This window comes from Thamnophis sirtalis, unplaced genomic scaffold (assembly GCF_051295495.1).
Source record: "Thamnophis sirtalis isolate CommonGarterSnake01/CBP01778 unplaced genomic scaffold, rThaSir2_p1.2 scaffold_2, whole genome shotgun sequence".
Lineage (NCBI taxonomy): Eukaryota > Metazoa > Chordata > Lepidosauria > Squamata > Natricidae > Thamnophis > Thamnophis sirtalis.
The window spans coordinates 90,209,758-90,281,846 of NW_028261382.1; the positions used below are offsets into that span (position 1 = coordinate 90,209,758).

At 42.7% G+C, this 72,089-nt stretch overlaps 2 protein-coding genes across 2 annotated transcripts in view; one reads left to right on the forward strand and one right to left on the reverse strand.

The window, feature by feature from the left end:
* Nucleotides 1–7,164: 7,164 nt before the first annotated feature.
* Nucleotides 7,165–37,908, reverse strand: KCNJ1 (potassium inwardly rectifying channel subfamily J member 1). Its single transcript, XM_087703779.1, has 2 exons — nucleotides 37,698–37,908; nucleotides 7,165–9,611 (listed from the first exon to the last, which is right to left on the reverse strand). Exon 2 carries the CDS (start codon nucleotides 9,595–9,597, stop codon nucleotides 8,479–8,481), a length of 1,119 nt encoding a protein of 372 aa, XP_087559905.1. The 5' UTR covers nucleotides 9,598–9,611; nucleotides 37,698–37,908; the 3' UTR covers nucleotides 7,165–8,478.
* A 19,476-nt stretch (nucleotides 37,909–57,384) lies between these two features.
* Nucleotides 57,385–72,089, forward strand: part of KCNJ5 (potassium inwardly rectifying channel subfamily J member 5) — a 22,269-nt gene continuing 7,564 nt past the window's right edge. The window contains exons 1-2 of the mRNA XM_087706351.1: nucleotides 57,385–58,090; nucleotides 69,586–69,725. Of these exons, the coding sequence (XP_087562477.1) occupies nucleotides 69,694–69,725 (32 nt within the window). The 5' untranslated portion in view covers nucleotides 57,385–58,090; nucleotides 69,586–69,693. The remainder of the gene's footprint in view (nucleotides 58,091–69,585; nucleotides 69,726–72,089) is intronic.

Here is a 72,089-nt window from a genome sequence, read left to right on the forward strand (position 1 = left end):
ATGGATGGAGGGAGGGAGGGAGATAGAGATGATAGATGATGAAGAGAAGAGATAGATAGATAGATAGATAGATAGATAGATAGATAGATAGATAGATAGATAGATAGATAGATAGATAGATAGATAGATAGATAATAGAAATGGATGGATGGATGGATGGAGATAGAGATGATAGATAGTTATAAATGGAGTGAGGTATGGGTGGATGAAGATAGAGATGATAAATATATGTTAGATATAGATAGGTGGATGGATGGATGGATGGATGGATGGATGGATGGATGGATGGATGGATAGAGATAGAGATAGAGATAGAGATAGAGATAGAGAGAGAGAGAGAGAGAGAAGAGAGAGAGAGAGAGAGAGATAGATAGATAGATAGATAGATAGATAGATAGTAGATAGGTAGGCAGGCAGGCAGGCAGGCAGGCAGGCAGGCAGGAAGGAAGGAAGGAAGGAAGGAAGGAAGGAAGGTGATAGAATAACCTCAAGGCTTGTTTCCCTTAAAGTGTCTTGTTCAGCTGAAGACCAAGGTGACCTAAAATGTGAAAAATAATGAACTAAATGGTTTTTTCCTTGAATTAAAGTTAAAAGTTCATACAGGGGTTTTCTGTGTGTGTGTGTGTGTGTGTGTGTGAGAGAGAGAGAGAGAGAGAGAGAGAGAGAGAGAGAGAGAGAGAGAGAGAGAGAGAGAGAGAGAGAGAGAGAGAGAGAGAGAGAGAGAGAGAGAGAGAGAGAGAGAGAGAGAGAGAGAGAGAGAGAGAGAGAGAGAGAGAGAGAGAGAGAGAGAGAGAGAGAGAGAGAGGTATTTCTTCTTGCAACTACGCAGAATACTATTAGATTGTCACCTAAAGGAAAGGAAATCGCCCTCTAGTGGCCAATTCATCATGGAAACAAACCTATTAATATTCTTTCTTTAACCCAAGAGCGCCCCCGTGTGGTCATTTAAAAACAAATGATTTCTATAGCTTTAAACATATTTCTTGAGTTCCCTCGATTTAACTCCATTGTGGTCTCTTTCGTTTAGCTTTTCTATTGTCCCTCCCTTTACAAAATGTTGAGGGAAACAGTATAAAAGTAGGTGAAATTGTGGAGCTGAAGAGTTCCCATAGAAATAAATGTAATAATCGCAAGTTAAAAAAAATTAAGCCATATATTTCTTTTAGCAATAGACTTATATGCCGCGTCACAGTGCTTTTACAGTCCTTTAGAGAGTCAGCCTCTTGCCCCCCAACAATCTGGGTCCTCATTTTACCTACCTCGGAAGGATGGAAGGATGAGTCAATTTTGAGCCTGGTGAGATTTGAACTGCCAAATTGCAGGCAGCCGGCAGCTAACAGAAGGAGTCTGCAGTACTGCATTCTACCCACTGTGCCACCATGGCTTTTACTCACAAGACACACTTCACATTCCCATAACTTCCTGTGCTTTGCATGCATCAATTCTTTAAGAACTGCAGTTCAAAATCTTCTGGAACCGAGGTTGAGAGAGAACTTCATCTGAAACCTTGAAAGATGGGAAGCCAATAAGGTAAATCAAACTATACAAGCTTAGCTGAGGGTAAATCACTAAAGGTTGTTGATTTCTTAACTTCAATAAAAGTTGGGTGTGCTATTTGGTTGCTTCTTTGTGAAGGATAGCTTAGGGATACCACCACATCTTTTTAGCAGCCTTCCAGACTTCTGACAAGTCCATTTAATCTCAAGAATTCCTTCCAGAAATCTCCTCTCCCTCCTCATTAGGATTTAGGGCCAAAAATGGCGCCATCGAAATGATGGAAAGAAACATCACAAGAGACAGCACCCATACAGTTCTTAATAATAAAATTAGCTAAGAAAAAACAAGCAGACAAATGTGAAAGAGAGGAGGAGGAGGAGGAGGAGGAGGAGGAGGAGGAGGAGGAGGAGGAGGAGGAGGAGGAGGAGGAAGGAAGGTGAAAAAGAAGAGGAAGAGGAGGAAGAGGAAGAAGGAGGGGAAGGAGGAAGAGGAAGCAGAAGAGGAAAAGAACAAGAGGAGGAAGAGGAGGGAGAAGGAGGAGGAGGAGTTTGAGTTTGAATTTGAGTTTATTGGTCTTGTATGCCGCCCACTCCCGAAGGACTCCGGGCGGCTTACAATAAACAAGGGAAGGGGATAAATAAACAAAACAACACTTTAAATACACAACAGTCACAGTTTCCGTGGGGCTGGATATTTCGAAAGCCCCGCGGCCTGCTGGAGCAGCCAGGACTTAACGGCTTTGCGGAAGGCCGGGAGGGTAGTAAGGGTCCAGATCTCCACGGGGAGGTCATTCCAGAGGGCTGGAGCTGCGACAGAGAAGGCTCTCCCCCGGGGAGTCGCCAGCCGACATTGGCTGGCAGATGGGATCCGGAGAAGACCTAACCTGTGAGATCTAATCGGTCATATGGGAGGAGAAGGAGAAGGAGATCTTTCTCTCTCACGGTGAAGAGAAACTTGAGAAAATTAGGAAAAACAATTTCTTACAATTGTCAAAATACCAGAATTATCACTAGTAGTTAATGTGCATTAATCTTCTCTTGACCTTCACCCCCTTTTAAATATAATTCTTCCTCTTTGTCCAAAGCCCAATAAACAAATAGGACTACATGGGAGAAATAAAAAATACTGGAATAATCATTCGACTACATCTATTTTCTTAAACTAAAATATTTATTTCTCTTCCTCCCCCCCAATTCTTTTAAATACCAAGCTTTATTTGAGATTAATCCCCTCAGTGGATGGGGCCCAGTATGGCTGTCCCCTCCTTCACAAAGTAAGACTCTTGCCAAAAAGAAGGAGGAAGAAGGGACTTCCAACTGCCCAGCTGCCTGTTTTAGAAGATTAAATTTACTCCTGTCCTCCTAACTGAACTTTTGCTTCGTGGCTTTGGGTGTCAAGCCCAGAAATAGATTTTTCTACAGGACCTTTTCTAAATGGATCCTGTATTTCTCTGATTGCTTTTTTTTTTGTCCTGAGTGAGGACTGATATCTTTCTGCTCAGAACCTCCACTCTACAAAAAGGAAGTTCTATTCATGGTTCTTGAGATGCCGAACTCTTTGGGTGAAGGCTTATCTTCCCTCATTCCTGGTCCACCAAGATCATTTTTGGATTGACAGGCACTTCCTGCTGCGGCAATCAATCGGAACTGCGTGGAAATATTCTAGGCTTATTCTTAGATCTCCAGTTAGCTCTAGGGGTTTTTAATCAGCTCGAAGCAGCGCGGCATCCTTATGAGTCAAGGGACTAAAATAAAACCAGGATGGACATCTAAAGTTCACAGCTTGGTATATGAAGATGCGTATTTCAAGCCATGGCACAAAATTTGGAAGACTTAATTGGGTGGACAGGAGAGGGAAGACTCTAGTCTCAATAATTAAGGGAAAAGCTGAGTATAGTTTCTGAAAGTTGAAATACCAGAAGAAGTCTGGGAAAGATATTTCAGTGATTAACAGATTAAAAGAGTTGGAAGGGACCTTGTAGGTCATCTAGTCCAATCCCCCCACCCAAGCAGGAGACCCTACACCATTTCTGAAAGATGGCAGTCCAGTCTCTTCTTGAAAGCCTCCAGTGATGAAACTCCCACAACTTCCGAAGGCAATTTCTGTTCCATGGGTTGATTGCTCTCTAACAGTCAGAAAATTTATCTTTACTTTTTTTTAAAGTAACGCGACTGCACTCGTATACTGTTGCTCTTTAATTTCACTGTAAAAATAGGACAAGCTGAATATATTAACAGATAGTAGAAATACACTGAAGGGAGGAGTTGAGGGATAGAAGAAAGAGGGGTAGAGAGGGTGGGAGAGAGGACGGGAGGGAGGGTGAGAAGGAAGGGAGGAAGGGAGTGTACTGGGAGAGAGGAGTGGTAGAGGGGGAGGGGAAGTAGGGTAGAGGGGAATGTTGGAGGGAAGATGGAAAGTTGGAGGGGCGAAAGAAAGGGTGTATGGAGGGTCGAAGAGGTACATTGGGTTTCTATTTTGGGGGGTATTGTTGACAAGAGGAATGGCTGTGTTTATTGTTTAATGTTATATGGCCCTGGTTATGCACAGTATATATGTGACTGTACGAAATGAAAATGGAAAAAAATAAAATAAAAACACATTTATAAAAAGAAAAAAGAAAAGAAAAGAAAATTTATCTTATTTTTAGGTTGAATCTCTCCTGAACTGGTGGCTAAACACTCACCAATCTACTATCATTTGTGCAAGAAATTCTCATAATTGAACCTCTAAATTTATGCCATAAATCATCCTAATTCATTATAATTCATCCAGGAAACAATCCCAATTTGTTATAATTGCCAAAATGACTGCAGTTACGATGTGTCCAGGGAAATCATAATTCATCACAAACGGCCTAAATTGTAATTTATTATCATTTATCCCCAAAATGAACATACTTTGCCCTGGAAATTATTACAGTTTAGTGAGGAAAATCACCATCATTTATACAGGTTAGGGTTGGGGTTAGTTAGATAAGGAAGGGATTGTGTCCAGGGGTAACAGCGACTTGAGAGTGAAATTACAGTTTTGGGCCTGAAGAGGGCAGTCTCTGCCAGGGAAACACTCTGGTTGAGCCTTGAAAGAGGAGATGTTTTAATTTTGTGAATATTCTTTGCAATATATCCGAGCTACTTTTCTAGCTGGGTGGTGATAGCAGTTAAATATTGAAGCTAGCAATAACCATTGATAAATGGCACAGAACAACCATTTCTGAGATATTACCCAAGGGTGTGGGCTGGGGGGGGGGTGTTTCAGGCGAAACCTGGGCCATTTCACAATCCAGTTTGAATGCATTAGGAAAGAGACATTGCTGTGGACGGAGAGAAATGGTTTAAATCAGGAGTCTCCAACCTTGGCAGCTTTAAGCCTTGGTGGACTTCATCTCCCAGAATTTCCCTGCCAGCTGTCTGGGGAATTCTGGGAGTTGAAGTCCACCAAGGCTTAAAGCTGCCAAGTTTGGAGACCCCTGGTTTAAATTGTGTGTCTCGTTTGATTCTTCACTTTAGTGTGACAGACTGGTTTCTTTTGGAAATCCTGTTTGGTTTGTAGATTCACTTGAACTGCCCTTAAATTGTTAGCTGTGTATTTGCATACCCAGAATATTTTCCACAAGGTGCGAAAAAAAATGGAGGAAAATGCCCCCTCCCCCCACTCTCTGGTTGCTATCCATATTAAGCCTGCAATTCAGTCTTGCAAGGTGGGTATAAAACAAGTATGAAATATTAATCACTAATCTCTCCTTTGATGTGGGTTTATTAAATTGCTACATGCCCATTACTCTTGCTGTCTTGGTCTGGGAGTGGAGAAATAATTATTAGTTTTATTTGCATATTACTGCAAAACCTGTGTGAGTGTATGTGTGTGTGCATGTGTGTGCATGTGTGTGTGTGTGTGTGTAGATGAGGGGGGAGGAAGGATGGGAGGGAGAGGGAGGGAGATGATAGACAGACAGATGGATAGACAGACAGATGATAGACAGATAGGTAATAGACATAGATAATAGATATAGATAGTTGATAGATAGATGATAGATAGATAGATAGATAGATAGATAGATAGATAGATAGATGATAGATAGATAGATAGATAGACAGATAGATAGACAGACAGACAATAGATAGACAGACAAAAGATAGATAGATAGATAGATAGATAGATATATGATAGATAGATAGATAGATAGATAGATAGATAGATGATAGATAGATAGATGATAGATAGATAGATGATAGATAGATAGATAGATAGATAGATAGATAGATAGATAGATAGACAGATAGACAGACAGACAATAGATAGACAGACAATAGATAGATAGATAGATAGATAGATAGATAGAGATAGATAGATAGATAGATAGATAGATAGATAGATAGATAGATAGATAGATAGATAGATAGATATAGGCAGGCAGGCAGGCAGGCAGGCAGATAATAGACAGATGATAGATATAGATATAGTTGATAGACATAGATGATAGAAATGGATGGATGGATAGATGATAGATAGACAGACAGACACAAATAGATTAGAGAGAGAGGAGAGAGATATAAAGAGAGGGAGAGGGAGGGACAGAAGGAAAAAGGTAGTTAACATTTCTTCTTGCTCAATCCTCTTTTAAATTGTTTAACTGGCGTCTACGAATCTAATTGGTAAGGTTGCAGCAAACACCCACAGGAGACAAATGAATGCTGCCTTCCCAGTTGTCTTGTAACACGTGGGCTAAATACGCAAAACCGAACTCAGTGGTAGAGATTAGGTTGCAGCCTGGGAGCTCCTGACTTCCTTCCGAGCATTTGCATCCTCTTCTCTTCCCACGCTTCTTTGAATATGTCGCTCTGTTTGCTGCATCCTGACAAAATCCCAGAAGGCCACGTTATTTGTATCTGATCCGTCCCCTCATGGGAGGAAGGGAAAAACAGATCACAGGGCATTATACAAAAGATGTAAGGCCACACCTAGAGTCCTGCATCCAGTTTTGGTCACCACACTACAAAAAAGATGTTGAGACTCTAGAAAAAGTGCAAGAGAAGAGCAACCAGGATGATTAGGGGACTGGAGACCAAAACATACGATGAACAGTTGCAGGAACTGGGCATGGCTAATTTAGTGAAGAGAAGGACCGGGGGAGACATGATAGCAGTCTTCCAATATTTGAGGGGCCACCACAGAGAGGAGGGAGTCAAGTTATTTTCCAAAGCACCCAGAGAAGGAATAATGGATGGAAAGTGATCAAGGAGAGATTCAACCTAGAAATAAGGAGGAACTTTCTGACAATGAGAACAACCAACCAATGGAACAGAAGTTCCCTTTGGAAGTTGTGGGAGCTTCATCACTGGAGGCTTTCAAGAAGAGATTGGACTGCCATTTGTCAGAAATGGTGTAGGGTCTCCTGCTTGAGTGGGGGGTTGGACTAGATGACCTATAAGGTCCCTTCCAACTCTGTTAATCTGAGGCAGTCTGGTGTAGTAAGTAGTTGAGGCACCCAGTCTAGAAACTGGGAGACTGTGAATTCTAGCCTTACCTTTGGCACAAAGTTAGCTGGGTGACTTTGGGCGTGTGTCTGTCTGTCTGTCTGTCTCTGTCTCTGTGTCTCTCTCTCTGTCTCTCTCTCTGTCTCTCTCTCTGTCTCTGTCTCTCTCTCTCTCTCTGCCCTCTCTCTGCCCCCTTTCTCCCCCCTCCCTCCTGCTCTAGGAAGTAGGCAATGGCAAGCCATTACTGAAATCTTGCCAAGAAAAATACGGGGATTTGTCCAGGCAGTTTATTAGGAATCAACCCTGATTTGAAGAGGGGGAGGAGGAGGAGGAAGAGGAGGAGGAGGAGGATCAGAGCCAAACAGTCTTACAATGATCACTGTTGAGTCACTTGTCTCACAGAAAGGGACCCAAATCCTTTAAGATCATTTTACCAGAAATACAAGTAAACCACATTTTAATCCTAGTTTCCCGTAACCGCTCCTTTGTCCTATTTAACACGGGGCCATTGAATTTCTGTGTGTTTGTATCATAAAGTAAAATCTTACTTGAATCTCTCTTGGTGATTTCAAGGAGAGAGACGTATAATTTTATTAATTTGCTGTTGCTTTCCTCTTTGGATTTTTTTTTTAATTTCCTAATCTAATCCAGAGGTTTTCTGGTCATTTCACAGCCAAGGACTAACCAAGTATAATTCTGCTTTCCATTTTTTAAAAATTAATCAAAACCGACTAAGAGCCACTGTGACTGAATCCTGAATATAGTTTTCCACATAAGGAAACATTTACATTTATGCAGTAGTGCTGTCATGATAATTATTTAATTTTAAATCCACTTATTATCCAGCCAAAAAAATATTTTCCACTTTCTCCCCATTGTGCAAGACATAGAATCTTTTTCTTGGTAACCAATATTACAGTGTAAGTCCCTACACCTATCGGCACATTTTATGTAAAAGTAAAGGTAAAGGTTCCCATCGTACATATGTGCTAGTCGTTCCCAACTCTAGGAGACAGTGCTCATCTCCATTTAAAAGCCGAAGAGCCAGCGCTGTCCGAAGACGTCTCCGTGGTCATGTGGCCGGCATGACTAAACACCAAAGGTGCACAGAATACTGTTCCCTTCCCACCAAAGGTGGTTCCTATTTTTCTACTTGCATTTTTACGTGCTTTTGAACTGCTAGGTTGGCAGAAGCTGGGACAAGTAACGGGAGCTCATTCTGTTACGCGGCGCTAGGGATTCAAACCGCAAAACTGCCGACCTTTCTGATCGACAAGCTCAGTGTATTAGCCACTGAGCCATCGTGTCCCAAATTTTATGATATTGGGGGAATTACTACTTCATAGTCTTTTCTGGTTGCTTATGATCAACAAAAGAAACCAGTTCATTTTTTCCCCCCCAACAGAAAACCATTAGGTATTCTTGGCACATCTCAGGAAAATCAAAAAGTAAGCACACATAGACACACACACACACATACACACATGAGTCCCACGGGTCAATAAAGTCACATCTTTGTCTCATTGGGTTCACTAACTTCATGGGACACAAAGGCAGGGTTGTCAAATCCCATCTTTGCCTTGGCTTTGGCGTCCTTCTCGTTGTAGAGGCAGAACGCACAATGTGGAGTTTCCACTTCCACCGTTTTGCTGAAGTTGTGAAAATCCACCCTGTACTTCCCTTCTTTGGTCTTCGAAACGATGGGGGCGAAGCGATAACCCCACAGGACCTCTTCGGCAATGTACGACGTCCGTACTTGGCAAGTCGCGCTGGTCGATTCTACGGTCCCGTCTAGAAACACCACCAGTTCGAAGTCATGTTGAAGGAGGGTGTCAGCTGACATGTGAAAGAAGGGACTGTGCTTGTCGATGACATGGTAAATCGTCAAGGGGCAGATGAAGAAAAGGTTCTCGTTGCCTGCGTCAACCATGAAATGGATGTTGACTTGATCCAAGATGATCGTCTCTCCTTCAGGGGTGATGGTAGTTTTCAGGAGTTTGCCGTAGATGTGACTTCCAATCAACAGACTTTTCCTAAGGTTGGCCACCCGGATGAGAAGACAGAGTTTTCCACCTCGTTTACTAATCACAGCATTTTTGCTAAAGGTGATTGTTTTCGCTCTCTTTTTGGGTCTGGAGATTTTGGCCAGAATGGCCCCACACATGAAGGAGTTGATGATCACTCCTAGGATAGATTGAAAGATGAGAAGAAAAATTGCCGTGGCACATTGTTCCGTAACACACCTGAACCCATAGCCAATAGTGACCTGGGTCTCCAGGGAGAAGAGGAAAGCTGAAGTCAAGCCATTGATATTATCTACACAAGGTGTGTGGTTTATAGAAGGGCTGAACTCTGGCAGATCTTGATGGATGTAGGCCACGACATACCAAAGAAGGCCAAAGAAGAACCAGCTTCCCAAGAAAGCTGAAATAAAGATGGTCATCTTATACCGCCACCTTAGATCCAGGATGGTGGTCCAGATGTCAATCAGGCAAACAAATCTGGACTCTTCTTCAACATTCCCAAATTCTATGTTACACCTTCCATCTTTTGACACCAGACGTGACCTCCGTCTCTTGCATTCGGCCCAGTTCAGTGTGAAATGTTTCTGGAAGTACTTAAACATTCCCAGCAGTCACTCTGGATTAAAGGGAGAAATGGAAGAATTATGACAATGTCTTGTAAGCGGTTTTTCTTTTCTTTTCTCAATGAACTTATCCGTGTGGGAAAAGATTCCAGTTGACTCTTAAATGGGGAATTATGGAATAGCCCGAGGACGCATTCCAAAGTGGTACTTAACTAGGGTCGGTACTGTAACACTAATGGCTTCAATTCTACCCCCTGACTGTCCTTCAAAACAGCTAGCCATGTATTTTCCCCACTTTCATGTCTGGCACCAATAAAAGTTACAAGAAGCTCTCGCAGTAGCACAGTTACCACTAGGGAGTTGATAAGTACTTCGTTTGTGATTGCTCAGTGTAGATTTGGCGGGGGTGACTTGTGTGCGAATGCATGAATTAACTCTGCATAAAAATGCTCGCGGCATGAGAAATGACAGGGAAATTTAACCCTGGGTGCATTATGACCTATTTCAAGATGTAAAATGTCACGGGATGATGGGGAAATGGGCCAAGAGAGGAACGGACATGTATAAATCAGGGTTCAGTGACGTTGACATCATGCTGGAGCTTTCTGAAAATGTTCTCCTTTGTGACTCAACCCCGGTGCTAAGCCCAAATGCTGTTGTGGCTCAACTGCGGTGACATATGGGGAAGGTTTGGAATCTCTCCCAACTGGAAAAACAATCATGGACTTTGAAAGTACAAAAACGTGACATTGTCACCATGGCATGAAAGCAGAACTGAAGTTCTCTTATCCAAGTTGAAGGCATATATATGTTACTCTTTAAGATACCCCAAGACTTCCTTGGTTCCTTTGGAGAGGAACATTCATCCAGCAAGTCCTCTGAATAGAATAGAATGACAGAGTTGGAAGGGACCTTGAAGGTTTTCTAGTCCAATCCCCAGCTTAGGCAGGAAACCCTACACCACTTCAGACAAATGGTTATCTAATCTCTTCTTTAAAACTTCCAGTGTTTGAACATTCACAATCTCTGGAGGCAAGCTGTTCCACTGATTAATTGTTCTAACTGTCAGGAAATTTCTCTTTAGTTCTAGATTGCTTCTCTCCTTGATTAGTTTCCACCCATTGTTTCTAGTCCTGCCCTCAAGTGCTTTGGAGAAAAGCTTGACTCCCTCTTCTTTGTGGCAGCCCCTGGGAGATTGGAACCCTGATATCATATCATCCCTAGTTCTTCTTTTCATCAAACTAGACGTAACCAATTCCAGCAACCGTTCATCGTATGTTTTAGCTTCCAGTCCCTTAATCCTCTTTGTTGCTCTTCTCTGCACTCTTTCCAGAATCTCCACATTGTTTGTTTGTTTGTTTATTATATTTATATGCCGCCCTTTTCCCCTGAAGGGGACTCAGGGCGGCTCACAACTCAAACCAGGGAAGGGGGATACAGACAAAAATTAAAAACGACACATAACAATGCATAATTTAAAACACACGACAGTCATATCATTCGAGACGGGGGCAACAGCTCTTTATCCCCAGGCCTGTCTGAACAGCCAGGTTTTAAGGGCTTTGCGGAAGGCCTGGAGGGTGGTGAGGGTTTGAATCTCCACGGGGAGTTCGTTCCAGAGGGTCGGAGCAGCCACAGAGAAGGCTCTCCTCTGGGTAGTCACCAGTCGACACTGGCCGGCGGATGGAATTCGGAGGAGGCCTAGTCTGTGGGATCTAATCGGTCTAGTGGAGGTAATTGGCAGCAGGCGGTCTCTCAAGTACCCAGGTCCAATACCATCTTTTTTACATTGTCGCAACCAAAACTGGATGCAGTATTCCAGGTGTGGCCTTACCAAGGCATTATAAAGTGGTATTAACACTTCATGTGATCTTGATTCTATCCCTCTGTTAAGGCAGTCTAGAACTTCTGCTTTTTTCTCACATACAGCACTATAATTTGTGGTGCAGAGCAAGAAACAGCTTTTGGAGGGCTGGGGAGATAGAGATTCACCTTAGGTGCTCCTGCTCTATGGAAGACCTTGATTGTGAGAATTGCACACCGCATTCAGACGCACCTACCACAGCACCCGAGACATATGATCCTGGAGTGCTTCAATTCACAAGGAGGGAAATATGTGAGAAGTGTCGTTGCCTAGGCAATACAGGGAAGGAATCTCCTCTATTTGCCTCCCAACAACAAAGGACAAATTAGATTGCTTCTATTCAGACCATGTTTCTATTTTGCTTGGGTTTTTAATTTTCATTGGTTTCATTGGATTAGGGGTAAAAAAAATAAGAAAATAAACCACATACCAAATAACAGAACTTGCTTTTTGCAGAAGAAATGAATATACAATTGAAAGACAGGGCAAGTATCCATGTACTTTCACTGCAACATTTCTAATAAAAACAAGAAATTGTTCAGAACTCTTCACTGGCTTCCCCCCCCCCCCTTTTTTTTTTTTTTTTGATGCCTTCCGGTCAGTGTTGACTGCCAGGACAAATCCCTGCAGTTTTCTTGGCAGGGTTTTAGAAATGGTTTGTCCTTGTCCTTCTTCTTCTTCTTCCTAGGGCCGAGAGAGAAGGACAGGCCCAAGGCTACTGAACTGGCTCCGTGTGCCTAAGGCAGGACTAATCTCCCAGTTTCTAGCTCAGTGCCTTCACTACTATCCCCAACTGGCACTCACTTGTGTAATCCAGATACAATTTTTCAGGCAAGCCACATCCATTAGAACTGCCTCCTTCAGTTTTTCAGGTTGAGAAAGAGTAGCACATTTAAGCCTGTTGAGTGGGGTCGTGGTGAAATAATAACTCGGGATTCCCAGAGGCAAGTTCAGGATCTCGACCACATGATCTGCATGTGATTCAAGAAAGCCTGGGAAAAGTTGGTTACCTTGTTTATTTATTGCATGAATTGCATTTACAATGATCACCCACTCCCAAAGACTCTGGGCAGCTATGCATATTAGTGTTCTGACCCAGGCTTCCCAAGAGCATGACGCAAACTCCTTGTCCGGACAAAAACCCCTTTTATTAATTGACTGTGAATTCTGCTCATTCACATCCAGCAAAGTCTTTCAAGGGAGGATTTACAGTCACAGACCTTCTCTGGCTTGGAGAGCTGCCAGGCTGATATCTGCAAAGAGCCAAGGTGGCGCAGTGGTTAGGGTGCAGTACTGCAGGCTACTGTTATCTGCAGTTCAGCGCTTCTAATCTCACCGGCTCAAGGTTGACTCAGCCTTCCATCCTTCCGAGGTGGGTGAAATGAGGACCCAGACTGTGGGGGGTGATATGCTGACTCTGTAAACTGCTTAGAGAGGGCTGAAAGCCCTATGAAGCGGTATATAAGTCTAACTGCTACTGCAAAACTTGGCAAGGAGTCTCGGAGAGTCACGAACCAATTAAGTGAACTAATTGCCTCTTGCAAACTCCAGTCGCCTTTCGCTCCTCTTTTGTTTCCTCTGGGAGGGGCCATTCATCGTCCACTCCCAAGTCAACCCCTGCTCTTTAGCTGTTCCCTTCATCAGACAATTCTGTGCATGCGCACACTGGGAACAGGCTTCAGCTGTCCGTCTGCCTCACTGATGTCTGACTCTGAAGGCAGCTGATAACTGTCAGAGCAGGCACAGTCTTTACAACCGTGGGTAAAAGTGAGGTGGCCTTTCAAAATTTGCTTACTTCTAAAGCAGGGGTGTCAAACTGGATTTCTTTGAGGGCTGGATCAGTTGGCCCAAAACAGGCTGCATGAGGACCCCCCCCTGTTTTTGACTGAGAGACTGCTGCTCAGGCTGAAAATGGGCCACGCGGGGGCCTCATGGGGTCTCCATTCAGCCCATTTTTGGCCAGCAAAGTCCTGCAGGAGGTCACCCAGGCCAAAAATGGGCACAGGGGAACCCGCGCACAGCCCCCTGTACTCCATTTACCAGCAGGATGTTGCAGGAGGCGTCCATCCCATCAGGGTGTGGAGAGGCCCCTACAGGCTGGTCCTTTGATATTTCCAGGCCATCCCACCAGCCAGATTTAAGTTTGAGTTTGACACCCCTGTTCTAAAGAACCTGGGGGAAAAGAGGGCACTTCTATAAATCTCTGCTGATCCCTCATCATTTTTCGCTGTCTGTTTTGTAGCCTTCATGCATTGGAGTCTGCTGTTAGAAACATGAGAAGATGGCAGACACCAGGACATGTCTTACTCTACAGTAACCCAGTGTTTCTCAACCTTGGCCACTTGAAGATGTCTGGACTTCAACTCCCAGAATTCCCCAGCCAGCGAATGCTGGCTGGGGAATTCTGGGAGTTGAAGTCCAGACATCTTCAAATGGCCAAGGTTGAAAAACACTGCAGTAACCTACTCTACTTCATCCCACCCCGTCCTTCACAGCAACAACTTTGAACCTGTCCCTGAAAGTCACAAGAGAAATGTGTCCAACATTTATGATTGGGCAACTCCCAGGAAACATGCATTAGCTCCCCAAGAGTACAGCTTTCCGTGTCTGCAGTCAGCTACAAAAGGCCCTATAGGCATTCTTGTCCTGACTTATTCTCCTCTTGGCTGGTCAACAGCCAGAGTCCAGTTAAACTTTAAGCACGTTCCCAAGAAAGGCCAGGAGGTCATTTCTGCTCAATTTTGCTTCCTTACATTCCCTTAATCTGTTTGCCTCGAAAAACACCCAACCAAAGAATCCAAAGAAAAGCTCCCGGATTCAACACGCCGTTTGTAGTCATTTTCCAGGGTTTAAGTTCTCATTTCCTCTTATTGCTTTCAGTTGTTTAAATCTCAGAGGTGAAACCTTTCATCATTCTCTTTTGCAAGTCACTCTTGCTGGGCCTTCACAGCCCTGTTTTATGACTTTCATTTAGAGCATAACCCCTCTTTGCAACCAACTAGGGAGCAGGCGTGTAAAACCAGAGGGCAAGGAGAACAGATTTTTACGGTTGGCGTTTTCTTTCCTTTTTCCCCCCTTTCAAACAATTAACCCTGAAACTCAATACATTCAAAAGTTAAGGAAGAAGGAAGGGCCTTTCTAAAACACCATGCAAATGCAGACATGTACACAATGGCTAGATTGTCTCTGGACATTCTCAGTCATCCAGGTCATGGTTGTCCCAAAGGTGCTTTTTTTCGGTTCCACCACAAAACCGCGGTAGACTAAAGCACGCTCGAGGAAAGCCCGTACCTGACGTCATCACAGCGCGACGAAAACATCACGCTGTGAGCGGTAAAGTTAAAATTAACGTGAAATCCTTACCCTAACCCCCCCAAACCTAACCCTAAACCTAACCCTAAACCTAACCCTTAACCTAACCCTAAACCTAACCCTAAACCTAACCCTTAACCTAACGCTAAACCTAACGCTAACCATTAACCTAACCCTAAACCTAACCCTAACGCTTAACGTAACCCTAAACCTAACCCTAACCCTAACCCTAAACCTAACCCTTACCTTTACGTGAATCGGCTTGCTTTAAAAGCGCTTTTTAAAGCGCCCTTTTTTCTCCGCGGTCGTATTTGTTGCGCTGCTGATGATGTCAGGTACGCGCTTTAATTGGGCGCGCTTTAGTGGACCGCGGTTTTGTCGTGCCATGCTTTTTTTCAAGAGGCAACTGGGCTTTCTTGGGGTTTTTTCTTGAAAACATTTCGCTTCTCGATCCAAGAAGCTTCTTCGGTTCTGACTGAATGGTGGAGGACACACGCAGGACAGTGGTGGGTTGCCAATTTTGTTACTACTTGTTCGGACACGCTCCCGCATGAACATCAGCACGCGTGACACTTCTTCACGTGTGCAGAAGTTTCTGCACATGCACAGAAGTGTCCGGGCGGGTGGGAGGAGCCTCCCGCCGCCATTACTACCAGTTCAGCCGAGCCGAGTCGAACCATCAGCAGCACACTTCTGACGCAGGAGTACAAATCCTTCCATCCTCCACCATCCAGTCAGAACTGAGGAAGCTTCTTGGATGAGAAGTGAAACATCTTCAAGGAAAAACAAAGTCCAGTCACCTTTTGAAAGTCCCTATGTGGTGAAATACAACCATGGACCATGACTGAGAATGCCAATTTTGAATCTTCTTCTGGTGTGAAAAAAATAAAAACAACAACCAAATTTAGCATTTTAGCAATAGCAATAGCAGTTAGACTTATATACCGCTTCATAGGACTTTCAGCCCTCTCTCAGCGGTTTACAGAGTCAGCATATCGCCCCCAACAACAATCCGGGTCCTCATTTTACCCACCTCGGAAGGATGGAAGGCTGAGTCAACCTTGAGCCCGTGAGATTTGAACAGCCGAACTGCAGAACTGCAGTCAGCTGAAGTAGCCTGCAGTGCTGCATTTAACCACTGCGCCACCTCGGCCTCGGCTTTTAGAAAGAAAGAGAAGTGTCCAAGCAAATCTACTTGCTTAGTTGCTTACTTGCAAGGAGTTATAAGTTTAAAACAATGTAAGAAGATTGAAGCTCCTGGAAGAAGTAACATGTAAAGGGCATGGGGTACAAATTAAGAGGCTAAATTTGGATCTCATCTTTTCATTAAAAATATTGTGTGCAATGGAATGTCAACCCAGGTCCCTGCCTGAGGTTATTTGTTACAGTCTGATCAAGAGTTGAGCATTGTTCTTAGTCTCCCTTTAAAAGAATAAAAGATACCTTTTTAGGGGGGTGGAAATGTGTGTTGTATAACAGTAAGTGGTTATAAAAGGAATCTGGTTTAAATCCGTAGGAATCTGAACCAATCTAATCTAGTTCAGTAAGGACATTGCTCTTAATCCTCCTTTGAAGAAATGAATATATCACCCATTGTTGTATAACAAAGAATTCTCACCGTGAGAGAATTAAATCAGCCAAGAACAAGCCCATCCTGTCATATACCCATTTCATTTACCAAAGTAGATATTGATTGATTGAGCAGAGGGAATAAACATTGCAAATGCCTGGCTTTTAAACTGGAAAAATGTCTCAACTTAATTCTTTGGAGGAATACAAGCCCACATGTCATTCAATGCCACTTTATAGATAAAATTGTTTATTTGTATTTAGGATACTGAGGTCCAATCCATGTCCCCCCGAAGCCTGATAGGGAAGTTGCGAAAACTAAAAAGCACTTCACATAAAACAATCAGGAATACAGGAAGTCCCTTTATCTACCTAAGCCCCAATGTCTAAGAAGAGAGATTCTCCAGAGCACCTGAGGACAGGACAAGAAACAATAGCTTGAAAACAATCAAGGAAGCAACCTAAAACCAAGGAGGCATTTCCTGACAGTGAGAACAATTAACCAGTGGAACAACTTGCCTCTAGTTGTTGTGAATGCTCCAAAACTGAAAGTTTTTTTTTTAAATATACTTTTATTCTTTTTAAACAAAGCAACACATACAAAACAAAGAAAGAGAAGAAAAAAGAACAACTTTCCTCCATTTCATCAAGCATGTCGTTTGGTTACAAGTTTTTGTGCATCAATTCTTAAGCTTAGGATTAACATCACTGGTTTACATTAAACATAACTGAATATTTTGCTGTCATTGAGCATTATGTGTTCAGATTATCATTAATATTCTTTCATTTGTAACAATCCTTGTTTGCTTTAATTCATAATTATCTATCAAATAACAATGAGTCTGTAAAGCAGTGTTTTTCAACACTAGTGCCGGCACTAGTGTGCCGCGACATAGTGTAAAGCAGTGTTTTTCAACTTTTTTTGTGCAATAGCAATAGCAATAGCAATAGCAGTAGACTTATATACCGCTTCATAGGCCTTTCAGGCCTCTCTAAGCGGTTTACAGAGAGTCAGCATATTGCCCCCAACAATCTGGGTCCTCATTTTACCCACCTCGGAAGGATGGAAGGCTGAGTCAACCCTGAGCCGGTGAGATTTGAACCGCTGACCTGCTGATCTAGCAGTAGCCTGCAGTGCTGCATTTAACCACTGCGCCACCTTGGCTCACGAGGCACACCACCATTAGAAAATGTTAAAATTTTTTAACTCTGTGCCTATATTGACTATATATAAAGTAATTCTCTTGAATAGGAATCAAATAAACAAAAAGAAATTATTTTATAATTGTTCACACTCAGTGTGAAACCTGGGCCTGTTTTTCTGAACACAAAGCTGATATTCTGGCAGGAATCGAAGAAAGACACACACGTAGCGTGCGCTACCTCTCGGCGGTCCCCGCGTTTTTAAAGTAAACGCAGGGCCGCAGGGACTTAATAGAGGCATCCCTGTGTCCCGAAAGCAACTTTCGGGACACAGAGATGTCCCGAGGCAAAAACACCCAGCGGGTGTTTTTCCCACGGCACACTTTACACCAGTGTTTTTCAACCACTGTGCCGTGGCACACTAGTGTGCCGTGACATAGTGTAAGGTGTGCCGTGGGAGAATTACTTTATATATAGTCAATATAGGCACAGAGTTAAATTTTTTTAACATTTTCTAATGGTGGTGTGCCTCGTGATTTTTTTCATGAAAAAAGTGTGCCTTTGCACAAAAAAGGTTGAAAAACACTGGACTAGAAGACCTTTAAGGTTCCTTCCAACTCTGTTCTTCTTATCTACCTACCAAAGATTTACTGCCTAGTGTCCATTGGAGGATTGGACGCAACTTCCCAAAGGCTTCTAGATGTTGCAATAAGATTTGTCATTTTTAATGGGAGAAAAGGATATTATTTAGTATGGAGAAGGAAGTCACTGTTGGCTCAACAAAGTCGTACACATGGTAGGAACAATTTCATTTTCCTCCTAAAATCATTCTCATGTCTCATCCAGGACCTCAAGCAATTAGAAGAGGCCTGTAATAAAACCAATTGACTTTCTGGGGTGTGAGGTGGAAGGCTTCAACACTTTCGTCGGCAATATCTTCAAAGTTGTGCGCAAACCTTTTTTTAAAAATATTTTTATTCTACATTTTTCTTTATTATACATCATGTTTTCCAGTTTTGCAGTGACAGTGTACTGACTGTATCAAGTCCTTTTTAAGTAAACATAGTCTTATACACCCTAATTATAACCATTATTCTCGTAATTATACAGTGTAGTCGCTTTTAAATACATAATATTGTACATCATAGTTATAACTATTATTTTCATACGTAAAGGTAAAGGTTCCCATCGCACATATATGCTAGTTGTTCCTGACTCTCGGGGGTGATACTATTCTCCGTTTCAAAGCTGAAAAGCTAGTGATATTCGAAGATGTCTCCGTGGTCATGTGACTGGCGTGACTAGATGCAAAAGGCGCACAGAATGCTGTTAACTTCCGCCCAAAGATGGTACCTATTTTTCTACTTGCATTTTCTGCGTGCTTTTGAACTGCTAGGTTAGCAGAAGCTGGGACAAGTAACAGAAGCTCACTCCGTGATGTGGCACTAGGGATTCGAACCACTGAACTACTGACCTCTCTGTTTGACAAACTCAGAATCTTAGCCACTGAGCCACCGCTTCTTCTTTCCTTACTAAGTTACTAATCTTTGCACCTGTTATCTAACCATTTGTAGAAGATTTGTACCTGTTAAACAATACTCTGCTTCCTCTTTGTCCTTAAGTTCCATTGTCAACCTGCCCAATTCAGCACATTCTAATATTTTCTTTAGTATCTTTTTCATCTACAGGTTTATTTTCGTTTTTCCAATTTTGTGCATATGGGATTCTAGCTGCTGTTATTACATTAAGTATGTAATTCTTTTATTGTAATTCCCTGGTAGTACACCTAGTAATAATAATTCTGGTTTTAGATCTATTTGTTGTGCTGTCATCTTTTCTAACACATCTTTTGTGTGCAAACTTTTGAAGCTTTGCATAGGCCTACTGAAAGCACAGCTGGAGAGAAATCATATTAAGTATATTTAATTGGATGAGAAGAGTTTAATATCTATCTATCTGTCTCCCCACTCATTATTTAGGGGAGGGACAAGCCTGTTCCTTAGGACAGAAAAAGTGGCCCGCTTCAGATCTAGATTGCTGATCCCTGCTCTATGGTGTCAGGAAGTTTCCAGAATTTATTTTCGGGTCTGGATTTTGGGGTAGAGACCATCTGAATGCAAAACAGGTGTGGAGTCCCTCTGCTTAAAAATTCCCACAAAAATGCTGTTCTGCAAATAAGGCTAAGAGCTAGCACCCCTGTGAAGAATAATGAGGCAGCTGTCTTCGACGGCTTAATTGGGCAATGCGACAGACCGAGCTACAGCACGCTGGGTAGAAATAATGAGAAGCCCAGTGAATCTACAGGGCCCAGATTGTGGGAAACAGCTGGGCAGGGATGCCACTGGGAGGGAGATAGGAAATGAAATTGCACTTTCGGATTTTAAATCCAGAAGCAACTTCTCAGCAATCGTATCTTCAGAGCTGGAGAACATCACCTTTCTCAGGTGTTTATTCAATACCAATTGATGTCACTGGATCAATAGTCCATAATCTTCAGGGACTTATAACCGTAACAGAAGCTGTCCCTCATGGTTGCAACTTGTGATGGCTGTAATGACCTTTTTTTTTTTTGCAGTGGTCATTAAGCAAATCGCCATGATTGTTGAAGAGCTGGGGTGGTGCAGTGGTTAGAGTGCAGTACTGCAGCTACTTCTGCTGCCTGCCGGCTGCCTGCAATTTGGCAGTTCGAATCTCACCAGGCTCAAGGTTGGCTCAGCCTTCCGTCCTTCCGAGGTCGACGAAATGTGGACCCAGATTGTTGGGGGCAATAGGCTGACTCTATAAACCACTTGCAGAGGACTGGAAAGCACTGTGAAGTGGTATATAAGTGGTATATAAGTCTAAATTCTATTGCTATTGCTATCTGTTGATAGAACCATGTATAGCTAATACAGTATATTGCTATTGCTTTTGTGATTTGTGATTTTGTGATTTTATTAACATTTGTAGGCCGCCCTTTTCCCTGAGGGGACTCAGGGCGGCTCACATAAAATCAGGGAGGGGAAGTACAAACAATGACATAGACACATATAATAAAAGTAATAAGCAACATACATTCATCATTTGGGAGGGGTAACTATCCTTGTCCCCAGGCCTGACGGGCTAGCCAGTTCTTGAGGGCTGTGCGGAAGGCCAGGACGGTGGTGAATCTCCACGGGGAGTTCGTTCCAAAGGGTCGGGGCTACTACTGAGAAGGCCCTCCTCCTTGTAGTTGCCAGCCGGCACTGGCTGGCCGATGGAATACGGAGGAGGCCCAATCTGAGTGATCTAATTGGTCGCAGGGAGGTGATTGGCAGGAGGCGGTCTCTCAAGTATCCAGATCCACTACCATGCAGGGCTTTATGAGTGACTAATAGCACCTTGAAGCGCACCCGGAGATCGACAGGTAGCCAGCGCAGCTCGCGGAGGATAGGTGTTATGTGGGTGAACCGCGGTGCACCCACAATCACTCGCGCGGCCGCGTTCTGTACCAGCTGAAGTCGCCGGATGCTCTTCAAGGGCAGCCCCATGTAGAGCACATTGCAGTATTCCAGCCTAGAGGTCACAAGGGCCCGAGTGACTGTTGTGAGTGCCTCCCGATCCAGGTAGGGTCGCAACTGGCGCACCAGGCTTTCCCTCCCTCCCTCCCTCCCTTCCTTTCTTCCTTCCTTCCTTCCTTCCTTCCTAGAATGCAGCATTGCAGTTTAACTCTGCCCACTGCCAGGAGTTCAATCCTGTTGGGACTCAAGATTGACCCAGCTTTTCAAGGTCGGTAAATTGAGGATCCAGATTATTGGGGGCAATGTCCAAAAGAGCCAAGGTGGCGCAGTGGTTAAATGCAGCACTGCAGGCTACTGCTAGATCAGCAGGTCAGCGGTTCAAATCTCACCGGCTCAGGGTTGACTCAGCCTTCCATCCTTCCGAGGTGGGTAAAATGAGGACCCAGATTGTTGGGGGCAATATGCTGACTCTCTGTAAACCGCTTAGAGAGGCCTGAAAGGCCTATGAAGCGGTATATAAGTCTACTGCTATTGCTATTGCTACTCTGTAAACTGCTTAGAGAGCACTGTAAAGCACTTTGAAGTGGTATATAAGTCTAAGTACTATTGTACTGGTGGCTCACTATGAGTGTGATTTTTCTGGAAATAATCTGGTATCTCTGTTGGTCAGTCAGAAAAAGACCCCCTTCATTAGGTCCTCCTTTGGGGAAAATGTCAGCCAAATGTGGGAAACCAAGGAGGCTGGAGAATTATTAAGAGCCGAGGTGGTGCAGTGGTTAAATGCAGCACTGCAGGCTACTTTAGCTGACTGCAGTTCTGCAGTTCGGCTGTTCAAATCTCACCGGTTCAGGGTTGACTCAGCCTTCCATCCTTCCGAGGTGGGTAAAATGAGGACCCGGATTGTTGTTGGGGGCAATATGCTGACTCTGTAAACCGCTTAGAGAGGGCTGAAAGCCATATGAAGCAGTATATAAGTCTAACTGCTATTGCTATTGCTATTATAATAGCAGTGATTGGCCAAACTCTGACATGCTCAGATCATTTTGCAACTCTTGCTGTTCTGTCTACTATTGTCTCCCGCAGGATAATTCTTACGGAAGTAAGAAAGCTGTTAACAGGCCTCATACCTAAGTAAAGATTTGCTTTTGCTAGATAAAAAGAAGTAAATGTTTGCTCAAGGAAGCTAGCAAGGATGTAATGACTAACTAAATGGCTTCCATTAACACAGGAAAACTCTTTGAAGTGTGTAGGTATCTCAGCACAAGACGTTTCCCCTTAGACAAGAACCAGCCTAGTGTTAATTGTTTAGCGGTAATGCAATGCTTCAGATTTACTTCCCCCAAAATGGAGCACCTGTCAGTGACTCATTAAAGCAGCTGCACAATTCTGAAACACAGCTGCTTTAAATAAACTTGGCTCTATCACCTAGTCCGGGTCTCAGCAACCGGCGGCTTAGGAGCCACATGCGGCTCTTTCATCCCCTTGCTGTGGCTCCCTGTCAGCTGAATCCATCACTGGCTGGCCCCACCCCTCACTCTCCCTTTCCAGTCACTCCTCACCTGGCCTGAGATGAGAGGGAGAGGGAAAGGGAGAGACACACACAGAGAGATACCCATTTCCCACAGAAAACACCGGGAGCCACAAAACCAGGATAGGAGTGGCTGGGTGGGTCATGTGACTGGGTGGGAGTGAGTGATGTCAAGTTGGCCACGCCCACTCAGGTTTTGTGGCTCCCGGTGTTTTCTTTTCAGTGGGAAACAGGTCCAAATGGCTCTTTGAGTGTTTAAGGTTGCAGACCCGTGCCTAGCCATAGCCAGCTTTCATGCCTAAGGTGGGACTAGAACTCAGTCTCCCGGTGATTGGCCATGACTCACCCAGCTGGCTTTCATGCCTAATGTGGGGGGACTAGAACTCACAATCTCCTGGTTCCTAGCCAGCACTTTCACCACTAGGCCAACCTGGGTTTCAGTGGTGGATTTCAAAAATTGTTCGAACCTACTCTGTGGGTGTGGCTTCCTTTGTGGGAGTGGCTTGCCGCCCATGTGACTGGATGGGAGTGGCTTGCCGCCCCATGTGACTGGATATGAAGATGCCGATGACACTTGTCAGAACCACCTTAAATTACCTCACACACAGCACTGGCATGCATAAGAATATGATGTAAACTTGCTTTTTAAAAGGCATCTTTGGTTTGCATTAAAACAACTTCAACACACGGCATGTTCTGATTGCACCACAAACGCAGTAGTCATCCTTACCTTTCGCAGAGGCACTGAGTTTTATAAATGTGAGCATGATAGTGTAGAATAATCATATCCAAGGACCAGTGGTGGGTTTCAAAAAAAATTGGAACCTCTTCTGTAGGTGTGGCCTGCTTTCCGGGTCCACCGGTGGAACCTCTTCTAACCGGTTTGGTAGATTTGACGAAGCGGTTCTACCGAATAGGTGCAAACTGGTAGGAACCCACCTCTGCTGGGTTTAATCCTTTGTTCTCTTGGTTTCAAATCCCATTTCTAAAGCCATGCTAAAGCTAAAAATATTAAAAGCCACTTAGATCAGAAAGAAGGTCTCCATTCTGCAATTCTGAGGACTGTTGCTTCCAGCTTCCAGGTTTTATAGGGCACCATAATAACACAGTGAAAACTTTGAAGATGATAGTATTTTCTTTCTTTTTTTCCCTTTTCTGGGAAGCTGCACTTTATTGAAATAACTCAGTTACATCTGCTGGATAAAAATAATAATAATAATACCGGTACTTATTTTAGAAGTTAGGCCAAAGGAAAAAGCCATCCAAATTCACGCATTTGCCAGAAACTTTTGGCTGCACAATCGTGGAGGCGGTTTTAGAGAGGCTCTTCTTGAAAGCCTGCTGAGGTGGCAAACTCAAATATTCTAATTAATTTTTCATGGCTGAGAATTTTCAAAGCATGTGGAAAAGTTAAAATTCAGGACATGGTACCCAAAGCCAGTTAATAGTAAGGCCTGCACTCAGTCACCCTGAGACGGAGCAATTGAGCCTTAAGCTTCATTGTGCTGACTTCCAACCTCTCAGAAGAATGCAAATTAACCCAGAATCTTGTTTTCTTCCACCTTCGTTTTTTCCCATCGTTTCAAACCATATATCAAAGGAGAGATGCTTAGATTTGATTTAAGAACACTCATGTCGGTCATAATTTGTCAGCAAGGATGAGAAAGGACCGAAGCACAGAAATGAAAACCTCATCAAGTCGCGTATTGTAATATCCATGAAATGCGCCATCAATTCAAGACTCGCTCGTAAGCAAAACCAAATTCTTAGCATGGGACCACCGTCATTTGGGGTTAATGATTAAAAAGCCGAAAAGAACTCAATGAAATTGGGAGTCATGTGAGAGATTGCTGACTGCCTGTCTTCCTCTGTAAAATGCAAGAGTGAAGAATTAACTCAAAATGTAGTTCTGTAGAACTAAACAGTCTCTCCGTCTCCTTCTTCTTCTTCTCCTCCTCTCCTCCTTCTCCTCCTTCCTCTTCCCCTCCTCCTTTATTTCTCCTTCCCCTGCTCCTCCTCCTTCTCTTCTCCTTCTCCTCCTTCCTCTTCCCCTCCTTCCCCTCCTCCTTTCCTTCTCTTCTTCCTCCCCTTCTCCTTCTCTTTTCCTCCTCTCCCTTCCTCTTCCCCTCCTCCTTTATTTCTCCTTCTCCTCCTCCTTCTCTTCTCCTTCCCCTCCTCCTTTCCTTCTCTTCTTCCTCCTTCCTCTTCCCCTCCTTCCCCTCCTCCATTCCTCCTCCTCCTCCTCCTTCTTCTTCCTCTCCTCCTTTCCTTCTCCTTCCCCCTCTTCTCCTTTTCTTTTCCTCCTCCTCCTTCCTCTTCCCCTCCTCCTTTATTTCTCCTTCTCCTCCTCCTTCTCTTCTCCTTCCCCTCCTTTCCTTCTCTTCTTCCTCTCCTCCTTCTCTTTTCCTCCTTCTCCTTCCTCTTCCTCTCCTCCTTTCCTTCTCCTTCCCCCTCCTCTTCTCCTTTTCTTTTCCTCCTCCTCCTTCCTCTTCCCCTCCTCCTTTATTTCTCCTTCTCTTCTCCTTCCCCTCCTTTCCTTCTCTTCCTCCTCCTTCCTCTTCCCCTCCTTCCCCTCCTCCTTTCCGTCTCCTTCCCTCCTCCTCTTCTAATTCTCTTCCTTCCTCTTCCCCTCCCCCCTCCTCCTTTCCTTCTTCTTCTCCTCCTCCTCCTCGCCTAACCAAGCTCCCCCAAGATGGATCAATTGTAACTTCCAGGTTCCAAAGCATTTGAACTGGAGGTGTCAACCATATTTGAAAGGTTTGGGAGGATAATGCAATATATTCTGTACCAACTCTCCTCGAGAAATGGGACTGGTTTTCAGTGAATATGCGATAGGTTCACAGCACAAATATGGCAATAAGTCAATGTCAATTCTTGGTTAACTCTTTGGGAAAATGCAGCATTAACATCATGACTCCCTCCTCCCCATGGCAGATGCAAAGTCTGAATTCTCTTCATTGTTAGAGTAGATGCATCAGGACCACACTTGAAACCACATTGTCCTCTGATATATTCTTCTTCCATGAATCAACAACTTGTAAAGAGATACAGATTACTGACCCAGAGAAAGAATGTTAATTATTGTTAATTCTAACTGGGTTTGTTTGGGATATTCTATTTAATTTTTTTTAACTTTTGTATTATGTGTTTCTTTTAATGCTGTACGCCGCCCTGACTCCTTGGGGAAAGGGTGGCATATAAATCTAATAGCAATATAGCAATAGCAATAGCAGTAGACTTATATACCGCTTCATAGGGCTTTCAGCCCTCCCTAAGCGGTTTACAGAGAGTCAGCATATTGCCCCCAACAATCTGGGTCCTCATTTTACCCACCTCGGAAGGATGGAAGGCTGAGTCAACCCTGAGCCGGTGAGATTTGAACCGCTGAACTGCTGATCTAGCAGTAGCCTGCAGTGCTGCATTTAACCACTGTGCCACCTTGGCTCTTCTAATAAACCTAAACCTTTCAGGGAAATTAGAAGGTTACAGCTAGAGTTGTAAAGCAGAGATCAAAATATGCAATCACACAGACACCAGCAAACTCGAAAAGAGCTTTTTACGTTCATACGTGAAGGGATGTCTCTTTGGAAATGATGTCACAGACACGCTGCATAAAAGGAAAAATAACTGCACCATTGGCACATCATTTTGCTACTTTTTTAATGCCTGCACCGAGCTTCTTACCAATACAGCATGACTTAAATCAAATTTAGCACATGCATCCTGTTCCTTTCCTTACTGATAATCTTCACTTAAAAACTCCCGTTTTGCATTTCTAATGTCTTCTCTGAGTCATGTTGAGTTATATGAGTTCGTTTCTCTGGCTGTAGACACTAAGAACGGCTGATCGAAGAAGAATCGACACCTATTCTTGTTAGGTATAATTACTGATTGTACAGTTATAGAGATTAACCTGATTTTGCATTTAATAACGGCAGCAAGATTGTTGGTGGCGCAATACTGGAAGAAGGAAGATTTGCCTACTATTCAAGAATGGACATTAAAAGTAACAATCCTGGCAGAGATGGCTAAAATATCAGCAAGGACCACTCAAATGAGAAATATAAACTGGAGTGGAGAAGATGGATTGACTATACTCAAAATAAACATGGGACTAAGGAATTCCAGATAGTTTATGACTGAAAAAACAAGGAATGACATAATCTGTTTAGACTTAGCCTAGCTAAGAGGAGTTAAAGCTCAAATGAAAGATGATACCAACTTTTTTAAAAGTTTATTTTAGAATGTTTTTGTTAAAGATTTATACTCTGTATTGGTTCTGGGAAGTCGGGGGGGGGAGGTGGGGGGTTGGGGGGAGAGGGGGGAGGTAAACATTTGTAAAAGTTTTTTTTTCCTAAAATTTTCAATTAAAAAAAAAGAATTGACACCTTTGGACTGTGATGCTGCCGTAAATGATTGCGTATACCATGGGCAACCAGAGCAACTAACAGAGAGGTGATGAATCATATAAAACCAGTTCCACCATAAATCCGCGGTAGACTAAAGCGCGCTCGACGAAAGCGCGTACGTGACATCATCACAGCGCGACAAAAACGGCACGCTGTGAGCGGTAAATTTAAAATTAACGCGAAAACCCTACCCTAACCCCCCCAAACCTAACCCTAAACCTAACCCTAAGCCTAACCCTTAACCTAACCCTAAACCTAACCCTAAACCTAACCCTAAACCTAACCTTAAGCTAACGCTAAACCTAACGCTAACCCTTAACCTAACCCTAAACCTAACCCTAACGCTTAACGTAACCCTAAACCTAACCCTAACCCTTAACCTAACCCTAACTCTAACCCTAACCCTTACCTTTATGTGAATCAGCTTGCTTTAATTTTATTTTAATTTTAATTTAATTTATTTTTAATTTTATTTGTCGCGCTGCTGATGATGTCACGTACGCGCTTTGATCGGGCGCGCTTTAGTGGACCGCGGTTTTGACGGGTCACGATAAGACATACAACCAGAAGCCAAAAATCACAAGACTACATATGAGTTACTTTGGCGACGTCATGTGTGCAAATTCACTAGAGCAGTGTTTCCCAACCTTGGCAACTTGAAGATGTCTGGACTTCAACTCCCAGAATTCCCCAGCCAGCGAATGCTGGCTGGGGAATTCTGGGAGTTGAAGTCCAGACATCTTCAAGTTGCCAAGGTTGGGAAACACTGCACTAGAGAAGTCAATGAGGCTAGCAATGGCTGGTGGACCAAGAAGAACAGGGCAAGCAAAGAACATATTGGCTTGACACCATCAAAACCGATACAACAATGAACATCCAACAATTGAAAGAAGCTGTACTTGATGGAGTGGCATTGGAGAACACTCGTCTATAAAGCAGTGGTGGGTTCTGGATCTCGTTCCAACTGGTACGGTTGGAACGGGCTCGGCGGCGTCCACATCATCTTAGCGCCTCCAGGAGCCTCTGTGATGCTCCAGCTGCTCAGCGGAGCATCACGCAGACGCTGTATGTACCATGCTCGTGCGCAGAAGCGCAGAAGACTTAAAAGACCAATAAGGAGCTTGGGTGGGCGGGTGAGCCCTCCGGAACGGTATTTGGCGCTCCGGGCAGGCTCCAGTACACCCGTACCGGGATGTACTGCCTGCCACCCACCACTGCTATAAAGACACCAAAAGTCGGCCTCGACTGAATGGTTAAAACAACATTTTTTTTTCTCTAAGCATAATTGATTTGCAAAAGGTTGCTAGTTTTCAAGCTGAATTGAGTGAGTTAGAGAACCAACGTATTAGGTTGCCAAAGTGGACAAGCACCCAAGCAAATGAGATGCAAACAATTCTACTTTGCATGGTGCTTTTAAGAAGCAGCATTTGTAACTTTTCCATGCGGTGCCCTGATAATACATGTTGCTTTCATTTCATTACACTGGGGCCACCCTTATCCACAATCCAAGCTTGTTGGAGATCCATTGACCTTAGTTCTGATTGTCCTTGTTCTATCTGGGTGGTGGTGGGGGTGTAGAATAGACTTCCATGTTGAAATACTCCCAGCCTAAGGTCTAAAGAGAAGATATTGATGGAGGGAATGTGTAATTATTTACAGCTGATTTAAAATGTTCCATTAGAAGATCAAAACTTAATGGATTGGATCCAGAGATGTCATCCAGAAATGAGAAATAACCATTTCATTGGTTGGAGGTGGGTTTTGCTGACCTATTTTCTCCTTCACAAACCCCACACAAGCTCTCTTCTGCAGTTGCTCTATAAGCAGCAAATGGGGGGGGGGGGGGAGATGGTTAATAAAGAAACACAAACACACATTTTGTTCTTGGTGACCAAAACAGGGTCTTATTTTCTTTTGACCCCCAAAATAAGCGCTTGGCCTTGTTTTGGGGGAGGTCTTATTATTATTATTTTTAATTTAAAAATATTTTTAATTTAAAACAAATACAATATCCTTCTTTATATGCTGTAGAAAGTGTATCAGTTGGTTACAAAAAGACTTTTGTGCATCTCTTCCACAGTCAACAAACATAATTCATATTAACTTAAGTATTTTAACTCAAATATTCATACAAGTCACCATCATCATATCTCCATTTTCATTTGACTATAATTGTTTAAGCGTCCTTCATCATAAAATATACCAAAATGTCATACATAACCACATACTGGCCTTTCAATTATTATTTCTAAAATCCTCCACTAACACTAAATCCTTATGTCCTATTCTAGCTAAACATCCATAATATTTAATAACAATGTTTTCTAATCCTCCTTTCCAAATCACTGTTTAAAGTTTACACCCAGTTTCCTTATGTTATATCCATATCTCTATATATGTTGTTATTCTTATTCCTCTTTTATTTGACTATATTCTATGTCACAACATTTTCCCCCTAATAATCAAAACTTTAACTGTATCTGACTTAGTTCTTTTTTTATTGTTATTATTAACTTTTTATGTATAATCCAAAGGGATTGCTAATTTTCCTTACATGGGTACCATTCAATATTCATATCCAATTATACTCATCATAACACTACACATTGTATACACTGGTAACATTATCAATTATTTATTTAAACTATATCTATTGTCAATAAATTTCACTAAGTTTAACTAGTTTTAAATTATATTCTTCTACCTATCAACCTGTATCTTTCCAATAGGAAAACAGTCTCATATCTTCTGCCATTTGTGGTGCCAGTCCTCTAATCATCTTCTTGATCAACTTTGTATGAACTCCTCTTAGCAACTCCTTGCTTATAAGATCTCTCATGTAATTTTGATGCCCTCTTTCTGTTTCTTTAGTAAGCTTATCTTTGATTGTCAGCAGTGTTATCAATGCTTTTGCTAATAGAATTTCTCTCTTTGAATCCATAGATTCTTTGTTTTTTTCTTCCTCTGTATCTTACCCTCTGGGATAAATTTCCTCTCCATTTAATTCCTCTTTCAGTATTCCATTCTTTCCATTTTCAGAGACAAACCAATCACCATAAACATCAGCAGATTTAATCTCTTTATAATCATTTTCCACTTCGATCTTTTGAGTTTTAGCCACCACATTTTGCATTTGATAGACATCCTCAACTTCTTCATCATATTTTGCTGTTATATGCTCTAAGTCTTTCAACTTCTTCTCTATCCTCTCATATGTATTTGATAATTTCTGTATTTCTAAAAGTATCTTTTGCAAGCTTAAAATTTCTGTTTGCTTTTGAAATTGTGCCATTCTCTCAGCTAACAAACACAGCTGCTCTAACTTGGGAGGTTAATAAAATTAAACATAGATTCACAAAAATGTTTGTTTTCACTTTTCTCTGATTAAAGATATACTTCAAAGGGACATCTGTGTGCTTCCCTTCTTATCACTCTCTATAGCCAAGCAGTGAGACCTTGTAGTGCCAAGCCAAAACAATCAATAAAGAAAAAAAGGTGTTCCATTTCCAATACACAAACTCCAATACACAAACCTCCCAGCCTCCGAGTAGCTGTGTTATTGTTGCAAATATCTTTATTTCTTTTGTATCTTTTTTGTATTTCAAGTTAGAAAAAAGTGTCCAATTTTTAAATGGGTTAGAAGAACACCCACAGTAATGCAAAATGAAAATTTTAGACCATAGGTTACAGAGAATAATAAAAAAAATAGAAGAAGAAAACTTAATCCATTTGTTTTAAAAGGCTTGCATAAATTCCATCCATTAAGATAGCATTTAAGAAGTAAGATAATCTTCTATAAGACCTGGCTGTTCCGGCAAGCCTGGGGCTGTTGATCAATGTCCAGCCCCACTTAGGCAGAACGGATGGTGTGCAATTTTAACAACTGTATTTTTAACTTTAATTTTTAAATGCTTTTATCTTGTCTGTAAGCTGCCCAGAGTCCCGTGGGAGTGGGTGGCATACAAATTTTATTAAATTTCAAATTTCACTGTCCAAAACCGTTTCAAATTTAATTCCGCCGCTTGATTCTTCTATTCTCCAATTTAAATTAATTTTAAGTTTTTTATAGGTAGTCTCTTTTTAAAAGAATAAAAGTTCCTCACCAGCTGGAAACACTTTCTCTTTCCATATCCTTCTGTTTTGGAGCCACCGCAACTTCATCAGCCTTGGCTGAATTTTTTGTCACCAGCTTGAAGAACTTATCTTGCATCGATCAGGGACTTTGCGGTGTCCCTGAGGTCAGCAAGACCTATTCTTCCTGTTTACTGTCTCTTTGGGATGGTTTAGATCCAATTGGACCACCCAGCAGCAAAAGTATCAGTTGCGGTCTCGGAGCATCAAGACCGCATATCTGTATCATTGTGCCATTGGCTCCTCCTCCAACCGAGGTCTTATTATTTTTGAGGTGCAGGAGGCGGCAAGTGTGGTCACCTCATGGCTGCTGCTGTGTTGCAATATTTTTGGGGAGGGCTTATTTGGGAGGGAGGACTTATTTTAGCCCATGCGCTCAAACCTCCGATTGGACTTATTATCCAGGGAGGTCTTATTTTTGAAGAAACGGGATAATATGTTTCTGCTCTTTTAAGAGCATGGCTAAAATTATAACTATTGAAAATGGTATTCTCATGCATGCAGGTGTGTTTATTATACTCCCATAAATCAGCATTTAAGGAAGGGCTGCAGAACAGGGGAAGTACATGGGCTTTGCGCATAAAACGGCACAGTCCCAGGTTCCATATAAAGGAGCTCAGATGAGACTTGATATTTAGCTCTGCTTACAATTCTTTGCTGTACCGGTTTGGTGTAGTACTTAAAGCATCAGGCTACAAACCAGGAGATTGTGAGTTCTAGTCCTCATTAGACACAAAGCCGAACTGGGTGACTTTGTGCCAGCCACTCTTTCTCAGCCCTGGGAAGGAGGCAGTGGTAACCAGAACTGCCCCCCCCCCCCCAAAAAAAACTGCAGGGACTTGTCCAAGCAGTTTCCCAAAAATCAGACACAACTCAACAGAAGGAAAAAGAATCCTTGGAGAATTTCCCCAAATAGATAAGATTCTGGTTACTTGGGTTTAGTTGCTGGCTAAATAGGAAATATTGTCATATATTCAGATTTATACATCTCCCTAACATGTCTCAGGGACATGGGGGATCAGTGGCTAAGACAGAAAGGTGGATCAGAAAGGTTGGCAGTTTGGTGGTTCGAATCCCTAGTGCCGCGTAACAGAGTGAGCTCCCGTTACATGTCCCAGCTTCTGCCAACCTAGCAGTTTGAAAGCATGTAAAAATCCAAATAGAAAAATAGGAACCACCTTTGGTGGGAAGGTAACAGCGTTCCATGCGCCTTTGGCATGCTGGCCACATGAACACAGAGATGTCTTTGGACAGCGCTGGCTCTTCGGCTTTGAAACGGATATGAGCACCGCCCCCTAGAGTCAGGAATGACCAGCACATATGTACAAGGAGAACCTTTACTTTTACCTTATAACATGTCTCATTTGCTTTTCCTTTTAAAGGACAAAGGACAGTTTTAAAAACAAGGACAGTCCCTCCCCCGCATGCCATCACTCTATTAAACAACTAATTCCCACAACACTGTCTTATGCCCTGCAATGTCAAATCATCTAGTAAGGCTGTATTCCTATTGTCCTTCTCATCTTTCCTATTCCCTATTCCCTTAGCTTCTTATGACTATAACTTTGATGTTTGTATCTTGTGATTTATGTTGATTGCTTATTTAGTATCCTATGGCTTTCACTGAATGTTGTATCTTATAATTATGATGATTGTATTTTATGATTATGATCATGATTTGTCATTTGTTGTTTGTATGTACACAGGGAGCTTATGTACCAGAGACAAATTCCTTGTGTGTCCACACACTTAGCCAATAATGAATTCTATTCTATTCTATTCTATTCTATTCTATTCTATTCTATTCTATTCTACTCTACTCTACTCTACTCTACTCTACTCTACTCTACATTCCAATATCTATTCTATTCTATTCTATTCTATTCTATTCTACATTCCTATATCTATTCTATTCTACATTCTTATATCTATTCTATTCTACATTCCTATATCTATTCTATTCTATTCTATTCTACTCTACTCTACTCTACATTCCAATATCTATTCTATTCTATTCTACTCTACTCTACTCTACTCTACTCTACTCTATTCCACTCCACTCCACTCCACTCCACTCCACTCTACTCTACTCTGCTCTACTCTGCTCTACTCTACTCTGTTCCATTCTTTCCTAATTGCATTCTATTCTATTCTATTCTATTCTATTCTTTCCTAATTTCATTCTATTCTACTCTACTCTACTCTACTCTACTCTACTCTAGAATATAACATTCTTTCCTAATTTCATTCTATTCTATTAAAAAGCAATGTAACCTGAAGATCATAATTATGTCACCTGTTCCAACAATGGATGTCTTAATTTTGCCTTTGGAAAAGGTAAGCGAGAAGTACAGCCAACCCTACCATAAGCCAGGTCACCAACTGCCTCAAATAACAAATGTCAGAAAAATGGTAGTTCTAGGATATTGCTCCTGAATCTGTCATCATTGCTCTCTGATAGAAGACAGGATTGTGTCAGACTCCTAACCTCTCCAGAGCTCCTATCCTCATCAAGCCTACCTGGTGAAGGATGTTATCCCAAGTATTGAAAGATACAGACACCATATTATCTTTCACTCAAGCAGCAAAATGCCTTAGTGGCAACAGAGGACGTGGTCAGCAAAATCAAAAGTACACTTGCTATATCCTTTTGCTGTTTTCAAGACCTGGACCTGATGGCCTCTGGGATTAAAGTCTTACTGAGAACTGATAAGCAAGGGCAGAAAAACCATTCCTGACTTCTATAAACCAACTGCACACAACTTCAGTCAACACCAAAAAAACAACACTTTCTAAAGGACAGACCAAGGACATCCTGGAAGCATTCTCAGCTTCTCAAGCTGTGCACCAGCGTTAGATCGTTTGTTAGGCATGACTGATTTGAAATATTTGAACAGTCCAATGAAAATACCTTCAGGCGGCTACAATATGGTATACTACATGTGCTATGGACAGCTATAGAAGGAGAAAGGCATGACTTTGATTATGGTAGCAACAAAGATGAACTTTCTGGCCCCACTTAAATTGACAGGAACATGATATCTACCATCTAAGACATCTAAATGGAACCACTTTGCATATTTTAATTAAGCAAAATATTGCTACTTCTGGAGGAATGAATAAATAAGCTAGAATTGCTGTTCTCATAAGGGTAGTTGTGGATTTCAACTTTGAGCAACCAGTCTAATAATGCCATGCTAACTACTAAGCCACCACAGCTCATCAAGTTGCAAGCAATAAATAGCGAGAGAGAATAATTTCTCTGTTTCTTCTTGTGACAACCCAATGGGATCTGGTTGGCTACTACAAAAACCGGAACGCTAAACAAAACTGGATCCTCTCCTGATTCACCATTCATGAGCTATTCAACATGTCCAAGGCTCATATACACAGAATCAGAGGTGGGTTCCTACCAGTTCGCACCTATTCGGTAGAACCGGTTCATCAAATCTACCGAACCGGTTAGAAGAGGTTCCACCAATGGACCCAGAAAGCAGGCCACACCTACAGAAGAGGTTCCAAATTTTTTTGAAACCCACCACTGGTCCTTGGATATGATTATTCTACACTATCATGTTCATATTTATAGAACTCAGTGCCTCTGTGAAAGGTAAGGATGACTACTGCATTTGTGGTGCAATCAGAACATTGCGTGTGTTGAAGTTGTTTTAACGCAAACCAAAGATGCCTTTTAAAAAACAAGTTTACATCATATTCTTATGCCTGCCAGTGCTGTGTGTGAGGTAGTTTAAGGTGGTTCTGACAAGTGTCATCGGCATCTTCATATCCGGTCACATGGGCGGCAAGCCACTCCCATCCGGTCACATGGGTGGCAAGCCATTCCCACAAAGGAGGCCACACCCACAGAGTAGGTTCGAACAATTTTTGAAACCCACCACTGCACAGAATGTATGTTTGTGTGAGTATGTGCACACACACATATTTTCTGTTTTTGCGCAGGGAACCTATAAAACTTAATTTGATGGTTTGTATTGAGTCATTTTAGAGTCAAACAGCACCGAAATCAAATAAATTAAACTAAATTAAGTTAAGATGTCTCTCCCACCGCCCTCATTTAGATGCACCCCGCCTATCTTCAGATTAACAATGGCAGGAAGCAATTCATCATATGTATCAGCAATTGACATGATCAAACCCACTCTGGATAGATATTATGCTGTAAATAAGTTTACCATCGTTAATAATAATTAAAAAAAAAAAAAACAATTCATGACTCTCTGCACCCTCCAGGCCTGCCAGAAGAAGAAACTTGCAAGGCAATTTGAAAAGAGCTGAAACCTGAAGTCAGAAGCCATGAATCGAGAAAGTCAATAAATACTCGAATGTTGTGCTTTGCTTATCATGTGATTGTAAAAACCAAGGGATAGGTTTAAAAGGTAAGACTGCTGAGCCTCTAAAATCAGTCCCATTGCAAAAAATCCACACTGTATATTGGATATTAATACCAGTGGTGGGTTTCAATTTTAGAACCTCTTCTGTATGTGTGGCCTGCTTTGTGGGAGTTGCTTGCTGGCTATGTGACCGGGGGAGTGACTTGCCAGCCATGTGACTGGGTGGGCGTGGCCAACTTGTAAAATATGGTGAAACTCACTTAACAACGCTTGTAGGCTTCAACTCCCAGAATTCCTCCTCCACTCATGTTGGCTCAGGAACTCTGGCATTGAAGTGTGCAAGTCTTAAAGCTGTCAAGTTATAAGACCCTTGCACCGCTAACCCTTTAGAAAAAAAAACCCAGGGGTGTTCAAACTTGACAGCTTTAAGATTTGTGGACTTCAACTCCCAGAATTCCTCCTCTCGCTCTTCATCTTGATGATGTGCGGACAGGTGGGGGAAGGGAGCTGGAACCAGTTCTAAACAGCACTGTAGATTTGTGGAACCTCTTCTATAGAAGAGGTTAGAACTGGCAGGAACCCACCCTTGATTAATACAATCAAGCGGGTCCAGAGGTATTTCACGAGAAGAGTCCTCCACTCCTCTGCTCACAATAGAACCCCTTATGCCACCAGACTCGAAATTTTGGGCTTGGACAACCTAGAAATATGCCACCTATTGTCTGACCTAAACGTAGTATCCAAAATTACTTATTACAACGTCCTACCTGTCAATGACTACTTCAGCTTTAACAACAATAATACAGGAGCAAACAATAGATACAAACTCAAGGTAAACCGCTCCAAATACGACTGCAGAAAATATGACTTCAGCAAGAGTGGTCAATGCCTGGAATGCACTATCTGACTCTGTTGTTACATTCCCAAACCCCCCATAATTTTAATCTAAGACCAACTACTGTTGACCTTACCCCATTCCTAAGAGGTCTATAAGTGGGCCTGCATAAGCCCACCAGCGTGCCTATCGTCCCTGCTCTACTGTCTCCATTTATTCCTACCCATTTCCTGTGCTCATACCTATGTTAGTTAGTTAGTTAGCAGTTAGACTTATATACCGCTTCATAGGGCTTTCAGCCCTTCTCTAAGCGGTTTACAGAGTCAGCATATCGCCCCCAACAACAATCCGGGTCCTCATTTTACCCACCTAGGAAGGATGGAAGGCTGAGTCAACCCTGAGCCGGTGAGATTTGAACAGCCGAACTGTAGAACTGCAGTCAGCTGAAGTAGCCTGCAGTGCTGCATTTAACCACTGCACCACCTTGGCTCTCTATGTTTATACTTATAACTGTTATCTTTTACATGTTTGACAAACTAAATAAATAAACAAAAACAAACAAAGAGAAATAAATAAACAATTAAAATTGATGGCAGCTCGTAAGGATTTCACCTAAGGTCCTCTCAGCCTTGATTCTCTCTTTCTGAGCTGTAACTTTTCCCTATCATTTCCTTAAATGAACGGATATCATGGGGCTTAATCCTGCTTCAGTAAGATTTTGAGATGGTTTTGTGGGGAGATGGCAGTTAGCCTAGAATCACCAAAGAGCTAAGCAGGAACTTAAAACCAAGTCTCAGGTAAGCTTTTATTCGCTATCCCTGGCTGTCTCTCTAGTCATCTGTCCATTTGACAGAACCTCAGCTTTGAACTTGGGGTAAGAAAGCTCCGAGGACAAAGACAGGGTATACACTGCAGAATATATGCTTGTTCTGTTTGTTGAATTATTCCATATTTTAAATTTGCACATTGCACCAAGTAGTTAAATGATTTGCACAACATCTCAACCTCAGAAAGACAAAAAAAGGAACAACAATCAATCAGAGAAGAGCAGGAAGGAACCTTGGAGGTCTTCTAATCCAACCCCCCTCTCAAGCAGGAGACCTGTACCATTTCAGGCAGTCTCTTCTTAAAAGCCTCCAGTGATGTTTCATTGGTTGATTGTTCTCACTGTTAGGAAGTTTCTCCTTCCACGTTGCTTCTCCCCTTGATCAGTTTCTATCCATTGTTTCTCGTCTTGTCTTCTGGTGCTTTGGAAAATAAGTTGACCCCCCCCCCTCTTATTTATGGCACCCCCTCAAATACTGGAATACTGCTATCATGTCCCCCCTAGTCTTTCTTTTCTCTAGACCCAGCATACCCGACAACTCACAACTTCACCCAAGTTCAAGCTATCCAAGCTGAACATGTTCTGCAGATGTTCAGGGAAATGTATCACGTGAACCAAGTCTTCAGAGAGATGTTAGAAATGAATTAAGCTTTTCTTGTTTAAGAAATCAAGATACAATCGCTTCTCTTACCTCTTTTTCCTCCCCTGCTAAAGAGTAAAGAATGTTGCGAGGAATGTAGAGGGAAAAGCCGCCCCAATCTTTGCCCGCCAATCAAGCTTTTGGTACCTGCGAAGTAGTAAATTGAATTCCTGGGTTGCTTTGGTCCACCAGTTCTTGCATCAGAGAGCGACAAGCTAAGGGCCTCTTTGGCATTTATGAATCAATGTCTTAGCTCAAACCACCTGCCAACTCATCTATACGCAATAGCACAATGAGGAGTGTGGCTTATTATATAACCTGACTGAAAAGAGAGAGGAGTGGCTATTTTAAAAGGTTTAAGAAAAGCAACAGTGTCAAGCGTCCAACACACAGCATTTTTAAAACACAACACAAACACACACACACAGAATTGGGCAAAGAACATCCAGAAGATGATCTGACTCTTTGGCAGGACAAACTTTTACTACTATAGTGTTTGTGTATTCTGTCTTCAACGATCTTTGTAAACATTAACTCAAGCAACAGGTTGATCTGTGGGAGCCAGTAAAGTTTAACATCCTAAATTTAACATCCCAAGCAAGATCTACCATTCTCAGCATGGCCCTGCTGGTGAGGAATTCTTAGGACATACCTAAAAGACACCAAAATATGAAAAGCTGGAGAACCCAGGTTCTAATTGCCTTCAATCACTTACCTCCTTATGAATGTTTCTAAAAACGGAAAGCAGTTCTTCTTAATGCTTCCCATCAGCAAGTTGAAATGGACTGTAATGAGGGATAGTGGGTTCCTGATGGTTCCTGATTGGATGGTACTTCAACTTGCTGGAGATTCTGCAGTATCCATCTTTAAGCAGTGGGGAGTCTTGATTGCCTGCTCTGACAATATATTTTCAAGGAACCTCTGGAGTTGCTGCTCAAATGAGTTGATTCCTTTGTTCAGGTCTTTTGGAACTGAAAGGTGTCTTAGCTGAGCAGTTGGTAGGGCTTTTCAGAGCTGAAAAAATAGGGACCGGTTCCACCACAAAACCGCGGTAGACAAAAGCGCGCTCGACGAAAGCGCGTACGTGACGTCATCACAGCGCAATGAAAACATCACGCTGTGAGCAGTAAATTTAAAATTAAAGCGAAAACCTTACCCTAACCCCCCCAAACCTAACCCTAAACCTAACCCTAACCCTAACCCTTAACCTAACCCTAAACCTAACCCTAAACCTAACCCTTAACCTAACGCTAAACCTAACGCTAACCCTTAACCTAACGCTAAACCTAACCCTAACGCTTAACGTAACCCTAAACCTAACCCTAACCCTTAACCTAACCCTAACCCTAACCCTAACCCTAAACCTAACCCTTACCTTTATGTGAATCAGCTTGCTTTAATTTTATTTTAATTTCAATTTAATTTATTTTTAATTTTTTTCGTCGCGCTGATGATGATGTCAGGTACGCGCTTTCGTCGAGCGCGCTTTTGTCTACCGCGGTTTTGATGGGTCACGATAGGGACCATCTTAGGCGGCAGCAAAGAGATATAAAACAAACCCAGGTTTTGCTACCATTTTCATCTGAGATCTTGCAATCCAGAGTTGGTAGCCATCAAATTTGAGAAGAACTAAGGATGGGCTCTTGCCATAAGCAGATCTGGTTTGGGTAGCATTCTTTAATGACTATTACAATCCATGTGATTACAGTCTTTTTTTCCTAGAAGTTGTATAGTTGAGTTGATGCCAAAGGAAAAGTAAGAATTGAAGACCAAATCCTGAACATTATTTGAAATGTTTTAAATAGACTTTCCTCACTATGCTTGACATGAAACTGTGTTTCATGGAACCCTAGGTTTGTAAAAGAATTTGATGGACAAAGTATTAATGCTTCTTTTTTTTCTCCAAGCATATATGATTTATTTGAATGGGGTGTCTCTATTTTGGAACCCATCACAGAAAGACAGAAGAGAAATCTAACAAATCAGTCCATAATGAAGAATCCATGTGTTCCTTGAAGATGAACTCCGGCAGGAGTACAAAATCTCAGAAGACAAAACTTCTGGTCCTGGTGATCGACCCAGATTGGATCCTGCAACAAATGTGTTTGGATACTATCTGCCCATCAATTAAAACGAAGCTCACAAAAGAGGATGGCAATGAAAAAGCAAAGAATTTGTTTAATCATTATGTGCAATCTCCCATAATATTTATTTTGCAAAGCATTGTCATGGTAAATCCCATCTGCTTTTAAGACAATCCTCTCAACTAAAATGCCATCCAATCAACTTTACTCTCCACTTTGCGGAGTGTCAGAAAGGATACAAACTTGAAGCAACTTACGTGCAACGAGAGAGGCCACTGTGGCTCTGGGACCGTGCACGAAAAGAACTGACTGCAACATGTTCCTGACTCAGCCCATCTTCTCTGGCCTCCAGCGTAGTGTTCAGCAAATACACCTTGCTACATTATCCAGAGGCACCTGCACTGGATGGAGGCTGACCGACCAGGAGAATCTCATTTGCCTATTCGCAGTAGAATTTCACTTCTGCTTCCAAGTCAAATCTGGTTTCATTATTCTGTGTACAGTCTCAGAGACAAGCATTTCTGCAGAGGGGCACTGCGGTTGCCATTCAAGAAGCTCAGAGATCTTCAATCCCATGAATGGTTCCTTATCAGGCAGAAGGCATCTCTACAATGAATCCACGGTTCAGCAAACAACTTTTTATATTTCTGGGAATGGAAAGCAGTACTGCAGGAGAGAAACCTGTAGGTTCCTTGGTCCTCTTCTTTGATTGGTTGTTTGTTTGGAGATGTTTCATTATCAGACTGGGAGGTAATGTACTGAGGAGGTTGTGGCCCAGCAGGAGCTGTTGGAGCTGCCAACAGACTCTGATAGTGAGGGACCCTATGAGTCGGCTCTGGAAGATGTGGAGGACCCTGGGCAGGGTGCAGACTCCGAGCAGGGACCAGAGAGGCTGGTTGGCCACCAGGAGGTGCCTGAGGCATGGAGCAGCAGTGAAAGCCAAAGGGAGTTTGTCCCTGACATCAGGCCCTGGAGCAGTGAGGAGGAGCAAAGGGAGTTGGTCCCGGATGCCAGGCAAAGAAGGGTGGATAAGCGCAGGCAGCAATTACGGAGACATAGAAGATAATCGGGCCCAGGTGGTTGTGATTTGGGCTCCTCCCAAGAGAGTATATAAGAAGAGACTTTGGGAGGAGACCTTTTGCAGGACACAAGTGTTTTACTAAGCTGGAGAAGCTCTTGTGTGTATCTCTTATCTGTGGGAGTCTGGGTTGCTGCCAAAGTCTTGTCTGTGAGTAATTATTGTGAATAAAGTGTGGCTAACAGTAACCTTGGGTCGGTGTGACTCACCGTATGGAGGGGGGGGTCAGAACACCTTGCTAGGTAATGAAACGCCTGCAAGCAAACAAGCCAGCTCAAGGAGCACCCAAGAACTGCACAGTTCAACCCTGAACTACAGATATTATTTTCTATTGGAGAGTAATCCATCCTTTTCATATGGTTCTATTTTTTGTGATGCTGTTTATTCAGTGGTCAAAAGTTATCCATTGGGTTTTAATAGAACTTAAATTTGGACTTTATGTCAGTCATTTGACATAAAATTATATGGAACTATTTTTCTTGTCAGAAGTGAACTGGCTGGCATTTTTTTTCCCCTCCTTGATATACTGACACGTTATCCAGCCTTAGAGGTTTTTGTTAAGAGTACAATTTCCTGCAAGGTGAATAAGGTGTTACGTTTCCCACGTCCGGAATAAAACATGCACAGATGCAAAAGAGAGGAAGGGGGGGGACACACAAAAGAAAAACCCAAAATGAGTGTGATGTTCATGAATGGAAAACAGAAGGAAATGGGACTGCCAGAAATAAAACACAATGAAGCATTTTCTATCACAGCTATTATTCCTCCTACACATAGACTACATTTGCTGTCTATAAGTGGAGATATGGGGATGTGAATTGTTTTCAAAAGCTTTTTTTCACTGTCCTTGCCTGTCTCTCATTTTGCCAATCTTTTTCAACTGAGGTTTCTTCTTTTTTGTTCATCCAGTGTCAGCATCAGCATCAGGTGGTTAATGGCAGGTAACCATTAAAATGTGAAATCAACCCCCTGCTGTCCAAAACAGAAACCCAAGAAATAGCTCAGCTTATCATTTCGGTGAGAAAAAGTGAGGGAGTGGGGATGAGCATTTTGACAGGCGGCAAGAATCTCATGAGCTGGTAAGCATTAGGCCTGACTGGCCCAGTTTTTAAAGATTTGCTGCTAATCAACCTTTGTTGGAGAATTCACCTCAGACTGTGCAAATAAGACTGGGCTGTCAAGAGATTCCGGTTGATGTCGCAGTGAGAACAGCTGGAAAAAAGCAAGCTCCACCAAGCCTTGAAAAGTCTAGCCGGTAACAGCTGTCGTAGGGGGGGTGAAGGAGGGAGAGGTGCTTCACTCACCATGAGGCACTCACAATTTCCTTGTTCGGTCTGAAGCAAGCTATCCTGAATGGCAGCAGTGACAATGGCCATTTTTTGTATTCCTAAAGCTGGGACAACCGAGACTGTACGATTTGTGCCGGAGCAGTTCGTGGATGGAACATTGAAACCGAGTGAGATCATTACCAACTTTTACTCTTTAAGTGCAAGAATTCTAAAAGAGAACTTCCAAGCCTAAGTAAGCAGCAATTAAATACATGGAAGGAAGGGGGGAAATCCTGAAAAACAAGAAATGAAAGAAGCTCAAAGGAAGCTTTAAAACACAGAAAGCCTGAAAAAAACTTAAACAATTTGAAAGGTGATTTTCGGGAGAAACTGTCTTGTTTATTTGTATTTCTAAACCCCCTGCTTTCGTCAGATAATTAACTGTTTTTGACAGATTGTTTAACGTTGGATTTGGGAATAAGAGAGTCATCTACTGGAAGCTGCACTAAAGCTGCAGTATACTCAGTGAAAGTGAATTCAATGCACATAAAGTCTAATACACAAAATAGAAGTAACAACATCTGGAAGACGGATTGACCTTGACTTTATGTTTGAAGATGACTTGGATAATTTGAGAATACTTAATGAGTTTTTTTTCCCCCTTCTGAAGATTTATAAAAGGAACTAACTTGTAAATAACTAAATTTTTATTAAAATTGGCTATTGAATTATGGATCCGAAAGATTGGAGGACTCTATTGGATTAATTTGGATTGGGGATCTTTAATGTTACTTAATAGATATGAGACAAAAGAAGAAAGGTGATAGAAGAAAAGAGAAAAGAAGGAAAGTTAAATAAAACTTTGGCCAATTGGGAAGATATAGAATTGGAACACTATAAGGCTGTAAATTACTAAACAATTTTAAAGATTATAAATTTAGGTATGTTGGAGTTATAATTATGGAATTGATGAAATTTTATTAAGCGGGGTTTTTAAAATATTGAGACATTGGAATAAAAAAAACATACTGAGTAATTTTTATTAAATTGTTATAAAATGAATCTACTGGGGATAATAAAGGCATATAAGAAATATATAGATATATTTTTAATGAAAATTTTGAAAAAAAACTTTTATAAATATTTACTTCCCTCCCCCCCTTGCCCCCCAACCCCCCACCTTCCCCCCCCCCCCCCGATTTCCCAGAACCAATACAGGGTATAGATCTTTAACAAAAACATTCTAAAATAAACTTAAAAAGAAGTTAATATCATCTTTCATTTGAGCTTTAATTCCTCCTTGCTAGGCTAGCTCTAAACAAATTATATCATTCCTTGTTTCTTTAGTCATAAGCTATCTGAAATTTCTTAGAAATATTTTTGATGTTAAAAAGTGTGCATGAAACTATAAAGAACAATAAAGACAAGGGGATTGTTTAAAGGCATAGAAATAAATTTAGAAGTCATTCAACAATTGGAGGGGAAAGAGCAATATGATATTCAGGAAATAGATGAGAAATTAGAAAAAGCAGTGGAAAGGAAAAATCAAAATGGAATGCAAGAAGCTAAAAATAAAGAAGAAAAGGGATTAATAAGTAGGAATCAATTAGATAACTCCTTAAAAGTTTATAATAGAAAAAAGAAAGATTTAGACAAGATTCCAATAGAGAGAGAGATGAAAGGCTGACTAAAAAAATCAATAAATGAAGGTTAAGAGATGATGGCTAATGAGAAAACATATTAATAAAATGGAAAAATACAAATAGGGAAAATAATAGTATATATATTAACAGGCAATTCAACCTATTCTAACTAAAAATAAAGCTTAGGTAGATGGAAATTTAGGATTAGGTAATCTAATTGTATTATCAACATTAATAGTGTGTTAAAATATATTGTGAATTTAAAATATTAAGGATTAGACATGTTGGGGATTTTGAGATATACTCCAAGGGCTGATTAAATATTGTTAATATTTGGCTTTATTAGTAATCCTACACATTTGGCATATTGAAGTTATGGTGGAATAATGAGCAACTTAAAATATTAAATATTAGTAATTTAGTAGGGGTTAACAAATACAAATGTTATCTATGTTTAAATGAAGTAATGGGGAAAAGGATAAAGAATTATGAAGAGAGAATAGTATTGTTGAAGTTGGAAGATTAGGATTATACATACTTATTTGCATTATTACTTTTAGCGTTCTGGTTTCTCTTCAGATCGTATAAATCTTTCGCCTTTTTTTACTTTTAGCGTTGTTTAGAAAAGATTTGACCCAGTTAATAAACTGTCCACAAAATAAAAAACTGCCAATAAAATACGTTTAAAAAAAAAAAAAAAAACCTGGGCTGTCAAAATGTAAATAATGTCTAGGTGGCAGCAAGGAGCTACAGAACAGACTTAAAATCTTTTACTCCCATCTAGCCAACAATTGAATTTTGACAGTCCAGATGTGGTAGCTATTTGTCTACCAAGAAGCAATTCCTGGCAGATCGTGAATAACGTAAGACGTGAGATACGATGCTGGCTTGAGGCTAGGCCGTCAACTGAAGGAAAAGTGGGATGATATCACAATTCACCCACAGACAGTGGTTGTGCACACAGTGGTGGGATGCTGCCAGTTTAACAACCTGTTCAATGAGCGTGCACTGAGCGTACATGTGTTCTTTGCGCATGCGTGCAGCATTGAAAATGGAGCATTTAGAAGCTCAGCTGTTTACCTTCCAAATCAGCAAGACGAGCTAGAAAGGAGGAAATAAAAGAGGGGATAGAGCAGGGGTGAGTTGGCAGGGCCAGCTGATCGTTGAAGCTACCGGTTCACCTGAACCGGTCCAAACCAGCTGAATACCACCACCGGTTGTGCACCAGGGCCCACATTCTAGAAGACCTCTAGATTCAACACTGTATGTTTTCTGTCCTGTCCTGCTCCCTTTTTTTCTGCCCTCTGGTGAGGTCTTTTTGCAGGAACAGAGATGATGAGCAAAGCTCAAGGCTACTCAGAGGAAGGAAGAAGAGAAAGAAAAAAGAGAATTGGGGAAGAGAGAATTGAAGAGAGAGAGAACTGGAGAGGAGGAGGAGGAGGAGAGAAGCAGAAAGGAGGAGAAAAGAGAAATGCCATGTGCCTCATTTTCCTCAAATAGATGAAACACTGGGGACAACTCTACATTTAAATGCAATAGGAGTGAGGAGATTTCAGCAGGCCTTAGGTAGTAAATTGGCTTACATTCAAATAGAGTACCATCATTTCTTCATGACTTTCTAGTGACCTCTGCTGGTGGATCAAGATTATATTAAACCTACAAATTTACAGACTTTTATATGCATAAACTGGGTTTGCAGCTGATCTAAATCCTCATCATTTCTCTACCAATTGTGGTAGAAGAATGAGATATTTTGGGAAATATTAAATAAGGCAGACTATTATATTTCCCTAAAGGAGAAATGGAGAAACTTGTTTTTAGAGGCAGAAAGCAACCCCCAGTCTTTCTCAATAGCCCACAGCAGATGCCAGCCCTTAAGGAGATAAAGAGCTTATTGAAAGAGGACGCCAACTGTCTAGATGGCTCCATTCGTAAGCAAAGCAAATATTTGCCAGCAGAAGCCTATTCAAGACAGGATATTTTGAAACGCCTTGCAGCAAAGTTTGACAGCTAACAAAAGTGGAATGGTAGGATTAGAACAAACAGCCCCTCAGCCAAGATCCAACCCAGGACAAAAGCCATTAGCCACAATAGGAATTGCCCAACACCCTTTCAGAATCCTGGGGTCTCTGTTCACCAATAAATGGACCTTCTTTCTAATCAGCCTGCAGCCTCCATTTTATTTCCAGTGTTTTTCTCCCACCTTGGAATTGAAACAGATGGATTTTTCCTTCCAACACAATGAAATTGAGAGAAGGCATGTTCCATGTCACCACAGTTGTTGCAACTTGTTGTTGTTGTTGTTGTTGTTGTTGTTATCATCTTTACTATTTTCAAAAAAATAATCTCTGTTGTCCCAATCATAGTCACCACCATGTGGACAGAACTCTCTCTGGATTTTCTTTCCATACATTTTGAGTCCTCAAATCCCTCTCTATGTGGCTGCACAGGGTAGGGAAAGGTATGTGAGACAGAACAGCAACCTTGTGAGGCAGATTGGACTGAGAGAGAGCGACTGGCTTAAAGTCATCCAGCTGGCTTTCATGCCTAAGGCCAAACTAGAATTCACAGTCTCCTGTTGATTGGCCCAAAATCACCCAGCTGACTTTCACGCCTAAGGCGGGACTAGAACTCACAGTCTCCTGGTGATTGGCCAAAAGTCACCCAGCTCACTTTCATGCCTAAAGCGGGACTAGAACTCACAGTCTCCTGGTGATTGGCCCAAAGTTACCCAGCCAGTTTTGATGCCCAAGATGGAACTAGAACTCACAGTATTCTGGTGATTGGCCAAAAGTCACCCAGTCAGCTTTCATGCCTAAGGCGGGACTAGAACTCACAGTATTCTGGTGATTGGCCAAAAGTCACCCAGCTGACTTTCATGCCTAAAGTGGGACTAGAACTCACAGTCTCCTGGTGTTTGGCCCAAAGCTACCCAGCCAGTTTTGATGCCCAAGATGGAACTAGAACTCACAGTATTCTGGTGATTGGCCAAAAGGCACCCAGTCAGCTTTCATGTCTAAGGTGGGACTAGAACTCACAGTCTCCTGGTGATTGGCCCAAAGTTATCCAGCCAGTTTTGATGCCCAAGATGGAACTAGAACTCACAGTATTCCGGTGATTGGCCAAAAGGCACCCAGTCAGCTTTCATGTCTAAGGTGGGACTAGAACTCATAGTCTCCTGGTGATTGGCCCAAAGCTACCCAGCCAGTTTTGATGCCCAAGATGGAACTAGAACTCACAGTATTCTGGTGATTGGCCAAAAGGCACCCAGTCAGCTTTCATGTCTAAGGTGGGACTAGAACTCACAGTCTCCTGGTGATTGGCCCAAAGTTATCCAGCCAGCTTTCATTACTAAGATGATTAGAACTCACTTTCTCCTGGTTTCTAGCCTGTTGCCCACAGAATAATAGCCCTCACCACAATGACCTTGACTTGAATCCCATTTTCTTTTACTGGAACACAATCCAAAATCATGAAACCATGAGTGTCGACTACACTGATCATCATATGGATCACTCATCTCAACACTTCACTTCCTCTGACTGGTCTCCAAATCTGTTGCCTTTGAAAATGATTTCATGACCTTCTGCTATCAAGTTATGCCCTGTATTTGTTGAGAAGCAAAAAATAACCCCTTGTAGTTTTCTTTTGGGAAATGCATTTCATCAAAACCAAAGGCAAGGTTAAGGCATTCTGCATAAAAATATGGTGGATTATGCAAAATATCTTTAAAAGAAGGATAAAGTTTACTCCTCAGTTATTCTTACTAGGTATATGTACTGACTTTACAGTGGTAGAGACTAACTTGATTCTGCACCTAATAACGGCAGCAAGACTGTTGGTGGCGCAATACTGGAAGAAGGAAGACTTGCCCACAACTCAAGAATGGACATTGAAAGTTACAAACTTAGCCGAGATGGCTAAAATATCGGCATATCTTAAAGATCACTCAAATGAGAGATATAAACGAGACTGGAAAAAAATGGATTGACTATATACAAAATAAATACGGGACCAAGAAATTCCAGTTAGCCTATGCTTAAGATCAGAAATGATTTAAATTGTTTAAAGTTAGTTCAGCAAGAAGAAGCTAAGGTCAATGTAGAATGTCATTAATTTCTTTATTTCTTTTTTTCTCAATAGATTTTAGACTGTGTTTGTTAAAAATCCATACCGTGTACGGGTTCTGGGAAGTCGGGGGGGGGAAGGAGGAGGGGGGTTGGGGGTGGAGGGAGGGAGGGAGGGAGGGGCATACATTAGGCTAGAAACTAGAACTATCTTGACATACAAAAAATTGTACTTCGATGTTTACTGATTGAGGAATGATGAAATATTTGTTTTAAAATAAATAAAACTTTTGAACCTATAAAAAATAAAGACATCTTTCTCAAAGATTAAAAAAAAAACACCCAAAGGCAAATTAAAATATTGGACCAGAAATTTGTTCTAGCAAAATGCTAGATATATATATGCACCAAACACAACACGAAGCCAACATCTGTCTACCTTTTGCACTAATCACAGATTAAGCCAATTTAAAACTGAGCTACCTAAATCTCTCTGGGGGCATAAGCAAAGTGCCCCGTGCAAATCTCCTATCTCGGGTTACAAAAGAAAATGGAGGAAGCAGGGCTTTGTTTTGAAAACTCAGCTGTGTTTCCAAAGTCCCTGGCATCAGCCTTAGTTGTGGTCCACATCTTTTGTGAATCTTCCCATCTAAGAAAGATTTGGCTCTCCATTAACCCAGGTGCTAACCTCGACACATAATTGAGGGCATCATTTTTGAAGTATCAGGTTCTTGCTCTACTGGCTAAAATGTCAGCGTTGTTTGGCCTCCAGCAGATTAAGGTCATCAAATGTCACAGTTAAAGCTGCTGGCAAACAATTAAAAAAAAGAAAATGTAAGGCATAGATCTTGGTTCAGTCTGCTGCTGGTCTCCTCCTTCTCCCTCTCCCTCCCTCTTTCTCTCTCTCCTTCTCTCTCTCCCTCTCCTTCTTTCTCTCTCTCTCTCCCTCTTTCTCTCTCTCTCTTTCTCTCCCTCTCCTTCTTTCTCTCTCCCTCTCCCTCTCTCTCTCACTCCCTCTGCCTCTCTCTCTCCTTCTCCTTTCTCTCTCTCCCCTCTCCTTCTCACTCTCTTTCATTCTCTCTGCCTCTCTCACACTCTCCTTCACTCTCTCTCACTCCCCTTCTCTCTCTCTCTCTCTCTCCTTCTCTCTCTCCCTCTCTCTCCCTCCTCTCTCCCTCTCTCCTTCACTCTCTCTCTCACACTCACTCCCTCAGTATTTTTTTAAATGTGAGATTAAAGAATCATTGGGTGTGATAGGACAAAGATCTATGCCAAGGCTGATCAACCTTTCAGCGCTGGGTTCATGCTTAATATAGTTGGAGGAATAAAAGATTATGTTGAAAGGGCAGTGATGTACATTGAATAGTGCTCTGTCACAACACACTGCAAAGAGAGCCAGTTTGACCCAGTGGGTAAGACATCAGGCTAAAAACCAGAAGACCATGAGCTCTAGTCCTGCCTGGACTAGTCAGCTGGGTGACTTTGGAGTTCTAGTCCTGGCTTAGGCTTGAAAGCCAGCTGGGTGACTTTGGAGTTCTAGTCCTGCCTTAGGCATGAAAGCCAGCTGGGTGTCTTTAAAGTTCTAGTTCTGTCTTAGGCATGAAAGCAAGCTGGGTGACTTTAAAGTTCTAGTTCTGCCTTAGGCATGAAAGCCAGCTGGGTGTCTTTAAAATTCTAGTCCTGCCTTAGGCATGAAAACCAGCTGGGTGTCTTTAAAATTCTAGTCCTGCCTTAGGCATGAAAGCAAGCTGGGTGACTTTGGAGATCTAGTCCTGCCTTAGGCTTGAAAGTCAGCTTTGGGCCAAACACAGGAGTTGGTCAATTCTAGCCCTGTCTTAGATACAAAGACAGCTTCATGACCTTGGGCCAGTCACTCTCTCTCTCTCTGCCCTAGGAAGGAGGCGATAGTAAACCAATCCTGAAAATCTTACCAAGAAAACAGCAGGGACTAGTCCAGATGATTGCCAGGAATCCAAACTGACCTGAAGGCATAGTAATAAAAAAAATTCACAAGAAGAGCACCTTCAGAATTTGTTTCCTGACCTACAGAGGACAATTTGTTTCTAAAACGACAGTTCTGGAAAGTTTGTTGCCTAAACCTATTAGAAAACTTCTGGTTTTCAGCAGCAAGACTGGAGGAAGTTTAGTACAGGGCTTCAAAAGCTTCAGGTTATTCTGAGATTGCTGATTACCTACCTATTTTGATTTTTTTTCCCCCATGGGAATTTCTGCTTGTAAGTCAGGGGAAGCATTTAAGCCCAGGTGCCTGTTCTCTCTAATGTTGCCCCAGAGTTCTTCACAGCGGGGAGCATCTCCAGCAAAGCTCAGGTGGAAGCTCATCTGCTGGGTTGCCATGGCTCAGCTTCCCCACATTCCTTCTAAGGACGGGGCTGCAGCTGAGCTCGGTGTCTGTTAAGTGTTCATCATCGATTCCCCCCTGCAAAACTGAGAAAAGATGGTTTCTGGAACCTCATCTCTCTCAAGGCTTTTGTGCGGTGGTTATTTGCATAGGGAGGGAGGAAGGAAAGAAAATATCTACCAATCGGTGCTTGGTTATGGTGTGGCTATGAATTTATGGAATTGGGCACATTTGAAGGAGATTACAGGAACTGGGCATGGCTAGTGGTCCCTATTTTTCTACTTGCATTTTTACATGCTTTCGGACTGCTGGGTTGCAGAAGCTGAGATAAGTAATGGGAGCTCACTCTGTTACGCGGCACGAGGGATTCAAACCGCCGAACTGCCGACCTTTCTGATCAACAAGCTCAGCGTCTTAGCCACTGAGCCATCACGTCCCTCTTTATTACATGATGAATTTTGTAATTAAAAGGGAACTGGAGGCTAAAGCATACGATGAACGGTTACAGGAACTGGGCATGGCTACTCTAGTGAAGAGAAGGACCAGAGGAGACATGATGGCAGTCTTCCAATATTTGAGGGGCTGCCACAGAGAGGAGGGGGGTCCTCTGAAGGAAAACTTCAGAGGTTCCATCAGTTGATTGTTCTCACTGTCAGAAAATTTCTCTTTATTTCTAGGTTGAATCTCTCCTTGTTCCGTTTCCATCCATTATTCCTTGTCTGGCCTTCAAGTGCCTTGGAAAATAGCTTGACCCCCCTCTTCTCTGTAGCAGCCCCTCAAATATTGGAAGACTGCCATCATGTCTCCCCTGGTCCTTCTCTTCACTAGAGTAGCCATGCCCAGTTCCTGCAACCGTTCATCATATGCTTTAGCCTCCAGTTCCCTTTTAATTATAAAAGTCATCATGTCTCCCCTGGTCCTTCTCTTCACTAGACTAGCCATGTCCTGTAACTGTTCATCCTATGCTTTAGCCTCCAGTTCCCTAATCATCTTGGTTGCTCTTCTCTGCACATTTTCTAGAGTCTCCACATCTTTTTTTATAGTGTGGTGACCAAAACTGGATGCAGTATGGTTGAGATAAGTCGACAGCTTGTGTATTCTCTCTTCCGTAATATAATGCAGAGCAGCTACCACATGTGGACTTTCATCTGAGACTAGAAAAGAATCCTTCACCTCTTTCTTGCAAAAGAGGAGTTCAAAATTGTTCTCCCTCTTTGTCAGTTCCTTTCCCTTCCCCACCCCACTGTCCATCTCCCTTCTGCAGGACTGCTATGTTTCCGCTTCCTGTTACACTAAAAAAAATCATTTCAAATCTTATTATAAAGGTATCAGCAGCAACAGAACACAATGTCTTTGACGTTGCCTTTGTGGGGAGGGAAACTGCCTCCCGTTTTCTCCCCTAGCCAAGCCTTCATAAAGGGATAATTGACTTTCAGAACCTACAAAAAGGAGAATTACAAAATTCATCATGTAATAAAGAGAGACACGGCAGCTCAGTGGCTGAGACGCTGAGCTTATCAATCAGAAAGGTCGGCAGTTCGGCGGTTCGAGTCCCTAGTGCCGTGTAACGGAGTGAGCTCCCATTATTTATTCCCAGCTTCTGCAACCTAGCAGCGCGAAAGCATGTTAAAATGCACATAGAAAAATAGGGACCACCTTTGGTGGGAAGGTAACAGCTTTCCGTGTGCCTTTCACGTTCAATCACGCCAGCCACATAATCAAGGAGACATCTTTGGACAGCGTTGGCTCTGTGGCTTTGCAACAGAGATGAGCACCGCCCCCTAAAGTCGCGAAAAACTAGCACATGTGTGCTAAGGGAACCTTTACCTTTAATAAAGTAATATTTGAAAAGTGTCTTTCCTTTCCTCCCTCCCTCCCTCCCTTCTTTCCTTCCCTTCACTTCATTGGGAGTGGAATCAAAACATGGAATTGATTGTCTATCATCTGTCTATATCACTGTTTCAGGCTAACTGATAGATACGTAACACTGAAAAAAAATGTTCCTACTATCTGAAATTTGACAAAGGAAATTCATCTCTGGAAGATTAATTTTGCAAGCGCCATGATATGGAAGGCAAGATTCAAAAGACTGAAAGAGATTATCTAGGTGAATGATTCCGTTTCATGATAAGTTTACCTGTGTTCTTTTAAACCTCTTCACATTTATCTTCACATAGCAGTAGCAATAGCAATAGCAGTTAGACTTATATACCGCTTCATAGGGCTTTCAGCCCTCTCTAAGCGGTTTACAGAGTCAGCATATTGCCCCCAACAACAATCTGGGTTCTCATTTTACCCACCTCGGAAGGATGGAAGGCTGAGTCAACCCTGAGCTGGTGAGATTTGAACAGCCGAACTGCAGAACTGCAGTCAGCTGAAGTAGCCTGCAGTGCTGCATTTAACCACTGTGCCACCTCTGCTCTACATCCGCCATGCTTCTCCTGCAAGGATACCAATGTTCTCCCAATTCCAGGATGCATAAGTGGGAAGGACACCATTTTCTCCCTGCTTCTAATTGCCTCCTTTAGTGATTCCAGGCTGACCATTAAACCATTCATCTGTTGCTTGGGGTATTCATTGGCATGGCTACTTCCAGGCCAGATGTCCACTCCCTCCCCTTTTTATTTCCCCCTCTTATTTCTGCTGACCTTTTTGATTTTGGCTGGCATTTATGAATTCCTACACAACAGGAAAAATGACAGCTCTGTTGGCCTCATCATAAAATTCCCGCGAGAGAAACTCTCCCGGGGGGCTTCCCGTTTCGCCATTTTTGCCTCACTCCTGTCAAAGCTTCCAAGCTACAGCTACATTACCCTCCATGTCAAATGTTATTTTCCCCTCTTCACATTATCCAGACCCTAGCAGGAACATGTTAATGAACCTTTCTGTTGTGTGTGTCTCTGTGTGTGTGTGTCTGTGTGTGTTTGTGTTTGTGCGTGAGTGCACCGCACGCATGTGTGATGGAGAGAGGAGGTGTTGAAAAGATTTGTTTGGGCTGTTGTTTTTTACACATCGCATCTAACACTCCTTCTGATTTATTCATTCATTTTCTGCTAGTTTGTCCTTTACTGGAAATTAAATCAGCTCACACTAAGATTCCAAAGGAATGCCGATGATGTAATAATACTATACTAGCCCTGTTGGACTGGAAAAAGAGGCTGGAGAGAAGGTGTGTGTGTGTGTGTGTGTGTGTGGTTTCTGCTGGTTTTTCAAATAGCCAGTGAAATAATTTAATCAGGGTAAAATATACAGAACAGAAGGGAGGTGGTTTTTTTTGTTTGGATCTGAATTGTTTTAAATCTCTTCTCCACAGTAGGAATATAGTTTGAGAGGGATTTTTCCCCCCTTAACTTCTCCTTCAGGAACTGTTAGCACCTGGCTGTTCCTGGCTAAAAGAAATCAAAAGATACATCTGTAAATCACCTGAAAATTTCAGGACTCTTGGCTAGACGGGGAGAGGAAAAGGACTACCATGTAACGAAGCCAGGGGTGGGTTTCAACCGGTTCGCGGCGGTCACCGCAAACTGGTTGGTCGGCGAACCCAGAAGTAAGTAACTTCCGGGAACGGCAAAGAGCCCACCCGCCCGCCCGCACTCCTTACTGTTCTTTGAAGGCTTCTGCGCTTCCACACAGGCGCATGGCACATACAGCACCTGCGCAAGTCTCCACGAGCAGCTGGAGCATCGCGCAGGCACTAAGATGCATGTGTGAACTGCGCACGTGCACGAGGACGCCACCAGACCCGTTCCAACCGAACCAGTTGGAACGGGATTAGCAACCCACCCCTGAATGAAGCCCATGGCAAAGCCACATCTGTATTGCAAAGAGAGTCATGAATGAGTCAGTGAAATCACCAAGAGTGGAACTCCGCTGGGTGTGGTGGTGGTGTTAGCTTTGCCTCTCCACACTGTGCTTTTAATTAAAAAGGCCCATTGGATTCAAAAGGTTTCACCTCCACCTCTTGCTCACCTCTGTGTTTCTCTGGGAAACTGGAGACTAAAACCTCCAAGGTCCCTTCCAACTCTGTTATTCTGTTATGTTACATGTGTTTATTTTGTTATTCTTTTTTCTACTTCATCCGATCTGTAGTTGCCTTGAGTCTCTTAATCGGAACGATAGAATACAAAATCAATTATTTGGGTCATTGTAAACCAGTGATGTTAACCTTTTTGATGCCAAATGCCCAAAGTGTGTGTGTCAGGCGTGCCTCCATCAATAACCAAGAAAGACAACTCCTAACTCCATTGTTCGTGGAATTAAAATACTTTTACTGGGTATGAAAAGATAGCAACGAAAGTAAAGCAAGATCTGAGCCAAAAAGGTGCGAACAAGTACATATCAAATGATAACCCAGCCCCCTCTCTCCAATGGCCCCACCTCAGTGTCCAATCTGCAATTCCCTTAGGTGTCATGTGGGATGCATCTCCAAAAGGCATCATCAGGTTGGTATGCAGGATGGTTGGCCTTGACCAGGTCCAAACACCGGCCACCAGCATGTGCAGAAGATGGTGAGAAGAAAACTCCCTTTTCCACCTCCTGTACCATTTACCATCACCTCCTGTACCATTTATTCCCATCCCAAATACCATGCGCCCACTTTCCCCATTTCTATGGCAGCTGATAGTAAGTAAGCGAAGCAGAGGCTGACATCGTGTATGCGCAAATCTCCAAAATGCAATGTGAGCGGCTCCTGTGTCCTGTTTTGGTCCTGGAAGGCCTCCCGCACCAACCTGGAAGCCAAAATGTGGTGCGGGGGGCTGCGTGAGGCCCCAAAATGCAATGCAAGCACCCCCACACATGTGCCCCATGCCCCCATGCATGCATCTCACACATGCATCCCATCCCCTTGCGCATACATGGCAGCAGTGGTGGGTTCAGGATCCCGTTGCAACCAGTACGGTGCAATGGGGGCCAGGCGTCCACCACATGAACATACGTACTTACCGCCCGCGAGGATCAGCGGCGCCTCCGCGATGCTCCAGCTGCTCGGCGGAGTGTTGAGCAGGCATCGTACGCTCTGTGCCTGTGTGCGGAATCCCTAAACAGCTCAAATACCAGTAAGGAGAGCGGGTGGTTGAGCCCTCTGGAGCACCGTACAGGAATGGTACCTGGTGCTACCAGCAGGCACCGGTACACCCATACCAGGATGTACCAGTCGTAACCCGCCACTGCGTGGCAGAGACTCAAAGACCAGCTGGCCAATGGGAGGCACGTCCGCTTGCACGGTAGAGCTGGGCTGGGGCGACGGCTGGGGTGTCTGCAGAGGGGGTTCTGCATTGCCACCTGTGGCACGTGTGCCATCGGTTCTCCATCACAATTATAAACTATTAGTCTAAGAGAACTGCTCAATTCCCCTCTCCAAATAGACTAAGAAATAACAGCCATAAAATACACCCATAACATTATGACTGGATTTGGGAGCTGGATGGACGTTGGAACATCCTCTGGGACCAGAGGAAGCCGTTACTGTAATCCAGAGTAGGAGTATTTCCCATAGCAACCTTTGATGCAAGTTCATTTGAGACACTTCTGATCCTTCCCACATCTGTCGTAAGCCTGTAACAGCAATCTCCAGGCTTCACCAGCACCTGATCTGCATGTAGATGGGGAAGAATGGATCTGAACTCTACGCGTAGAGAACTGGAAAGATCCTTCTTCTTCTTTCCGGGGATGTCTTCCGCCACCATTTCTCTTGCTGCTTTATGATTTATAATTAAAACCCTTGAGTGGCGACCTGGAAAACCTCTTATATATTGATGGAGCTACGTGATTAAATAATTATGCAGCCACGTCTCCTTGAGCCTACGCTCCACAATCTATGCAGCCACCAGAGGTTAAAGTGTTAGGCAGGCTGGAGGAAACCAGATTCGAATACGGTTCTTCGCAATCAGGTTGAGTCCTCACCTGTCTTCATTTGTCAGCCCGTGGCATTGGTGAAACCGAAGGAGAAAGGAGAGGACACCTTGAGCCCGTCGGAGAAATCAAAGGGACAGAAATAAATTGGTAAAATGGAGCCAGATGCACGCGTTCAACTGAAACAGCAGGTTACCAACAGCTGGAATTAAATCAAGGTTGTAAGGCTTAAGGGCTTATTGCCCATTCCTGCAAGTTTCCTAGGAAAATGTGCAGTGGCAGTTAAGACGTTGGGTTAGGAATGAGGAGAGCCAGATATAGAAAGATCCCTGTGGTCCAGTTGGTCATATCTCACAGGATTACTTTTGTATGAGGAAAAATAGGGTTCTAAATGCTGCCTAAATCAAAAGCTGTATGAATGGCAAAGATGATTAGGGGCCCAGAGTCTAAAACGGATGAAGAACAGGTGCAGGAACTGGGTATGCTGCCAATTACCTCCACCAGACCGATTAGATCGCACAGACTAGGCCTCCTCCGAATTCCATCCGCCGGCCAGTGTCGACTGGCGACTACCCGGAGGAGAGCCTTCTCTGTGGCTGCTCCGACCCTCTGGAACGAGCTCCCCGTGGAGATTCGCACCCTCACCACCCTCCAGGCCTTCCACAAAGCCCTTAAAACCTGGCTGTTCCGACAGGCCTGGGGCTAAAGAATCATTGCCCCTATCTCGAATGGTATGATTGTTGTGCTTTTTAATTATGTATTGTTTTGTGTTGTTGTCAACAGTCTGTATCCCCCTTCCCTTGAGTTGTGAACCGCCCTGAGTCCCTTCAGGGAAAAGGGCGGCATACAAATGAAATAAAACTAAACTAAACTAAACTAAGTATGTCCAGTTTAATGAAAAGAAGGACTCAGGGTGACATGATAGCAGTGTTCATATCTCAGGGGCTGCCACAAAGAAGAGGGAGTCAAACTATTCTCCAAAGCGCCAGTGGGTAGGACAAGAAGAGTGGAAACTAATCAAGGAGAGAAGCAATCTAGAACTAAGGAGAAATTTCCTGACAAGAAATGCATTTGGACCACCATATGTCTGAAATGGTGATAAGGTTTCCTGCCTGAGCAGGGGGTTGGACTAGAAGACCTCCAGGATCCTTTTCCAACTCTGTTATTCTGGATATTGAAAGGCTTGGGTATTTATTTCCCCCATCCAGATGTTCTGCCCAGCCTCCTCCTTTCCTCTTCGCCTGGGCTTCTTTGATTGGTTGCTTACAGCAACTATTGGGGGAATCTATATTCTTTCTCATGCACTATGCAAAGCTTCAGCTTCCCCTCCTTCCTTTCCTTTGTTTTCCAAGCGACTCCCTGGCTAAGTAGAGCCTCGGCAAAAGAAAAAAAAACTGAAGCAGAGATGGGCAGCACAGAAGATGCAGCCTTGGCTCTCAGGAAGACTCTACGGGGAAAGAATAGGCACCTGTGTTTTCTCAAGGTGATGGATGCTGCTCTCCCCTGATGCTGCCTGCCCCATATTTGTCCTATTTGTGCAGCCTGGGAAGCAAAGCTTAAGCGTCTATCTCAGCCCCTCCTTCCCCTGCTTCCCCTCCCTCTCTTCCTCCACCTTTCCTTTCCCTTCTTGTTCATTCAGAACAGATGATGCTCCGATCACATGGAGCATCCCGTCTCCCTTCCTTCTCTTCTTTCCACCCCTTTAAATAGCCGTAATACACAGAGAATTCATTTGTACTATACAGACAGAGAGGGGAGTAGTAGCAGCGGCAGCAGCAGCAACATAAGGCTCAGGGAGGGAAATTTAACGGGCGGCTGAGAAGATCGAGGTGAAGACCAACGTTTCTAACTGAGGGAACAAGGCATGGTTAAGAAGAGGGGGTGTGCACAGAGGCTCTGCCGATATCTTTTCTTACAGCAAGCAGGAAGAAAGAGGGAAGGGCACGGAGACCCTGGGATGAGAAGACCCCTACGCATTTCTGGCGACAATGGTGCGGGTCAGACCATCACAGAATAAGTTGGACTTTCATTCTCCAGTGGATTCACCAGCAGTTGCCCCCGGAGAGTCTCTTTAGTCGCCTCCCCTTGCCAGGTAAGTTGTTTCGTTTGGGGTTGGTTTCTCTCTCGGGTTTTTCTGGAGGTTGAGGAAAACAGGCGGTTCCAAGAACAAGAGCAGGCTGGTAGGAGATGCCAAGGACCTTCTTTTCAGGTTGCCCACTTCTCAGAGGAGAATGAGGTCAGCTCCCTTAAAAAGAAGAAAGAGAAGAACAGCTAACTTCTGGCTGAGGGTTCTGGGAGGGCCAAGCGATGTGAAAAGTATCAGAAGTTATTCTGGATTTTGCCTTGGGGAAAGGATGGGGGAAATGGGAAGAAGACAGTGGGTGGCAGGTGGGTTTGACATGTATCTTCTGTCTGATGAGAAGCATGCAATGTGTTAGGTGAGATGCCGGGTTTTTTTGCACAATGGGAACCACACATCTTCTGTTTGTGTTAACCCTGCAAGATGAGATCAGTGTTGTAGATTCTGGACAATGTGCAGGGATGTGAATTTTTCTATTCCACTTTGAATCATTTGGAAAGGAAGGAGAAAGGCCATGGCAATATCTCTCTGGCCTAAAAAAAAATGTTTTAACCTCTGAATTCAAATCAACACTCAGGACAGTGACCCAAATGTCTCTTCAACCTATCCTTTGCCCCTCGTTGCTTTTGATCTCTCATCTGAATGCTCAGACTCCCTGACGAAATGATTGCTAATTGCCTGTTTGGATTTCACACTTGTTCCATGTTAATCTTTCTGATTGCCTGGAAACGAATTTAAATATCAAGCGTTACATATAAATATGTGATTTCTTTAAATCCAGGTCTTCCTTAATTACATATAGAGCCTGATTTATTTTTTTTAAGGAGGAAGGCATCGCCCAGTCAAAGGAACTTAACCCCACCTTTGCTCCCCATAACTTCTGTCTTGTATGAGTATTTCGTCTGATGAACTTGCCTAGAAAAATAAATACATGTTTTAATGTGCACAAGGGGGGCGGGAATTTAAAGAGGTCACATAACTATAGGAAGCTTCAGCTGCCTCTAAATGCCTCTTTCGTGCTAAACAAACAAACGTTGCCTTAGACGATCTAATGAGGCGTTACCACCCCCAAGAATATTGTTTTCCTTTCTTCAGTTAGGAGAGTCAGCATTCAAGGAATTTTATCTAGCGTTGGGGAAAACTCATAGTTTCTATGGTCCCAATCTAGAATCTGATAATAAATATCTCGGGAGGAGAATTCCTTCCTTTAAAAAAAAAAAAATCTTTTGGTGGCTTGTACAGAAATATTTCTTTGTGAAATGCTGGTTTTGTTAGGTTACCTGCATTGTGTTGTTATGGGTTCCATGCTATTTTGTTAGCTGCTGTGGCTTTATAAATACAAATAAGGAGTTTTATTATAGTCAACTCTCCAAAATCCTAGCCTACGTCCAGCTGTTAACCATCGGAGCCCTGAAATTTAGGAAGTTTCAACTCCAACGCATGTGGAGGATACCAGGTCTTAGAAAGTGGTTTTTTCTTAAGTCTTGGTCAAGGGTTGAAGCATACTCATAGGTTCTATCTTCTCCATCATGGCCCCACCCCTCAAGAGTAATCAAAAGGACCTATACTTAGAGGAAGGCTGTGCTTTAGGCAGATGAATCTGTTACTCCCTGATAGTCTTCTTCCAACCTATGACAGCAGCATGTATATTATCAAAAAGGGCATCTTGGTAGCCAAATTCTAGGCCCGATTCTGTGGTACCAAAATGGCTCTGGGCACACAGATACCTTTACAGAGAGAGCTGTGCACCTGAAGTTCAGAGAAGCAGGTGAATGGGTCAAGAATGTTACAAGGGGAAGCTTTACCTTAACATCCCACCCAACCCACTGCATCATCTAAAGCAGGGGTCGGCAACCTTAAACACTCAAAGAGCCACATAAGTCCTAACCGGAAGACCCCCGTTCAGTTCTGGAGCTGACCAGAAGTCTGGTTCCCCCACCATAGAATCTCCTCCTAGGGCAGCATCCTTTGTCCTCTACCTGTCCTAACTAAAAGCCCTATGAATTATGGAGCCGACCAGCGACAGGGAGCCACAGCAGAGGGATGAAAGAGCCACATGCGGCTCCAGCACGGCGGGTTGCTGACCACTGATCTAAAGCATCAGCCTTATACATCTAAGGTAGCTTCATCTCTTCCACTGATCAAGAAGGGATCTTCTTCAGCAGGGTGTCCACTGCAGCCCACGTGTAGTGCTAATTGGCTTTTTCACCAGCTGTATCAATCCATTGCTTTGAGTCCAGTGAGTTTGATGGCCTAGGCTGACCTAAATTTGGTATTTCCTATGCTTGCCGATCAGGAAGAGAACTTAGATCCCACTTTCTTTCAGTTGAAGACAAGATAATGAATTGCTCCTTAGTCTACGGAGGTGCTGCTTAAATCCCATTGAAATTAATATTTTTTTATTGTGCTAATCCAGGTGGGACACGGTGGCTCAGTGGTTAAGACGCTGAGTTTGTTGATCAGAAAGGTTGGCAGTTCGGCAGTTCAAATCCCTAGCGCCGTGTAACAGAGTGAGTTCCCATTACTTGTCTCAGCTTCTGCCAACCTAGCAGTTCGAAAGCATGTAAAAACGCAAGTAGAAAAATAGGAACCACCTGTGGTGGGAAGGTAACAGCATTCTGTGCACCTTCGGCATTTAGTCATGCTGGCCACACGACCACGGATACATCTTCGGACAGTGCTGGCTCTTCAGCTTTGAAACAGAGATGAGCACCGCCCCCTAGAGTAAGGAGCAACTAACACATATGTGTGAAGGGAACCTTTACCTTTACTTAATCCAGTCCAGAAGAGTTTTTTGGAGCACAGTTAAACTAGCCGATAGTCCAAAAGGACAGGAGATATAAAGGATCTCTTTGGAAATAAACGTCCTGTGGAATTAATAGCAGAGACATCAAAAGACGTCAGTCGAAAATGTATCAGAGAGAAGAGCAGATTAAAGCAAAGGACCACCGTTTACTCAGAGTATCGTCACTATTGGCATGGAGAAAAAGTTGACATTTGACCACTCCTCGCATTTATGTTGCAACATTCCTGGGGGCATGCAATTGTGATGCAAGTCATTGGGAAATGGTTCATGTTCACCATGATTGCACCATCCTGGGAACATGGGATCCTCATCGGCAGCCTTCCCAGCAGGCTTTCAATGAGTAAAGTCTATGGGGAAGCTGGGAGGGACGATTATCATTCACGATCATGTGATGTCTCGTTCAATGACTTCACTGCTGAATGATATGTTTCCTGGTCTTCATTATGGTCGTAGCTTGAAGACTACCTGCGTGACATTAGAGGGAAACCAACGTTTATCAGTTGGGGTCCTATTAAAAAAAGGCGGGCAGGCTGCCTGGCTGCTTTAGTCAATTGCTACACTCTTTGTGAGGTCTGGGATTTCATTGTAAGCTGGCATTCATTTGTCTCTCTCCTCTTTCAGAAACTGCTACTACCAAGGTAACAAACTAAAATCCCAACGGGCTCTAAAAAATGAGCTTGAAGCAATTTCTATTAGTTTTGTTCCGAACCAAGGTTAAATTCTGAATAGAAACTATAATCCAATCAATCAGTTTATTACAGCTGTAAGATCAGATACCACAAAATATCTAAGAGTAGAACTACAGCATGAAAGTAAAAAATAAAGGTTTGCCCTGCCCAGCCATGTCTGACTCTAGGGCAGTAGCTCCCAACTTTTTGGGCACCAGGGACCAGTTATGTGGAGAGAGGTCTTTCCACGGACTGGCGGGGCGAGGTTTTGCATGGTACCTGCATCCTGTGGATGGAGATTCACTTGTTTGCATGGCCTGGTTTCTGGCATGCCCAAACCGGGGGTTGGAGACCCCTGCTCTAAGGGATAGTGCTCATGTCCATTTCCTAGTTGAGGGAGCCAGCATTGTCCAAAGATGCTTCTGTAGCCAACATGACTACATACTGAGGTGCACAGAACACTGTTTCCTTCTCACCAAAGTGGTACCTATTTATCTACTCACATACATTTGCATGCTTTCAGACTGGTAGGTGTTCAGGAGGTGGGGCAAGTAACAGGAACTCACCCTGTTGCGCAGCACTCAGGTCTCGAACTTGGGCTGTTGGCTTCCAGCTGTCAAGCTCACTGCCTTTAACCACTGAGCCATCGCACCCCAGAACTATGACATATATCTATTTCAGAGGTGGGTTCCTACCAGTTCGCACCAGTTCGGAGGAACCAGTTCGTCAAATCTACCGAACCGGTTAGAAGAGGTTCCACCAGTGGACCTGGAAAGCAGGCCACACCAACAGAAGAGGTTCCAAAAAATTTTGAAACCCACCACTGATCTATATGTACGTAATAGAAAAACAATAGGTATAACAAGAAATAAAGTAATTAAAGAACATATTGCATTAAAAAACTATACCATAAGAAGGAATGAGTATCCAAACCTAATTCGTGGCATGGTGCATTGTACAAAAAAGTAGCACAAAACCGGGAAATTATGCAGAGAAAGTGGAAAGGGTCTTATATTCTGCTCCGTTGCATCCTTCAATTGAGCACTCTTATTTTTATTGGCTGGTGATATTTTATTTGCAGCTGCTAGGTATAAATTGCAATGACCAGCTGATGCTGTAACCAAGCAGATCCAAGTATGGTTTAGCATGCTGCATGAATCCAGCTATCCTGAACCCTGTTCTTGGCTTGCCCACAAGTGTGATGTGATCCTCACCAACTTTATCTCATCGCGTTCACAAAAAAACATGTGCCCATTCTTCCAAACAATGTGGTTGTTGGCCACCCAAAGGCTGCCATGCTAGTTTTAGCCTTAGAAGAAATAATCAAGAGGAGATACGATCGTGACTTTAAAACATCCATGAGTGTCTTCTTCAATGAAGATTAAAAAAACCAGGGCTGTACTGTTGCTCAAATGCAGAGAAGGTTTGTATATTAAACAGATCAATGATGATGTAAGGAACAATTGAGATATACCTGAATTGAAATACTTAACCACTATATGGATTAATAATTAATAATGGGAAACTATTCTTGGAACTCTGGATGATTGGTGACATTATGGTCAATTGAAAATATGAATGTATATTATAAGTTAATGGGAATTCTTTGTTCTAATCTCCGCTTTTTCTCCTTGGAGAGAGGTGATACTATAATACTTGAAAGACTCATTGTTATTTGATAGATAATTATGAATCTAAGGAAATAAGGATTGTTACAAATGAAATGATATTAATGGTAATTTGAACACATAATGCTCAATGACAGCGAAACATTCAGCTATGTTTAATGTAAACCAGTGATGTTAATCCTAAAGAATTGATGCACAAAAACTTGTAACCAAACCACATGCTTGATGAAATGGAGGAAAGCTGTTCTTCTGTTCCTCTCTTGCTTTGTTTTGTATGCGTTGTTTTGTTTAAAAAGAATAAAAATATATTTTAAAAAAAGAAATGCAGAGAAGGTTTACACAATTTCCAAACAACACGGGCAGTTTGACAATAGAACAGACTTCCCCTGTACCAAAACCAGTGAGCAGACTTTCATTAGATGTGTGTGAGCAAAGCTGGAGAGCCATGTGAGAGAGATGCTTTGATGATATTCCAGATCATCTTTTAGTTGCCACTGAAATCCCTCCAACTTTATAATCCCGGTCGATTTTATCTGGAGAGACCAACTGGTCAGAATAAATATGGCAGCTTCTCAACCAACTGCCAAAACAGGATAAATTTGCCAGCTTTTTTTTGCTTCTCAACTCTCAGTAAAGTGCATTTAAAATAAGTCCATTTATTATACAACAAAAAAGATAATAAAATCAGGTTGGTCATGTGATCACTCAAATTACAACCGTCATGACTTACAACCAGGGTGGGCAGGTTCCATTTACAGCCGTAAGCTGAGGATCACCGGGGGGGGTGCAATTTGTCTCCTTAGCTTTCCTAAGCAATTTGTGTGAGTGTGTGTGTGTGTCAATGGTGTGTTTCAAAAATTGTTCGAACCTACTCTGTGGGTGTGGCCTTCTTTGTGGGAGTGGCTTGCCGCCCATGTGACCGGATGGGAGTGGCTTACTGCCCATGTGACCGGATATGAAGATGCCGATGACACTTGTCTCACACACAGCACTGGCATGCATAAGAATATGATGTAAACTTGTTTTTTAAAAGGCATCTTTGGTTTGCGTTAAAACAACTTCAACACACGCAATGTTCTGATTGCACCACAAACACAGTAGTCATCCTGACCTTTCACAGAGGCACTGAGTTTTATAAATATGAGCATGATAGTGTAGAATAATCATATCCAAGGACCAGTGGTGGGTTTCAAAAACTTTTTGGAACCTCTTCTGTAGGTGTGGCCTGCTTTCCGGGTCCACTGGTGGAACCTCTTCTAACCGGTTCGGTAGATTTGATGAACCGGTTCTACCGAATAGGTGCGAACTGGTAGGAACCCACCTCTGGTGTGTGTGTGTGTGTGTGTGTGCGTGCGTGTGTGTGTGTGCCTGTGTGCATGCATTCCCGCAAATTCAAAGGCACCTGAAGACCAGACAAGGAACAATGGATGGAAACTGAACAAGGAGAGATTCAACCTGGAAATAAGGAGGAATTTTCTGACAGTGAGAACCATCAACCCATGGAACATAAGTTGCCTTCAGAAGTTGTGAGAGCTTCATCCCTGGAAGATTTCAAAAAGAGACTGGACTGCCATCTGTCAGAAATGGTATAGGGTCTTCTGCTTGGGAAGAGCATTGGATTAGATGACCTGCAAGGTCCCTTCCAACTCTGCTAATCTGTTAGAAATATTAAATAATTATGGTACAGAGTCTAATTAGTGCAACGTATATTTTTCTAAGATATTCAAAGAAGTAGGTTTTAGTTGTTTCATACACATTATATAACTGACCCAGGTTACACAGGCAGATGATTGGTTGTTTTTTATCCTGGCCAAATGTTTCTTGGACTAAGGTTCTGCTCATTCTTAATGTCATGTGTCCCTGAATCTGCTATTTTTGTGTGTGTGTGTGTGTTTTTAGACAAAAGAAGATGCACTGAAGAAAAGTGTAGCATTCGGGATTTTTCTCTGTAGAAAGTCTGAGATCAGTTCTCTAAGTAGAGTTGAGAAAGTTTGGGATCCTTTGGGAACTGGTCAAACTGTGATGGCCCAACATTCAACCTCCCTGCAAAAGAGTCTCTTGATTTACAGATTGACAGAGTTGGAAGGGATCTTAAGGATCATCTAGTCCAACACGCTGCTCAAGCAGGAGACCCTACACCATTTCTGACAAATAGCAGTCCAATCTCTTCTTGAAAGTCTCAAGTGAGGAAGCTCCCACAACTTCTGAAGGCAACTTCTGTTCCATGGGTTGATTGTTCTCACTGTCAGAAAGTTCCTCCTTATTTCCAGGTTGAATCTCTCCTTGGTCAGTTTCCATCCATGATTCCTTGTCTGGCCTTCAGGTGCCTTGGAAAATAGCTTGACCCCCCTCATCTCTGTGGCAGCCCCTCAAATGTTGGAAGACTGCTATCATGTCTCTCCTGGTCCTTCTCTTCACTAGATTAGCCATGGCCAGTTCCTGCAACCGTTCATCGTATGTTTTAGCTGTCAGCGTTCCAAATATCATGCAGAATTAAATCAGAGTCCAAGGCAGAGCTATCCTTAAGGTTCCAATTTAATAAAACAGACATTTTGGCATCGTACTATGGAATCCCAATTCTGAAGAACTTCCTGGGATTCCACCCAGTTAAAAGTTCATGATCTTGTCCCCACACCCACAAATCCATCACATGGCCCAATCTCCTCATTCCACGCTGGCATCTCCACCCAGCTGGTTCCGGTCAGGTGCCAAGGTGCAGAGACAAAGAATAACCTTGAGCTTCTAAGAAGGAATTTTTTATTTTAAAAACAACACATTCTACCCCTTGCTATTCCCCCCTTAATGAATACACATACTAAAGATGAAGCTAGAAGAGAGAGAGAGTGTGTGGCAGGCCAAAGTTTCTTAAAGGAACCGCTGCAGGCCTGACATTAGCCTCCAGTCCCCTAATCATCCTGGTTGCTCTTCTCTGCACTTTTTCTAGAGTTTTCAAGAGACAGGCAAACTCATAGCAAAGCCATTGCTGTATTATAAAACCGATTAATGTTTGCTTTCCTCTGTTTTATAGTGTGGTGACCAAAACTGGTTGCAGTACTCTAGGTGTGGCCATACTAGGCCTTTATAGAGTGGTATTAGTCCCTCACTTTATCTTATTTTGCCCTGCTCATGGTCTGCTACCCGTTATTTTTCATGCCAAGGATCTGCTGCTTGTCATACTAAGGGCTATACTTGGTTTTTGACTGCGGTGCTGGGAAAGACAGGCCCTCTTCAAAATTGGGGCAAAGTGTTGGCAGAGTCTAAATTTGACTCAATCCAAACTAAATCTAGTTGAGGCACTCCTGCTAGTATGATTATTCTCCATATATTTAATTACTTCCTCTCTTAAATCCCATTAACTTTTAAAAGCAAGTTTTTTTCAGCAGCAAGTTTGGGGGGGTCTTCAGGTACGTAGAGAATAATTCTCCCAACTGTATTTTCGTCTGCTTATTATCACCAGGGTCACATTTTCATCAGTGGTCTAAATGTCGGGACTTTCTCTGCAGCCGCACAGACGAATCAGTAGCGGCTCCATCTGGATTGAGTTCAATTCACCTTGAACAAAATGTTGGGCCTTTTTTGAGGTCATTCCTAACCATTCCCCTTCGGAATATGAGATAGGAGGGTTGTGATAGGAGGGAGGCTGATAAAAAAACCTCTTTGTGTCTTTGATAAGAGGCAGAAAACTGGCCTTCCCATCCCCATTTTCAGCTACTGCCAATTTCACAGTCCATCCAAAAGGAACAAGTGGCTTCATGCATAAAAGTGACATAATTATTTTGTTGCTCTGTTCTATTTTACAAAGGTAGGAGTGGAGGTGGAGAGAACTACTAACCTCTGTGGTTGATGAATTCTACACAATAATCCACATGCTCACAGATTGCCTGATATTGTCAGGGTTCCAAGTGACACCCCTAACGAAAGAAGACTCTGAAGCTTGAGTTTCCTCAAAGTTTCATTTCATTAGAGATGTCCTATTGGCACATCTGGGAAAACCTGAATCTGAAAGCTTCCAAGATTTCCCCACCCAAAAGAAAGTCCAAGCCCCTGCCCAGCACCCACATATCCATCACATGGCCCAATCAGGCATCATCCAAAACTGGAGATGCCTCCCGGTTACACCGTTGCAGCTGCAGGGCAAGGTGACCTTGACTCTCTGAGAAAGGAAAATTGTTTTGACTAGATATCACCCCCTCCCATTTTCCCATAGTAGAAAATGTGGCAGGCCTGAAGCAGGCATGAAATCCTCTTATCTTTGCTACCGGTTCAGTAGTAGAGCGCATGCACAGAGCGTGTGTGATGACATCAGGGTGTGTGGGCGGAGCTTTGCACTGCCGCCAGTACCGGTTCACCCATGTGCAAACCGGCAGAACACCATCTCTGGCCTGAGGACCAAAATGTAAAAGATGCCTTCCAGGTCTGACAGATATATTATAATCGTTTGGGGGGGGGACTGTATTTCATGTTGAAGGGGGAAAAAATCAGCCTATCATTTTGGCAATCAGGTTTTTCCTCGGGGGGGAGGGCAAAAAAAAACAGAGGGTGAGAGAATATTTTTGAATTGGCTTCTACTAAATCAAAGCTTGTTTACCGATTAATTAATTTGACAAATATCCTGCCTTCCCCTGCAGCGAGCTGCATAATAGATCGCCACTAATAACCCGAGAAAAAGACAAGTTGGCATTTTATAAAGTTGGCACGATAACTCAAAATTCAGTTCCGCGCATGCACTCCAGAGAGTCATGGCATCATAAAACTGTGGACATAATTCAGTTGAGATCTCTGGGCCACCAAATATGTGTTAGGGTTCCAAATAGCATCCAAAAGTAAATCAGAATCCGAGGCAAAGGATTCCTCAAAGTTCCAATTTATTAAGAGAGCCATGTTGGCACATCTGGGAAAACCCGAATCTGAAAGCTTCCAGGTTTTGCTACCCAGCTGAAAGTTCAAGAACCTACCCCCACACTCACAAGTCCATCAGATGGTCCAATCTTCCACTGCCATGCTGGCAGTTTCCTCCCATCCTGTTCCAGCCAGATGCAGAGACAAGGGATGACCGTAGCTTTCTAGAAAGAATGTTATTATGGCTACATGTCATCCAACTCTCTATAATCCCCCCTCCCATTTTCCCACAATAGAAAATGAATAGTAGAAAGTGTGGCAGGCCTGAAGTTCAAAAGAAAAGATGGCTTGCAGACCGGACACTGTGTTCAAACAAATCAAGCCATATTATGGTTCACCGTGAAGGCCATGTGGATCTCCCCATTTCAATTCTACTAAATGGGGTTACTATTGTATTATTCCGTGTGTAAGGGAGTTTTCTCCTTGGTATTTGGGCACAGGCTTAAAGGACTTAATTTATATGTGGGAAACCTGCAAACTTGCAGAACTTACAGAAGTAGAAGTCTTAACATTGTTCCCTATAGGTGGCCATTGACATAGCCCCAACATACCAGGGGCACTACAGCAGCCATAACTTCAGCACAGAGTCATAAGTTCCATAACCATAAGTTACAGTTCCACTGTAACTTCAAATGGCTGTTAGGTTGTTAGGAATATACTTCTAACGGTTGGGTTGGCAATATATAAATCATATAGCAATGCTGTACCTGTTTCTTTAAATCATACTATAAAATGTGATTGGTTGCTGTTTCCTCAATTAGCCATAAGAGGGAGCCAGAATGACTGTTAGCTCTCTGTTCGTTAGATGCTGGGCTGATCTGATCTGAGTGTTTTGGAAGCTGCCTGTTAGAAAGTGCCGTGAGCTATTGTAAGTTTTGCAACTGCTAGCAAACTTTGAGTTCTAAACTGATTATATGTTACTGGACTATGTTATTTGGATTATCCCTTAACTGAAAGACATTGATGACTGACTGTCTTATCCACATATGACTTGGACTGTTTGATGGACTCTGATACCTCTATTTCCATGAAAGTAAAAGCCTATTTAAACTGCAGTGTCTCTGTATGCTGGTTTCTGTGTTCTCCAACACAACTCTCACAAACGCTTCTCTGAATGTACTCGCTCTCCCAACGGGGAGCTTACCTAACACTAAGTGATCGATTGTTAAGCAAGGACTGGCTTATTGGAGCCAAGAACACCCTGCTCTTCTATCTCAAAGGAAGTGGTCAGTGATGATGGGATGGCATTTCTTAACCAGAAATGATAGGCTGACCCAGGGCTTGTTAGAAAGAGATGAAATCTATCTCCTGCGCGACTCTTTTTCATACATCTCTCTCGTCTGTGTACTTATATCCAATTTGTTTTATCTGGTATTGCTTCACACTTCAATTATTTTTATGTGAGAAATCAAAGCGCATTACACACTCAGACATTAGGCTCGGTAATCAATAGTGCCTGCGTCCAGCTCTTTGTGAGTTTGCAATCTCCTGTTCTTGTCTTCGCAGCCGCTGAAGGGAGGCTAAGGAAGGAATGATCACATTAAGTCTACTTAGAACACTAATGACTCAGACAAGCTTCAAATTCAGGAGTTTAAGAGTTCAAGCCAATATCCTATGTCTTGTATCACACTTCCTCTCCTATTGAGGTAAGAAATATTTCTCTGTATACTTTGCCTTGCATTACATTTCAATTTTTCATTCTAGTCAGATTGGCACCTTATTTTACTGCAAAGTATTTTCAAGGTTTTTTTTTTTAAAAAAAACCAATCAAAATACAGTTGGAGAATTGCTGATCCTGTTTTCTGCCAGATCTGTACTATCCTTCCATGATGTTGCAATTTGCATATTTATTGGACTTCCATTCTTCAGCAGCGCAGGGGGCTAGGGTTGAAGGCGCTCATCTTCCACTTGGAAGTTTATGAATTCAATCCTAGGCAGCGGCAGGTGTTTCTCGATCAGGCCGGGAAGAGAAAATATCTGCTGTGAACCCAGCATAGGTGTCAGGAAGGGCATCCAGCTAGTAAACACTCAGCTCCATTCAGTTCATCCTGACCCAACTCCAAAGCAAGGGATTAGAGGGTGGTAAAAAGAGAGGGGGAAAATGGACTTCGGCTCTTGCTGGAAGCTGTGCAATTGACATCCATCACAATGCAATGCAAGATTTTGCAGTCCAGCTTAAGATCACCTTAAACTGAGGAGATGACACAAAGTTGCTGGGCTTTTCAGGAAGCTGATGAAGCAGCCTGATAAAATGGTGACTGGACAATATATTGTGTCTTCCCTTGATTTCTCCAGCAATTCTCCAATTCTATTTTGATGCTCCATAATAGCAATATTGTGGCTCAGTGGCTAAAACACCGAGCTTGTCAATCAGAAAGGTTGGCAGTTCGGCAAGTTCGAATCCCTAGTGCCACGTAACGGAGTGAGCTCCCGTTACTTGTCCCAGCTTCTGCCAACCTAGCAGTTCTAAAGCACATAAAAATGCAAGTAGAAAAATAGGAACCACCTTTGGGGGGAAGGTAACAGCGCTCCATGCACCTTTGGCGTTTAGTCATGCCGGCCCCATCACCACGGAGACGTCTTCAGCGCTGGCTCTTCGGCTTTGAAGTGGAGATGAGCACCGCCCCCTACAGTCGGGAACGACTAGCTCATATGTGCAAGGGGAAACTTTACCTTTATTTTTACCTTTAGTAACAATATTGGGGTGTTTTTCTGGCTCAGTTTTTAGAATAAGTAAAAAAAAAGTAACACACAGCTTGAGTCTTTTTTTCTCCCTTCTGGGGTTCTCCATATATAATTTGAAGTTCAATTCCAGAATTGGAAATGTAGCAATTTAACAGAATTCACTTTCTTGCCATAATTCTAGACAGGGGGGAAAAAAACACAAAAGTTCATTTTTATTCCATTGAAAATACCGCTGGAGAAGAAATTCAGCTAGAAATGCCTTAGAATATCACTGCCTTTCTTTGAAAAAATGGTTCTAACAAAACTAAGCATGAATAGAAAATTCCCTGGCTTTTTGGTTTTGAAAGGAAAAGTTTCAACACACCAAAGAAGCTGGGTTGAAAACCAATCTTTGCTTTTCTTTAGAGGTGACCATTAAAGAAAGTCCCTGAGATTTATTTCGAATACTGACTTTGGTGAGATTCACTGGGATCTGTTTATTCTCCTTGGTTCCTCTGCCATTTGATTTGGGCATTCATTTGTATTTTTCAAAAATAGATTTCTGTAATTATATTATTTTGTGCAGCTTAGTTATATTGCTTCATCTTGAACCCCAGCCGTAAGTTTATAAGAACAAAGACAGAGGATTAAGAGGGAGGGTTAGGTTTTTCTAGGATTTGTGCTCTTTGTGTTTGTGTGTGTGTGTGTGTGTGTGTGTGTGTGTGTGTGTATCCGTGTGTCTCTCAGTGTGTGTGTGAAGTACACGGGGACTGGTGAACAGTTCTCCACAGGAGCTTCACTTTTGTCCAAAAATAAATGAAAGGTTTCATAACAGGGTTTCTTTTTATCGGAAAAAAATAAAGGGATTCCATTAATAAGTGCAAATTCTCCTGTGTTTTTCAAGTACTGCTCGGTTACTGGAGGAAGGGGGAGAGTGAAAAAAAATCATTTGCACCTATCTTATGTATAAATAAAATAAGTTTGAAGAATGTATTCAGAAAAAATAAAATAAAAGAAACAATCCGGGGACAGGAGAAAGCATGAGAAAGAAATTAAAAGCAACCCTATAACAATAGAACAGCATTCTTATCATCCTTGCTGTCTCTTTCTGGAGTTGGCCTATCTCAAAGGAACTGATTCATTAATTCTATTTAATTTCTTATTCGAATTCTATTTTAATTCTTTACGATTGTTTGCCTCTCAGGCAGTGGTGGGATTCAAATAATTCAACAACCGGTTCTCTGCCCTAATGACCATCTGGGTAGGCGGGGCTCAGTGATCATGTGATTGTGTGGGCGTAGCCAAGTCAATGTCACTCAGGTCGATGGGCACTTCGCCTTAGTTGT

Excerpts from the sequence above, each read along its gene's own strand:
- KCNJ1 (XM_087703779.1), bottom strand. The coding sequence starts at position 9,597 with ATGTTTAAGTACTTCCAGAAACATTTCACACTGAACTGGGCCGAATGC.